The sequence below is a fragment of the Pinus tabuliformis genome, chromosome Q (assembly GCF_031772625.1).
Source record: "Pinus tabuliformis cultivar Carrire ecotype Pingquan chromosome Q, CPIR1, whole genome shotgun sequence".
Lineage (NCBI taxonomy): Eukaryota > Viridiplantae > Streptophyta > Pinopsida > Pinales > Pinaceae > Pinus > Pinus tabuliformis.
This window is the reverse complement of record NC_142296.1, coordinates 483,571,579-483,643,667: the sequence shown is the minus strand read 5'-3', so window position 1 is coordinate 483,643,667 and position 72,089 is coordinate 483,571,579.

Here is a 72,089-nt window from a genome sequence, read left to right as displayed (position 1 = left end):
AGTCGCAATCTACTTGACAAGGAAACTTGCTATGCCTATGTCGAGAAGTTGGAATTAGCAGTCGTTCATGTCATCCAACGTTTCACCACTATATATTATTGCGCACCACGACGGTAATTTCTAACTGCAACCCAATAACGTACATCTTGTCACGTCAGCAACTTGGGGGCAACTACTCAAAGTGGATTGTCATCCTTCAAGAGTTTGACTTGAAGTTTACTACAACGAAGTCTAAGAAGTCCCTCGTTTTCGCTGAGTTGCTTTGCTCCCTTTCATCTCCTACTATGCCTTCTTGATCAGAGGACCATATTTTGGATGAGTCTCTGTTCTTGATTAGCACCCTCGATCCTTGGTAGGGGGAAATTATTGTCTACCTTCAGACATCCTCCTTTAGTCCTGATTTTTCCAAGGATGCTCGGCGACGTGTTCGCTATCATTCTCAACCTTATCGCATTATCAGGGACACCCTGTACCGTCTTGGCGATGACTTTGTTCTCCATTGTTGTCTAACATTCGAGGAAGCCGAATGAGTTTTGAATGACTACCACTCTAGCATCATTGGTGGTCATATGTCCGAATATGCTACTACTCAGAAGATCCTCTATGCTGGTTATTTTTGGCCATCTATTTTTAAGGAGTACATTCTTGCCATTTGCTCTTGTCATGCGTGCCAAATCTACCAACGGAAGATTCATGTGCATCCTGCTCCTTTACACCCTGTCATTACTGTCAGCCCTTTTGCCAAATGGGGCATAGATTATATGACTTGTAACCCTCGCTCGGCTGGGGGGCATGGGTATATCATCGTTGTCGTCGATTATTTCACAAAATGGGCCAAGGTGATGCCTACGCTATCTAATGACCACGGAAAATTTTAAGAACCCCCCCTAAATTTATAAATATAATAAATGGGCGAATCTCCATGGTATATAGGAAAAATGGAAGGCGATTTTATCAATAATATAATATGTATATATAATTTTTTGGCGAATCTCTCACCAGGCATGGCGAATATTTTACTCACTTATAAAATCTTATAAGATCTTGGCGATTCTTTTACTAAATAATAAAACTTTGTAAAGTCCTAGTGAATCTTAGCATAGGCTACATGTTGGTTTAATTCCCCCATTTAAATAGGCTACATTCTAGGTGAATACCATGGGTCAATACCATGTGCCATTTCGGTGAATACCATGGGTCAATACCATGTGCCATTTTTATTTTTATTAATTCTAATATTAGGGTTAATAATGGTTTTTTGCATGGTATTAATAACAATCTAGTCCATGGTATTTGTCCCATAGTATTTTGGCCATAGGTTTCACCTAAATATAACCCATTTTTTGAGTGTTCGTAAATATAAGGTGACTTATGGAGTAAATATAAAAAAATGTTTTATTTGTTTACCATACCTCTCGTTTATTTATATTTTTATTAATTTACCATACCTCTTTTACAAATATGGTATTTGGCCCATAGGATTCACTTAAATAAAACCTCTTTCTCGATCCTTCATAAATAGAACTAGGGTTATGGACTAAATATAAAAAGAGGTTTTATTTATTTACGATACGTCTAGTTTATTTATATTTTTATTTATTTACCATACCTTTTGAGTAAGTATAAAAAGACGTTTTATTTATCTACCATACCTCCACTTTACTTATATTTTTATTTGTTTACACCCTTACATGTATATAAGGTGACTTATGGAGTAAATATAAAAAATGTTTTATTTATTTACCATACCTCTCATTTATTTATATTTTTATTAATTTACCATACCTCTTTTATAAATATGGTATTTGGCCCATAGGATTCACTTAAATAAAAACTATTCTTGAAAATGGGCAAATGGATTCACTTAAATAAAACCTATTCTTGAAAATGGGCGAATGGATTCACTTAAATAAAACCTATTCTTGAAAATGGGCGAATGGAAGTTTGTAAGTCCTAATTTCAAGGGCTAAATTTACCTTTTTTACCCTCTCCCTTAAAATAAGGTGGGCTATTTGAGGTGATTTGTAAAAATGTACTATGATACAAAATATTCGCCCACTAAAAATTTAAAACCCCTTAATTTCGCCAAAGGGCGAACATTCGCCCCTAAAATTATCCTTGCTAATGACGGTAAGACAGCAGCTCAATTTTTATCCAATCATGTCATTTCATGATTCGACATCCCTCAAGCTATCTTCACTGATCACGGTTCTCATTTCCATAATCATATGATGACTAAGTTAAAAACCCAGCTGAGCTTGTGGCATGATAGTTCGACACTATATTATCCTCAGGCCAATGGCCAAGTAGAAGCTGTCAACAAAGTTTTGGTCACAATGCTTCAACGCACCATTGGCATGCACAAGTCCAACTGGCATTTGATGTTGTTTCTGCCTTATGGGCCTATCGAACTTCAGTGAAGGATGCCACCGGGTTCACTCCATTCCATTTGGCTTATGGCCTAGAGGCTACCCTTCCCATTGAATGTGAGATCCCTTCTCTTAAATTAGCCATCGAATTTCTCCCAAACACTACTCTGGTAGAAGAACATCTTCTTTACCTAGAGCGGTTAGACGAGACCCGTCGACTAGCCTCTCTAGTCATTGAAGCACAGAAGAAGAGAGTGAAAACTCACTTCAACCAAGCTATCAATCCTAATTCTTTCATTGAAGAAGACCTAGTCCTGCTCTATGATCAAGCGAATGATAAGCTGGGGGTAGGAAAATTCGAGCCTATGTGGCATGGGCCTTACATTGTGAAACACATTTTGCAAAAAGGGGCCTATGAGCTAATCGATTATGAATGGAATCCTATAGATAAGCCCCGAAATGGGCTTTATCTGAAGAAATATTATACATGAATTTTGTGCATTTTATTTGTACATACGTGTGTTTTCAACATGTGTGTTTTCAGTGTGTGTTCGCTTGATTGGCTTGGTGTTTAGGCATAATTGCCGCTTATTGTGTCTTTTACTTCTTATGCAGATGTCTGCTACACCTTACATTGGTTTCGCTAATGGTGCCTGCCGTAGTACCTGAAACCTTTCCTTCGCGACATACGTGATCTACGATCCTCACGGTGAGTTAGTAGACCTTCAAGGCGTTTGTCTGGGTTGCACCACAAACAATGTTGCTGAATATAGTGTTGTCATTGAATTACTAACTGAGGTTGTTAACCTCTATTTTTGATTCAGTCATCGGAGTTTCCACAGTAAGAGAATTGTTCTGCCAACGTTTCAAACCCCAACTTGTTGTCCACCAACTTAGCGGGTATTATTTCGTCAGAGATCATCAGATTTTAAGGTTGTATTTACATGTTAAATTATTGGAAAGAAATTTTGATTTTATTACATATCAACACATTCCAAGAAGATTAAACACATTAATTGATGCATTAGCAAATCATGTATTAGACAGACATTTATGCAACATGTAATTAAACATTGTATAGAAAAATCTAGAAACAATAATAAACCATAGATAGCATATATATATATATATATATATATATATATATATATATATACATTGTTTGGTGCATCGAGGCGCTAAAAAAATAAGTGTGTATGTCAAAAATAGAGTTTGTGTCCAATACATCTGAGACACATGTCTACTGTGGTGGGTTATGCTCTCTATAGAATACCATTGGTCACGCAACTCATCTCAAGAGCCTATGCACCCTAGGTGTCACTTCGACTATGTGTCTCTGGTACTCTACTAGGACCTCCTCGATCCCCCTGTAGTCTGGGATCCCGTGAGTCAAGTCCTCAAGGTTACGAGCTATCTCTTCCTTTGCATTGCCACCAGAGCGAACCAGGGCCAAGTCCCTGTTACCCTGCGAGCCTCTCCGTACCTCAGGAGCTAGTCCTACTGGCCTCTCCAGTCCCACATCTGCAAGTAACATAAGAGACATCATTAAGACATATGCATGATAAAATCCAAAAACATCATAAAAGAAAACAAAACACATAAATAGTGTGGTGCTTCGATCAAGCGTTTTACCTCCCTCATCGCATTGCTCACCAACAAGAAGCAGTATTTCGGGGTCTCCGTGGAAATCCGTGCCTGCATACCGCCAATCCTCGACTATGACCTTCTGATGGTCTAGCCACTCTCGGAATAGCATCCCCCATGATACCGGTCAACCGCCACCCCCTCGAGCCATAACATGTGCCCAGCGGGTGATGTGGGTCTCCCATGGCCTAGGCATGTACAAGTCCATGTCCTATAACTGAAGAGACGACATCCACTCCAACATGAGCAGGATCAAGATATATCAGTATTTGAACTGTTTCGTCTCCCCACATCGACACTTTGTAAGCTGCCTTTTCATGTTAACAACCACTGCTTCGGCCCAGTTATACATGGTCGGGTTAAGGCAATCAAGAGCTAGCCGAAGGTGAGTCTTTGTTGCCTCATTAGGCTTGAGAGCCTGCCATTCTCGTGACCATGAACAATACCAAGCGAAGAGTCAAATCTTTCACTGTCAAGATCTGCAATTTCCCGCCAGTGGCTAATTTGTGTGCCCTAGGGCGCACCCGTGCTATCAACATATCTAGGGTCTCGCCGGCAACCAGTTGACCCTCTAAGATTGGCCTCTCACTGCGACGAGACAACCTAGTAAAAAAATATATGTCCATAGCATCAAATTCAATATCCTTGCCCCAAATGACGAACTTCCTGTCTGTCACGTTCCACGAGTGGATCAATAGCTCTAGCAGGTCAAGCTCTGCTCGCAGATGTGGAGTGAGGAATAACTTCAGCAATCCACACTCAAGTAGGGCTCTCTTACACCCGGGATCGTTAAATTCTTGTTCGTCATTAATATCATGAGTTCTTTCCTACCACATGAATGCCATTTTGCCCTGCGTCAAAGGAAAAATGAGTAGAGCCTTAGAAGCTTAAATGCATAAATTATAAAAAAATTAAACTTTACAGCGTCGTCACGGCTATTTTTCAAACAGGGTTGACGGCTCGAGGTTAAACATTCATTTTTTTCGCGATCGTCATAGGAGTACATCTATCTTTCACGATGATCCCGATGGTGGTACATGTTACCATGCTCGGTCATTGCTAACCCGAGCAGGTCTTCTGCGACGACCGAGAGGCAGAAATGGATTTTAAAATCCACCCAAAAACCACCTATCCAATGTCAAATTGAACGAAAAAACCATCGAAATGTAGCGCAAAGGGAAGATTACTTACTTGGTAGGAGTCTCGGGCAAGATCATTGATTGTTGGTGCTGGAGTTGAGCTAGGAGCCTCGCTCAGGTTGCACACCAAAACACCAAAGATAAAAAGCTCACAATGTAAATGTAAAAATGAAACTTCCATACCCCCATTAATATAGTGTTTCTCCAAAAAATTAAAATTTTACACTATATGGTTTAGGGTTTTCTGACCATATAAACATGAAAAGATCATCAGAATTTTTTCATTTTAGGTTCGATACTGGTTACAAAACGACGTGTTTTCGATCTCTTTTTTACTTTTTTGGATCAAGGCCACTAATTACGAAAAGTACTCGATCGTAATGGATCAGCGGTTCTCTTGAGTATTATTTTCTACTTTTCTGGGATTGAGGGACACAAATTTATGAAAAAGGACCCCCATGGAGTTTTCTTTTCCGTGTCTTTTTCAAACTCTCTAAACATGAAAAGGACTCTGAGTTTTCCCTATTTCAGACTCATTAAACCCTGATGACATTGGACTTGTTGCCATGACAAGACTCGAGCTTCTCCTCCCTAAGGGTCGTTAAACTATCACTAGGTTGGATTCGTCCGAAGGTCAAATTTATATTACAAGCATATGCTATCCCCTTCAAGCTTGTTTCCAAAAATAATTCGGGTACTCGCTAGCAATGGTGGGGGAAAATTTTGAAGTCATCATTCGTTACCTGCGACAACTAGTCACTCTTGAACATCGACACTTTTTCTTCTTGTCGGGTTGAGATATCCATACATCATCATTTGGCCTTCTGGGGTTTTAGGTTGCCATTTTGCTTCATTCCATCTGATCCATGTTGTCTCCATTAAGCCTCCAATCCCTTGGTACCAAAATGCTACCACATTCTGGAGTCGTGTCGCCGATATGTTCAAGAGTATAATCCTTCTGTAGTTCGCACCGTTACCTCCTCCTCTGATACTTTGTTTCACTATCTACCACTTGTTCCTTATCTCGTGTCATTGATGGGGGAAAAATTATGGTCCTCCTACGATGGATCATCTCCTATCGACATCGGCTCATTATCCAGGAGATTGGTCTAGGGATCCCTTTCGGTACCTTGGAGCTTGCATGCCTCAATGGCAAGTTCCTTGCACCTGACACTAGACTCTCGTCATTGGTCTTCGATTGGGTGATTCCAGGAGTGTTTGACTTTGGCTCATTTTTGACACTTAATGAATTGTACTGGATAGTACCTTGAGAACCATTGGAATTATTGGTGGTTTCTCTCACGCTTATTAACGGTTTCCATCATTAACCAGTACTCAAGCGACTTTCTACCATGCTCGACCTCAACACATCCGTTCGCATGCTAGAATTTGTACTATGATCGGTTGGGTTTCAAGACCCTAAACTAAGATTACTTATGTTCAGGCTATGTGGATTGGTTCATGATTACATACATGTCTCTTTGATGGATGGTTGCAACCATACCTGAGTCTTCATGGATGGTTGTGACCATACCTTTATCATTGTCATGGTCTAGTCCACTTGGTGACTGCATCCATACCACAGACCAAGTTTCATATGCCTTTTGGATGGCTGCGCCCATGCCTAGACTCCATGTATTTCATTATCAGAGATATCAGTTGTAATTGCATCTACAGGTTCTTCCAAGTGGTATTCTAGTTCAGACAGTTTCGTAAAGGATTTCACCCCTCCCACTCTCTCAAGCTTCATGCTTTAGGGGGCATATGTTACACAATAATTTGTCACTATCCTCATCTCAGTCCCTCTACTATGTCGTGTCAAATAAACATGTTCATATCTTCCCACCAATGTAAGAATATTAAGCAAATTCTCTCTGATGTTACAAATTGACCCTCATGCCATAAGTTTCTGCCTTGTCGCGAGTAAACCCTTCATATACGTGATGGTCCCCTGTCATAAACGATCTCATCATGACCTCATCGCAAGTGTACATCTGTTTCCTGTGACAGTCGAATTTCAAGTCTTGGAGCGAGACTATTAACTATGTATCGCGACGATTGGTCTGCATGCATTGCCTCCTAGTGATGTTGTCGTTGAAACTTAGTTCATGGCTAGCGACGATCTTGATTGGGTGAATTTGTTCCAACAGTCGGCGTTCTGGATGTCTCTAGACCTGGTTGTTGGGTTAGTTTGGGTCGCCCTTCCCCCATGGGATGGTAGTTCCGTCTTTTGTGCTACCTTCCTTGATGATAAGCTCCCTCTCCCTCATTTCATGGAGACTCCTTCTCCTAGAAAATCACTCACCATTGCTATGATCTGCTAGTTATTTTGGTTTTACAGTGTTGCTAGTGCTTTTGAGTTTAGTAGATAGTTTTGGTCTGAGTGTAACAAGTGTGGGATTGCTAAATAGTTTGTAAAAGGTTGTGGAGTGCTTTTAACCTTCCATTAAAGCTTGTGAGTGAGAGAGAAATATGGTTTATTTGGGAGACCCATCCATGAGAGTGAATTCTTGAAGAAACATATTGGTTGGACCCTCCGAGAAGGCTTGCGACGTCAAGACTTGGTTGTAAGATTTCCTCTTGATTTATTATTAATACAATCAATGATGATTTCCTATGTCTTGTATGTAATTTACTTGATAGCTCATGATAACTTTATGAGTAAATAGATCGTTGTTTTTCTCGGTTACATGCTCTGCTATTCTTTTGTGGTGTTTCAGGTTGATTGCTCATTAAGAAGAAGGAAACGAAAGTTGGAGCAGCGCAACGGAACTTCATCAACCACCGGTTTGAGGTAGGCCTCCAACAATGACTATTTAAGGGAATCAATTGTTGTTTTATCTGTGTTGTGACTTGATCCGAATTGGATCCATAAAATACTGTCAAAGAACCATGACTGTATCAGGTTGGAGAAAATCTCTGAAGAATTCCAAAACAACGATCAAAAACACCCTAAACCAGTGGCAATGGCATCCAACGTGGAACGAGGAGGACCTCGGTCAAAGCGCGCTGACCGAGGCCCATGGAGGCTACGCAAGAGGTCAAAGTAGCCCCTGGGAGCCCCAGATCAGGAAAAGAAGGTGGCTAATCATGCATTGCTAGGCAAATAGGGCTGTGAAGGAAAAGCCCGAGCACTCGGTTGCGTGAGGGAACCGGAGAACCGGGGGTGGAAAAGGGAAAAAACACTCAAAGTAAAATGCGGGACCCGCACTCTGGAAACCAGTTATTTTGATCAGGGTGCCCTTAAACGGTAAGAGGTTTTGGACGAGAGCAGATCGATTCCATACATTGATCGACGCGTGGCAAGCGGAGGTGAGAGAAAACCGCCATTGATCGTGCGCTATCGGTCGAGCAAGTCAACCGCACAAAACGTGCGTATGGCGTTGGATTTGGGGGACCCAGATCAGACGGTTGAGATCACGCCCGATGGAGGAAGCAGAATCAATGAAGGAATACACCATGTTTTAGAAGGATTTGGAATCCGTTTGACCTCCACAGTGGAGGAAGAACACATCCACGACGTAACTAAAGAAACAAACTGACGAAGCATGCTGGCGTCGTTTAGAGGAGGATAGGTGGCCACTCCCGAGCATTCATGATGACACTGAATAGGGAACTCCAAGCGTAGCTGCAGAAGGAGAATCGACAGAGGTGGAAGAGGAACCGAACAAGCATTAGGGATGGATGGCTAAAAGCCATGAACAAGGATAGTCGAATAAAAAAGGTTAAACAGTTAGAAGAAAGATTCGAGAGACGAAGAAGTGGAATAGTGAACCCAGAGAAGAGGACTGGACACAGAGAATAGTAAAGCAAAGTAGAAGATACAGAGGGCTAAGCTGACTAGAGGCAACATCAAGCACCACAGAGCTTGAATATTCGAGCCATCCCACAGAGGATGTGTCCACGTTGAGAACCACATTGGGCTCTTGCCATTATAGACCAAAAGGTCATAGATATGGTAGAAGAAGAAGAGTCTGTGCACTCTAGTGGCTTGGGGAATCCAAGAACCACCCTGCCAAACAAAACCTGCTTCAGGAGAACTTAGATTGAGTCCCTGTATTGTAATGCTCTGCTTAAAGGTACAATAAAACTAGGTCACCACTGAAAGCTGGACTAGAGATGTAGCCCTAGAGAATAGGGTGAACTCATTGTTAAATTTCTTGTGTATTTGTGTTTGCTTACTGTATTTCTCTTCTGTCTTTCCATTTTATTGTCTGTGTATTGGAAATCTGATCGATCCATTGCTTCAATAACATAGAACACACACCAGCAAATGAGTCTATAATACCTTTGTTTAATAAATTTTTAACTGATGCCACTCATAGGGTGAATATCAGATCAAGTGGTATCAGAGCTCTAGGTTGTAAGGTTAGACAAGCTTGTGTTGGTTTAGCTGTCAATGCTCACTAGATCAAAGCTCAAATTAGGAGAAGGAGAGTTGGTGGAAACTAATCCTAAAATTGGGAGAGTCTATTCTTAGAAGACAATGTGAGTCAATTCATAGAGAGTTTCCTAGCTATAAAGTCTATGGTTGAAGAAATGTATAGAGACATTAGAAAGAAAAGGTTGAAGATTCATCAGGCTCTAAACAAGATAAGGAAGAAGATGAGTCTCACTTCCATGACCACTGGACCAAAGGAAAGTGGAAAGAGGAAAGCTTTCTCACACCTCCTAATAGCCCTGTGCATAATAAGAAAGCATCTTTGATTAAGCTATATGTTAAATTTGACTTGCCTATAGATGATGGAGAGCTAAATGCTGAAAAGTTGGACAACTGGATTAGACAAATGGATGTGTATTGCAGGGTACAGAACATATAATTAGACAAGAGTAAGATTCAGCTGGCAAGCCTACGCCTAGGAGGTATTGCTTTGGTTTGGTGGGAAGGCAGAACCCAAGCTGATATGAAAAGACATGGCAAGACCATCTCCGTTTGGAGTGAATTTGTTGCTGCAATCAAAAAGCAGTTCTATCCATTGGCCTACATGCAACAAGCCACGATGAGTTGGAAAACTCTTCAACAGTTGAAAGGGCAAAGTGTGCAAGGGTATACTCAAGAATTTAGAAAGAGAGCATTGATGTTGGGTATCTCATTAGACTCACCAGAGACTCTTTTGAAGTACATTGGTGGTCTACATAGCTACATGAGGCATACCATCCTCATGTTTAATCCCAATAGTATAGATGAGTTATCTGTACAAGCTACTCATCTAGAAGCTAGAGGAAAGAATGGAAATCCAGAAGTTGGGGGACCATCCCAACCCACTGTAAGCAAGAGAAAGGAGAAAATAAAGCAGAAGTGGAAATCAAGGAAGGCTAACACTGCACAAAAAGCCAAAGATTCATGCACTCACTGTAAAAAGGAGGGGCATGATGATGAGCATTGTTGGATTCTGCATCCCTAGCTGAGACCTAAGAAGTCTGAAGGCAAGAAGAAGAAGACAGTTGCAGCTATTCAAAAAGATTTGGGGTCAAAATCGAGAGATGAAACAACTATAGCAGCCACAGGTATAAAAGGTAAGATTTCTGAAGCATCTAATAGTGATTCTGCTCAATCTATTATTGATGAAGAAAATGAGAGAAAAAGACATGAGCTTTTCCATATTCGAGTTATTTCCAAAAATCAAAAGATTGATACTTTGTTTGATAGTGGCTCACAAGTAAATTTGATTTCTAAAGCAATTGTAAAGAAATTGGGATTAGCAACTACACCTCACAAGAAACCATACCCATTAGGATGGTTGAGTGATAAAGCACAACTAGAAGTGACTAGATAGTGCACAAACTTAAGTTTTCTTTTGGGTCGGCATTTGTAGATGAGGTTGAGTTAGACATAATTCCTTCCAATATAGGTGGAATTGTTTTAGGAAGTCCTTACTTGTATGATATAAAGGCTATTTTCTATAGAGCTAAGAATAAGTATCTAATTTTTAAAGATGGAATCGAGTACTTTGTAAGAGCTCATAAGCTCAAGAATAATTACACTCTCATAAACTCAGGACATATGAAAAGAATGATAAATTCATGCAAACAATTCTTACTGATGGTTGTAAAGGAAAAGAAACTTGATAAAACCAATGTTTTTGAGGGCTGTAATGCTAAACAACAAGCTGATATAGAAAAGGTTGTTTCAAAGTATGATGTCTTGTTTCAAGAACCTAAAGGTCTGCCACCCAAATGGCAAAAAGGGATTAGTACATGATATTATTTTGTAGCAGGATGTTCCATTGCCTAACATTGGGATGTACAGGTTGTCTGCTTTAGAGAATGCTGAAATCAAGAAGCAGGTGCAGGAGTTGCTTGAGAAGGGCTTCATCAGGCCTAGCACATCACCATGTGGGTCACCAATCGTTTTGGCGAGAAAGAAAAATGGCTCGTGGAGAATGTGCATTGATAATCGAGCATTGAATAAGATAACAATCAAAAATCATTATCCCCTTCCTCGCATAGATGATCTCTTAGATCAATTGAAGGAAGCTGTTTATTTCACCAAGCTAGATTTGCATAGTGGATACCATCAGGTCAGAGTTGCAGAGCAAGATGCATGGAAGACTGCTTTCAAAACAAAGCAAGGATAGTATGAATGGCTAGTTATGCCTTTTGGCTTAACTAATGCTCATGCTACTTTCATGAGATTAATGAATGATGTACTAAGACCTTTTCTTGATGATTTTGTTATTGTGTACTTGGATGACATTCTGATTTTTAGTAAAAAGTGGGAAGAACATTTAAAGCATGTTAAGCAGACATTAGATGTTTTGAAAAGAGAAAAACTTTATGTTAAACTCTCAAAATGTGAATTTTGCAAAAAATATCTAAACTATTTGGGTCATATAGTAGGGGGAGGTGAATTGAAAATAGATCCCTCTAAAGTGGCAGTCATTGTGAACTGGCCTAAACCTAGGTCTGCTACAGAAGTGAGAAGCTTCTTAGGAGCAGCACGGTATTGGAGGAAATTCATTTATAACTTCTCCTCGATTGCAGTGCCCTTACACGCTTTAACATGATTGAATAAGGTGTTTCAGTGGGGAGGAAAACATAAAAAAGCCTTCGACACCTTGAAAGAAAAAATTAGTACAACCCCTGTACTAGCACTGCAAGATCTACAAAGAACATTTGAGATCCAAACTCATGCCAGTGACTATGCCATGGGAGCAGTGTTGACACAACATGATAAACCCATATGTTATCATTCTGACACTTTTAATCCTGCAGTAGTTAACTATCCTACATATGATAAAGAATTGTATGCATTAGTTCAGAGTGTGAAAAAGTGGAAACATTACTTAATGGTCAAAGAGACAATAATACATACTGATCATCAACCACTTCAATATCTACACTCTGAAACTAAGTTGCAACAATCAAGACATTACAGATGGATGGGGTTTCTACAACAATTTCATTTAGTCATCAGATATAAAAAGCGCATACATAACAAGGTTGCAAACATGTTATCTAGACCCATTATAAATGCATCTACCATACTTAAGCATAATTTTGTGCTACATGAAAGCTACATAGAACAATATGCTCAGGATATGGACTTTAAAGATGTATATGCAACTTTGAGTCAAGGCAAAAGTGTAGAAGAATTGGACTATCATATAAAGGACTGACTCTTATACCATTGTGGGAAACTCTGCATTCCATAAACTAAGGGAGTAAAGATAATTAGGGAAGCACACACTTCTCTAATATCAGGTCACTTTGGGGTAAGTAAAACAGTTGCACAGCTACAAAGATTCTGCTATTGGCTGAAAATGATGAGACAGTTTCTAGATATGTAAGAGGGTGTGCCATGTGTACTAAAAGCAAGCCCAGCAATAGAAAACTAGGCTTTTAAACTCCATTTCCAGTTCCTTCTCACCCTTGGGAAAGTGTTTCCATGGATTTTGTTGGAGGACTGCCTAAATCTAGGAGAGGTCATGATTATCTATATGTTGTTGTGGATAGGTTCAGCAAAATGTGTATTTTTATACCTTGTAGTAAACAGATCATAGCTGAATAGACTGCAAAATTTTTCTTTGAACATGTATGGGTTCATTTTGGATTACCCACTTCCATTGTATTTGATCGAGACTTCCGATTGGTGGGGAAGTTTTGGTCTAGTCTGTGGGAACTCATGGACACCAAATTGAAGAAAAGCACAAATTTTCATCCACAAACAAATGGCTAGATAGAAGTAGTAAACGGGACAATGATCTAGTTACTAAGGGGATATTGCAGCAAACATCCTATGCTTTAGGATGAACACTTGTGTTATGTGCAGTATGCTTACAATATAACCAAACACTCTTCTACACAGAGATCTCCTTTTGAGACCTGTTTTGGTTTCACACCAAGGTCTCCTTTGGATTTTGTCTTTGGTAAAGATACCATGGTTGATGGACATAGTGATGTGGATAGACAACTAGGTTCATCAAACAGATGCAGGAGATCCACTAGGTAGTACAGGAATAGCTGGAAAAGAGCCAAGCCAAGTACAAGGCTAAGCATGACAAGCATCAGATGGAGCATAGTTTTCAAGTTGGAGACCAAGTTTGGCTATATATAAGTAGGGACAGGATGCAAGGTGAAGGTAAAAAGCTAAAGCCTATCAGGTATGGACCTTTTAGGATACTTGAGAAGATTGGTGAAAATGATTTTCACCTTGATCTACCAGCTTACATGCACATCTACTCAATCGTAAATGCAGATTTCTTGAGATTGTTTGAAACTTCAATGATTGAGGACCCTGAAGAGCAAAGTCAATTGCCTTCTATTGATGACCTGCTACCTGAATACCTCAATGAGTTGCAAGAAGACACAGTGCTGGACAAGAAGGTGAGGACAATGTGCAGGGGAGATGTTGAGTACATCAGGATTGGGCTCAAAGGTTCAAAGCCAAGCAGTGCAAAGTGGATTGAGATTGGACAAGTGAGAAAATAGTACCCTCACTTAGTTGATGCTTGAAAACCAACTTTTGGTGGTCCAAATTTTTTTTCAAGTGGAAGGTCATGATCTGAATTGGATCCATAAAAGACTGTCAAAGAACCATGACTATATCAGGTCGGAGAAAATACCTAAAGAATTCCAAAACGGCGACCAAAAACACCCTGAACCAGTGGCAATGATAGCCAGCATGGAACGACGAGGACCTTGGTCAAAGCGCACTGACCAAGGCCCATGGAAACTGCGCACGAGGTCAAAGTAGCCCCTGGGAGCCCCAAATTGAGAAAATAAGGTGGCTTTTGATGCATGATTAGCGCTTAGTGCTAATTGTGCATTGTTGGGCAAATACGACCATGAAGGAAAATCCAGAGCACTCGGTTGTGTGGGGGAACCAGAGAACCACGAGCATAAAAGGAAAAAAACACTTAAAGTACAAGGTGGGACCCACGCTCTAGAAACCGGCGGTTTTGATTGGGGTCCCCTTAAATGGTAAGACGTTTTGGACAAGAGCGGAGTGATTCCATACATCGACCGATGCGTGGCAAGTAGAGGTGAGAGAAAACCACCATTGGTCGTGCACTATCGGTCGAGCAAGTCAACCGCGCGAAATGTGTGTATGGCATTGGATCTAGGGGACCTAGATCAGATGGCTGAAATCATGCCTGATGGAGGAAGTGGAATCAAAGAAGGAATACACCGCGTTTTAGAAGGATTTGGAATCTATTTGACCGCCACAGTGGAGGAAGAACGCATCCATGATGTAAATAAAGAAACAAAATGATGAAGCACGCTGGCGCCATTTAGAGGAGGATAAGTGGCCACTCCCTGAGCATTCATGATGACGCCGAACAGGGAACTCCAAGCGCAGTTGTAGAAGGAGAATCGGTAAAAGTGGAAGAGGAACTGAACAAGAATAGGGGACGGATGGCTAAAAGCCATGAATAGGGACAATCGAATAAAAAAGGTTAGACAATTAGAAGAAGGAGTCGAGAGACAAAGAAGTGGAACAGTGAACCCAAAGAGGAGGACTGGACACAGAGAATAGTAAAGCAAAGCAGAAGAGACAGAGGGCTGAGCTGAGTAGAGGCAACATCAACCACTAGAGGACTTGAAGACTCGAGCCATCCCACAGAGGATCTGTCTGGGTTGAGCACCACATTGAGCTCTTGCCATTGTATACCAGAAGGTCATAGAGCTGGCAGAAGAAGAAGAGTATGTGCACTCCATTGGCTTGGGAAATCCAAGAACCACCCTGCCAAGCAAAACCTGCTTCACGAGAACTCACATTGAGTCCTTGTGTTGTAATGCTCTACTTAAAGGCACTATAAAACAAGGCCACCGCTGAAAGTTGGACCAGAGATGTAGCCTTGGAGAATAGGGTGAACTCCTTATTAAATTTCTTGTGTCTTTGTGTTTGCTTACTGTATTTCTCTGCTGTCTTTCCATTTTATTGTTTATGTATTGGAAATCTGATCGATCTGTTGCTTCAATAACACGGAACACACACCAACACATGAGTCTGTAATACCTTTGTTTAATAAATCTTTAACTGATGTCACTCATAGGGTGAATATCAGATCATGACTAGACCCACTCTAGGGCTAGAGGGGTTGCCTTTGTCCACAGAGGGAACACTTTCCTACTTCACATTATTAAGTTGAAGATATCATAATAAAAGTATCATATTCACTTGACAAGTAAGTTTTTTTATAGTTATGTCTGAATCTATTATCAAAATGACTACATTCTACAGGGAAAGCAACAAATTGGTTGGTCATCAAATTTCCTTGCATAGAAAAAGAGGATATATTTGATCCCCATCAAGAATGAAGTTATTGGACAATGTTAAGGGTTCAATATCGAAACCATAACAAGAGGATGCTCAATCTCTATAAAATTATATGAAGGGGGGAATAAGGGCTCAAAGAATCTTTATAGAATCAATCATGGACCCTCTCATCCCTTATGTAGAAAAGTTCGATAAATTGAAAGAAATCTATGATAATTTGGTAGAATTGTTCTATATAAGCATTGCATGAGAACTTATATCTTTGAGAACTGAGTTATACAATATGAAGGTATCAAAAGAATAAGGGATAGCCTCATATCTTATGAGGGTGTCAAGAATAAGATACCAACTTCAAGAGTTAGGGGAAATAATGCCAGACAAATAAATTACTATCTTGGTGCTTAATGCATTACCTGATTAATGGGGAAAATTTGTATCAAGAATCTATGGAAAGAAGGAATCCACATAATTCAATGAACTATGGTAATTATGTAAGATTGAAGAAACCAAGTTGACGGAAAAAATTGATGTAGGATCAAATGAATAAGTTCAAGCATTTGCCTCAATGTCTAGGAGAAAAGGAAAGTTTGGTCATCAGAAAAAGAAGAAGATCAATATTTCAAAGATCAAATGCTATGGATGTCAAGAATATGGGAATTTCAAGAGAGATTTTCCTAAACTCAAGAAGGACAACAAGGAAGAAAATAAAGGAATGATTCCCATATCAATAATAAAGTGGAAGAACCTTATGAGAAGAAATCCAAGAAGGAAGGGATAGAAATTCACTGTTAAGGTCTCTTAGGTACATAGCAAGGAGAAGTAGGAGGTGAAAATACCTCTACTATGGTTAAAAGATTACTCTCAAGATGAGAAACATTATAAGTATGACAATATGCATCTTATTAGAAGATGACATCATATTAGAAGCAGATGATTGAAGCAGTGAAGATCTTGTTACATCATTGTAGAAGCTAGAAAGAATAGTTGAAGTAGAATTATATATGGTTTTAGTAGTCATGATGATGGAAACAAAGTAGCTCATATAGAAGTAGTAGTATATATGGTTGCAAGAAAGTCATCTAGCATGATAAAAGATAGAAATAAATCATCATATATTGTCATCATTAGGAAGGATAATTTGTAGGATGAGGATAATCAAGATCCTCCATTGGAATCTTCATTAGAAGGCTCACCTCTACTTGGAAGAAGCAAGTGACTCTTTGATAGTCTACATTCCACCTTGTGTGGGATCCATTGTTTAAAAGGATGATGAAATGATAACATAGGAGTGCAACATGTTAAGATGGTTGAAGTACTTTCAAGCAAGGAAACGAGGATACAAAAGGAAGTCTAGATGACGAAAAGGAGAAAAGAGGTATGTATGTATTTGTTAGATTAAGTCATGTCATCATATAGTTTTGATAGCATAAATGAATGCTATATCTCATGAGCATGATCGAACAAGAAGTATATCTTCTAGAAAAATGCATGAAGGAATATACCTTGAACTAGTTCACATATTGATAATATGAAATCAACATAATATGACCTCATATGGAATATGAGGTGGTTGACAATCATGGTTCGTATGATGAAGGAACTATGTATATAAGTTCCCGGGGAAGAAATATGTGAAGAAAGGAATAAGAGTTCGTGAAGGATGCAACTATAGTCATGTAAGATAAGCTAAGTGACCAACATTAGCTATGGCATCTCCATAGAGAAAATATGAAGACTTTGATAAAGTCTGTAAAGGAAGGAGACCCTTGACTTGAAAGTCTTGGAGATGTTTTTATGAATGTACAGGATTTTTTGTTGCAACAAGAAAATGTTATGATGTAAGGCCATCATAAAAGGTGACTTTTATTTGATGTTCTTTTCTATTTTTTGGACAACATCTGGTTGGGTTGAAACAGAGCTACTGAAAGAGAGTTGTAGATGTCACCTACAACTAGTACTCATGGGAATGGATGGAAGATCCTGAAAGAAACATGACTTGGAAGAAGTAGCTATGTGAAGAAAATTCAGATGTGGACTGGAAGATCACTTTCCCATGCAAAGAAGGATGGAATGACTATTGGTTCAACACTATGGTTCATTGAAAAGAAAGTGATAGATGATTGATGCCCTACAAAGAAAATATAGAATATGAAGGCTCCATAATTAATAAGATGAAGTTCATGACATCGAAAGGAGGAACCCTAAAAGTATCTAATAGTACCATGATCTCCACCAAAGAACAAATAGATGTTGTTGGTAATAAGACCCTAGTTAAGAGGAAACATGGACAAGTCCTTGTGTAAAAGGGAGCTTGGTATATTCCTTTTATAGGAATGGGCATATCTTGCCTAGTTGAGAGGAAGTGATAGACACATCATTCTTATCTTCATGTTGTGAATAAATAATGGAGGATTCGATAAGAATATGAGATTGATTTTGATAGTCTTTGAGGATGTGGTAGGGCATACAATAGGTAAGAGTAGTCAAAGAGGAAATTCCTTAAGAATGTGTTATTCCAAGATAGGAATTGTCCTAAAAGGACATACCCTGTGAACACCCGGGTGGGGCATGTGCCTTGAGAGAAAATGATGATGGTGTCTATCAGTCATTGGTATTGCTAGCATTGTTCTTTGATCTTATGGAGAGATAGAGTTGTTAGTCAAGGCCTTGCTATATGAAAATGGTAGTTGATATGATGATATATTCTGACATAAGCTAAAGAAGTAGCTTATGACATGGCTTACCAATATGACTCTTATAATGAGAATTATTTAGTTTGAGAATGCATAAGTACCATGTATGGATTATGAATATATCACTAGTTAAGATGGAGTTCTTAAATATGTAACTAGGTTCAGTCTTCATAAATATGAAATGTACTCTTGATTCTTGTATATTGTGAAAAGAAGGAAAAAATATTATTGTTATTCGTGTAGCGTTTGTTTGATGCTTAAGGTCATTTTATTTAGAGGTAAAGCACCCATTGAGTGCTTTTAATGTTTTTCATAGAGTAAATAAGTCAATAGGGTCATTTTCATATGAAGAAGACCCCATTGGGCATAGTGTAACAAGTGAAAAGAATTTATTTGAGTCAAAATTGTCTCAAATTACCCTCCAAGATCAAGTCGGCCGACAGAGATCAAGTTGACCTCAAGAAGACAATTTATATCCCTAGAAAGCATATGTATAAGAAGGAACCTGACCTCATTTGGACACACAATAAGAAAGTTCAATTTCCTCAAGAAAGAAGATGGAAACAGGACGGAAATTTAGGATAAGAAGTAGAAGAGCAACATTGAAGATTTGGACCTCTCTTTCTCTCTTGTGTTAGGGTTTCTAAAGTCATTAGGTAGGTAAAAATTATGAAGCTACTTCTTGGTCAAAGTTGTGAAGCTACATCTAGGTAAAAGCTATGAAGATGTATCAAGGTCGAAACTATGAAGTTGCATCTAGGTCAAAGCTGTGAAGTTGCATCTAGGTCGAAGTTGTCAAGATGCTTCTAGATCGAAGATGTGAAACTACATCTAGGTCAAAGTTCTGACGTTGCATTTAGGTTGAAGTTGTGAAGTTACATCTAGGTCGAATCTGTAAAGTTGCATCAAGGTCGAAACTATGAATCTACTAGTTCGAAGTTTTTGAAGCTACTAGGTCAAAGTTGCTAAAGCTACTAGGTCGAAGTTGCAGAAATTGTTGCTAGGAATAGAATTCGTTGGACAAGTTGATGGAAGGTCAAAGTTTTTTGCTGGAATTTGTGTGAGGAAATATCATCAAGACAAAAGGTTGACTTTTTCTTGGAGGGGTCTTTGCCAAGGGTCTTAGGTCTTGGAATTCATCATTTTAAGTTCTATAAGAAGAGAAAAGTTCTTGTGGATTTTCCTCTCAGGAGGAGAGGTTTTGGCCCTGGCTGATTGCCTATATCTTGTTCTATATTGTTTGGTAGTTGTTTGATGATAAGAAAACTAATTATAATCAATTGAAAGAAGAATATAATGAAGTTAAGTAAAAACACATCACAAGAAGTTATCTAAATAAGAGAAATAACCTAATATAGTTGCCCCAAGATTTATCAACGTTTTTATGGGTAATCAACTATTTAATCATGGTTATAACTTGACATACCGCTAGTCGGTATATGCTAGAATTGGCCACCAGTTCCTATTCATGAGATTGGAAATATAGTTTTCTATGAACTATTCTTATATGGTAGAGAACACACTTAGATTTCTACTAAAACTATTGTCAAGTATGGAGGACTTTCATTATAATCGAACCATTGATCTAGGTGAAACCAAAACCATATCCTTCACAAATGTATCTAGAATAAGGAAAAAAAAACCAGAACCTTATACTTCATAGAAATAGGAAAATGTGATCAAAACATAATCAAGCTATGTGCTCCACCTAATGAAGAAAGGTAGCTAGAACAAGGCATACGAAACAAAAACTATATTCTTCACATCATCTTTGAAATCACTCCATATATTCTTATTTTCAAACATATTTTCAATGAGGAAATAAGTAGGCCCTCTCTGTGGTACAAAGCTATGATGGCTAGCCACACTCTAGTTTTCATGCGTGGAATCCTAAGGCTTAACACAAGGCTAACAAGGTTCATCAAATGATGATGCTCTATCATTTAATTAATGGAATCCATACAATCTATATCTTAAGAAGGAAAACACTTATACTCTGCCCCCCCTTTTGCCATATCACCACATCCACATCACCATACCTAAAGGCCAAGTCCCTAGGGGTCCTTGGTCATCCACATGATGATGTTGGCATGACATCATTATGTCGAGTGGCAGATTATGAGGGGTCTTGTGTGTCACCTAGATTTGGACTTTCTACCTATTAGAACTTGTCAAATTTCCCTTCCACATGATAGTCCTTAGTGGTGTTATGTCAACATGCTCATGTTAGGTATTGTCATGTCATGCCACATTGCTTCCAAGTCACACATACTTCCTATACTTTTTTGCCACATGTTTGAGTTGCCATGTCATTGGTAAGGAGGCAGGAAATCCATGTTCCATGCATCTAAGAGTCCATGTCATCATTGTTTACCAATGATCATATTCCATGTGTCATATACCTTCCAGGTATGTTCCTAGCTAATGCATGTCATGTGTCAACTATTTATTGGCTCGACAGGATTGATTAACTATCGTGAAACTTTAACATCTTCCATTGTTTAATCCCTTCATCTAGCTTCTAGATTCATTCAATTTGCAAAAGTTGCTCGACCTTTAAAAAATTTAAATGTCATGCATGTTCTGTTGAGATTCATTGTTGACCAGGTCAATGGACCATGGATGTGCCTAAAGGTGTGAACTCTTTAACACATTAATATTTTGGGTTTTGTCCCTATAGTTTGGGACTCCAACTAATGATAATTTTTAAATGGACATAACTTCTCATCCAAGAGTATTTTTTTAAAGAAGGATATATATCATTGGAAAGGTCTTGATGTGGTCTTGCAATCATGTCATTTATAGGATCATTAAAGCAATTTGGCTACATTGAAAACTCAAATAAATTTAGGTTTCCTTGGACTTCACTTGATGAGGGTCTGTAAGATGTCCAACTGTCATACTTACTCCTATGAATGATACTGATGGTGTCTTGGACATACTCTTTGATATCAATAACATCTTGTTGTCATCAATGACAACACAATGTGCGATATAAAATATTTCAACACCCATGGTAAGTAAAATATTTCAATCTCTCTCTTTCTCTCACACACACATATATAACAATTAAAAAAACTAAATTATTATCGTTAAAATATTTTAAAACACTACTGTAGTTTCACTTTTTTATATTTTGGCCCTTTTTCAATTATATTTTCTGTCAATTTTGTTTAAAATATAACAAATATTTGTTGAAATTATAAATTTAAGTTGTGTATACTACACAATCCAAGCATCTAGATGGACTTTCAATGAATTGTATCCATTTGCACAGTCAAAATGCAATATAAACAATGAAAAATTAAGCATGGATGTTTATATACATATATATGGATCCATCTTAACCATATATTTAGCAAGTGTAAAGGGAGATTACATTTTTTTCAATTTTTCACTCTAAAAGAGGTTTGCATATCAAGAGATTTGGTCCTCTTGGTGCTTGGTGGATCCATGGTTAAAATGGATTTATACTAGCAACTACATATTGGTAATCCATTTACCTCTAAGGAATATGAGAGATGTTATTTAACCATTGATTTTTAAGTCTCCTAATCTTAATTTACACACTTCACATAAGTCCAAATCTTTATTGAGGTCACAGAGAACATGGAAATATTCCATTGAGGAGAACCCTTGTACTAATTTCCTATTTTTTTCATAAGATATTCTAACATTTTGTCCCTTGGAGAGAATCGTTCACCAAATGCTAAATAAGGAGGGACTCTTCCAAAATAGTAAGATAAGTTGCATGCTTTCTTTGGCTAACTTAATTCCCTAGTAGAAGGCATAAGCTTTAGCTTGGTTATTTGTCTTGCATCCTAAGCCCCGTAAATACTCTACAAGTTTAACTTCCTTGGAACCATAAATCCCCTTCCCACTTTTCCACCCGTTAAATATATATTTAATTTATTAAATGAATTTAAATGTATTTTTTAAAATTTAATAAAAGTATAAAATATTATGAAATTTCATTTAAATAATTTACTTTATAATTTTATTTTATTTTTAAATACTTTGCAACTCGAGCCAACCAAAGGAAATAAATATGTTGGTTTTAGTGCATTCATTTAGAATGTGATTATAATGTAAAAGATAATATTTTTTAATATATATATATATATATATATATATATATATATATATATATATATATATATATATATATATATATATATATATATATATATCGGATTCTTTCTCAATAGCTTAAGGAATTAGTTTCTTCATAGCTTAATATATGTGAGAGATGTTCTCCCATAATATTACCTAGAAGCATTTGAACTTATGACATCTTATGAGGATATTCAAGTTATTAACAGTTAGGCCTATTCAAAGCGTACATAAACACACACATAACAAAATGTGAAAAATAAATCAACACATATCCACCTTAAATGATAATAATTAATCATCAAGATGGATAAAAAATTTAAAGTATAATTCTTTTATAATTTAATATGAAAGAATTTTATAACCCTCTTTCCACCTTATGTTAGCTAAAAATATGAGTTAGTTGTTTCTGACAAGGATTGGAATACAAACATTGCTAGTGTTTCTAACAGCTATTGAGATATTTTTTGTTCAACTTATCAAAGAAAAAACAAACAATGATAGGAAAGTTTCTTTAGAAAGTATTATCACTAGTAGAAAATAAGACATTAGTGACTGTGTGACTAAAAAAGTTAGTCACCATAGATTTTCTAAGTGAAGTATGACAAAAAATGAGCAATCTTAAGTGACCCAACTAAAAATTACTAACATAAATGGCTAATTTAGTCCTAGGTTAAAATATATGACTAAATAATAGGAAATATCACTAAAAATGACCAATGTGAATGACTAATTTGTTCTAAGAACAAAAATGAGGCTATCTAACAAATACTACAATAATATAAATAAGTTATCTATGTTAGTCATTTTAATTGTCACTTCAAAAATCTAAACTTAAAAGTGATAGGGGAATCAAAGGTTGTTATAGATAAACTAAAAGGTTACTATTATTTAAACACTTTTTTATTGGATCAATGGATGATTAGAGTTATGGAGCTAATTATAATCTTCAAGGTTATATCTTTTGATCACATTCACAGGGAATCAAATTCTAAGGTTGACTGATTATCTAAAATGGGAGTAGGTTTATAGTTGGGTCAAATACATTTATATGAAGAATAGCTACAAGGAAAAGTGTTGACTAATTAGTAATGGACATGTTTCCTTTAGTAATGAAAACATTCTAAAGAATTATAAACATTATAACAATACATTGAGATTTGACTCACCTTTACGAGAAAATAGATCAACAAATCTAACGTTAAATGAAAAAGGAGCCATAACTAATATGAAATACTTTATCACAAGATAAAAATACCAAATATTAGAACAAATTCAAATCCCAATACTATCCACTTATATTAATTACCCAAATTCAGTGAAAGACATATGTGTGTATATGTATAAATAGATAATAATAAAATTATACACATAGAAATAAAAAAAAACAAAATACAATTCGCCCATAAACACTTTGCAACTTCAAAGAAAAGCTTCTTATCTTGTTCATCCATAAACATATTGCAAGTTCAAAAGTTGCTATCTTTGTCAAAGTGTCATGTGTAGAATGCTTTATTTTTGGTTCACAGGGGATTCAATGGAGGGAGGTCAGGGAGATGTGGAGATGTGGTGAAAGTGCAATGGAGGGAGGTCAGGGAGATGCGGAGATGTGGTGAAAGTGCAATGGAGGGAGGATTTTAATCATTTTTGGAAGGTGAGGGAGTTGCAGAGATGTGGCAAAAGCTTATTTTTTGTTCCTTCAGCGAATCATTGGTGTTTAACCATTTGAGGTTCCCTGGTTGAATGTAGGGAACATAGGATCCTCAAATTCTAATATTTTTTAGAAAAATTTATAATATAAATGGGAATAATTTAGGAGGTAAAAATGAAAGTAATCAATAGGATCTGACAGTTGGACATATTTCCAAAGATCAATGAGAATTTCTACAACATGACTCTATCTAGTGCTTTGAATATAATCATCTCCTCCATTGTGATGGTCCTGCTCTTCTTCTCCAAGTTTCGTAAGTTTTTCTCTTTTCTTCTTCCTTATTTTAGCTAGAGTTTGTGCCAGGTATAATTCATATGCTCTAAGCATTCCCACCTATTTCAATCCCAAATGGTGATATGTAATAAAAGATTTCATATGGTGTTAATAAAACATAATATATCTTTCCTTTCATGTAATGAATGTTTAGTAAATACAAATCATGATTTTGGTCATAAAATTCTAATCAGCAATGCATTCAACTTAAATGTCAGCAAGGAATCTATCCAGTGGTAATAATTGAAACCCACAAAAGATATGCAAAGTTGTTGTAATATAAAAACACATATTCTCATTTCTAAGCTCTTCCATGTTCAAGTTTCAATATTGGACCAAAATCCTCAAGCGATATTTTTACCTTTGTATATAATTAATAAATGCCCCAATCTTAGCACTTAAAAAAATTTCACAAACTAGGAATTAAACTGAGGACCCACCCCTAGCTTTTGGGCTACTCTACCTCCTAGATAAACACCCTTCCAATGATAGGAAATAACGTGTTGAGGTGTGGGTTGATACTCGTACATGCATCTCAAGAAAAATCATACATTTACACCTAGGGATATGAAATCGCTAGACACGATTGCAACACTAATACCATGTAAATCTATTGGACATGATGAGGGTCAAACCCAACACCAATCCCCAACTAGTGGGTTTCTTTGCAACCGAGTTACATGGCCTTTTAATCATTGAATACAACATGTTCAGTTGTGGATTGACACTCCCAACATAACGCAAATTTTCCTTTCCACCATCCTATCAAGTCAAATAGTAAGGGTTCACTACCCTTTCCCTAACAGGTAAACAAAGTCAATTTTTCATTGATCTGAACAAGTTACTTCCTATTTTATTATCCCACAATCTGAAACTTTTGTTTAAGAACAAAAAGGAAAAACAATACCATTTGAAAATAATTTATTGTGTTAGGGATATAGGTCATGTTCTATTCCTTTTTATAGGATCAATTTTCACAACAGTATTCCTCCCCACTTTCTTTATCCAAATTTTTTCACAAACTTTTTTCATGAAATCAAGACTTGGGGAATTACTTGTTTTTTTTTCATATTCTTGTGCTTTAGTTCAATTGGATGGATTTCTATCCTATCAACCTTGAAAAATTCCTCTAGTAGACTTCACCTTCAATACATGTAGCTATTCTATAGTGTCTAGAGGATCTCACACCCACTACTTTAGGGGGGGTTTGGAGAATTGATAGGATTGACTATTACAAAATTGTTTGCATTATTCAACATGATGAAAATAGGTTGTCGGTCCATGAAAATTATACAACATTTTTTAGCATTTCTTTCATTCATTACTTCCTTAAGGAATGATCCGATATTTGAGTTACAATGTTACAATTTCTCAAACTTGTATACTATCCTACAATTTTAAACTTTTGTTCAAGCACACAAAATAAAAAACCACACCGTGAAAAATAAATTGAGATTGTTGGGCTATCAGGGCTAAGGCCATATGTTGGACTTGTTTTCAAGATGAGTCTTCAAAGTAGTTCACCATGCCTATTTATTTTTGGTAGCTTGGGAGGTACTCCAAGCCCTATGGTTCATGGATTGGAGGTTAGAGTGCTACAAAAGAACTTTGTGGGCTTGAAACCCAAGCTTTGGGTTTTGCACCCATCGATGATTAGGTCGAAAACTTGGATCATTTTGGACATGTTATGGTTGGATATGATAGAGAATGACTGATGAGCACTAGTATTGTAGAAAGGATGCTCTAACTCTTGGGGCTACGAGCGTTACTTTATCAACCCACGGTTCATACAAACTTGGAGGTGATAGTGTTGTATACACAAGTAAAAGTGATGGTTTTGCCTTTTGTCACTGTTCAGCTGGTGAGAGACCACTAGGGTTTTCAAGCCAGACTTCTATGGATTCAGAAGAAGCTTGATTACTAATGAGAAAAAGAGAAATCTACTCTAGGAGAAAGTTTGTCTACTGTAATGAGGAAAAAGTCTAAAATCCAATTCTAAAAACACACCATTTCCTAACTAATTGCTGAGAAACTATGATTTACAAGAATTCCAAGCTAACATTTACGAAATTCTACTATCCTAAGCATGGAATTTCAAAACATCAAACATTACTACTGTGCATGTAAATAACTAAAATAAATTTGTTTTTTTTCTTTTTGTTCCTTTTATGGAAAAGCAAGTGTGAAAGCTAATTTCTTTTGGTGATGTGGCAGGTGGCTTAGGGATGTTGGTGGATGGTTGGAAGGTTTCAGATACCCTTAGGTGCGATTTTATGGCTTCCTAGAGTTTTTCCCTCAATTCAGCATCAAAACAGGCCACTATAGGAAAAAGTACAGGATGTCCTAAAAACCTACATGATTCCCTCTATTTCTACAGGATACAGCCGAAAGAAAAATGACGGGTGCTGATGGTGATGGAAGGCTTAGGGAAGGTGGTTGGTGGGTGGAATGGAGTGATAGAATGCCTAGGATCACTCAAAGCACAAAATCAAGGCTGGGATATGGTTGGATTTGCTCAACATGCTTAGAGGAGTTTCCATGGAAAATGATGAAATTGGTGAAGGTCTTAGTGAAAGAAAGGAATGATAATGGATGGATGAAGTTGGAACGAGGTTGTCTAATATGAGATCTCTATCTACTTCTGAAATACCTACCCTGTATCAAACTTTGATATTTTCCAAGAAACCACGTAAACAAGAAGAATTTCAATAAGCTAGAAAAACAGAGTTTAACAAGCTAGTTGTCTACTTCATGCATGAGGAAAATTTACAGAATAAGATGAAATCATTGATGAGATCTACTATAAGACTGAAGATGAAAGTATTGGTAATTAAATCCTACACTTGAAAATTGATCCAATGCTGGTTCAAGTACATTAAACTGTAAATTCTACGAGAAAGTAGAACTCTTTCTTTTTGGGGCTGCATAGGGGTCCTTTCCTTAAATCATGATCCTTGGAGGAAGAGGTGGGGCCAAGACACCTACTGAAAAAATTTTGATGCTTCTTTTATCCCTTCTAACCTACTGCTAAAGTAAAGCACAAATGGAAGAAAACTAATAAACAAACTAATCAAATCTACACTACTTGCAATGAAATACTTCTAAGGACAATTTAATCATGAATCTATGAAATTAATCTAAGCATACAGATACAAGAAGAGGAGCCTTTGCTTCTAGGGTTGTGCCCTAACACAAGAGCTTCAGCCCTCTGAGTTAACTCAGTGCTGGATCAAGAAAAATCTTATTCTCATTATCAAAACAAAAAGTTACATATCAATGTCTTCCATAAGTCTGGAGCTAAAAAGTAACTAGTGTTTTTACAATGAAAAATCGAATCCTAATGAGGCTCTAGGCCTATTTATTTATATAGCTGAAGTCTCCAATGACTTCCTTAAATATAGGGAGGCTCAGCTCCCAAACTCTAGATGAGCTAAAACTTTGACTATCACTTGCTCAGCTGCCATTTGATCTCCATGACTTGGCTGCTTGTACTCCGAACTGGTGTGATTTATGGAGGAATATTCAAATGAGGGAGGAGTAAATGAGGAGGATTTACCTCCTAAAATCTCTCTCCCTTGTCCCATTCAAGTTTCAACCCTTAATCTTGCCAGAATTCTATGATTTTCTCTCACAAACCTGCATTTAATGCACATTAGTCCACTAGGCATAATATCTCACTTTGACTCATCTCATTAAACAAAATATAGTCAAAACATGTAGTAAATTGTGAGAAGAGTTGATTTGACTAAGTTAGGATGTGAATTAAGGTCCATATAGTTACCCAATGATGAGGCTCATCATCACCCCCCTACTGAAAGTGTTTCTCATCCTCTGATCAACTCAATCAATATCCATGTCTTTCATAGCTCTAGTGGCATCCCTAACATCCCATGCTTCTATTGTGGTTTCCTCTTCTTGTGCATAAAATCCTTCCTTCCTTTCTATCTCCTCCCACTGTTTTCTTTCTTACTCTTCCTTTCTTCCTTCTAACATCCCCAAGAGCAGTGATGGACTGAGTCTCAAGCCAATCCAATTGACTTTGAGCCTTTGGATGGTCTGTTTGTGCATGGGTGTCCTGTTCAGTTCTTCTCTCATTCTTTAAGGAGAATGGTACTCTCTGATTTTCAAAATATATGGCAAAGTATTCCATCTCCTTTGGCAAGCTTGCATGTTGTCATCCCCTAACAGTCTGAGCATATCCTCAGAATGTGTAATTTCTCGCTCTTAGGTAGCAAGACACTTGGGTGCAAGTTGAGGATAATTTGTAATTAAACTATGTGTGTTGATGATAGCCATTGGGTTTGAATGCTAAGCTCTTATCATGAGAGGCTCTGTTTTTTCCCTTACCAATATCTTCTTCATTTCTACAACCCTTACTTCCTCATGGTTAATCCATGATACCAAAGCCATCAACGGTAGATCCCATAGATTTGCATTAGGGTCCCATACATTCAGATCTGTCAAGGCCATGTTATGCAAGTAGAACTTAGACATCTTAGCCCTATCTTAAAATGTGCTTTGATAATAATGATCAATGAACTGTCTATAATCCTGGAATGGCACAGTGCCTCTCTGTGCTAGGGTCTTGATTTGGAACTGTAGCCACTTTTGCTTAAGGTATAATGCATAAGACTTAGCTAGCATCCTGCACTAGATTGTCTCTAAAGATAGACTGGCCATGGTTGCCATTTGATTCTCTTTTTCTTGCAGCTATCCTTTCAACCATGCATTTTCTACCTCCAACTTAGTTTTCATTATGGCCTCTCTATCCCTTAGGATTCTTAGTTCTTTGCCCATCTCTTTGGGCTTCTCCTCCATGTGGCCTATGTCCTCCACTCCCTTTGACTTGGGAATCTACATCCATCTATGTGTTCTTAATCTTTCTTTCTCAAGCTCAAAGAATAATGGGATGGCAATTTTTTCTGGAATGACCCTGCCCCATTCAATAAATTTGTAGTAGGAGTCAAGGCTAGGTTGAGGACTAGGTTCCCTTAGCTCTAGGTTCTCTCTCTTTGTTTCTTGCTACATACTCCCTTCCTTATCCAACTTTTGAGTTTCCTATAGGTTTAGCAGAGTTACCCGTAGGATTTCCTCTACTTCCTGTAGGTCTTGTTATGTATCCTGTAGGATGTATTTTCGCTTGGATGAGGTAGATATAGTCACAGGCCTTCTCTCATAAGTGATAGGAGACTTAGGGGAGGTTTGTGTTGAGGATCCTTATCCTTGAGTTTTAATAATAGGAGCCATCTTCTCTTGATGTTTAGTTGAGTCTTCCATAATAATGGGAACCTTGGTGGGAGTTTGAGGTTTTCCCTACCTTATCCTTGTACTTTTTCTCATTCTAAAGTATAATGGTGTTTTCCTTAGTCTTTTGGATTTTTGTTTGATAAGGGTGCTAAGGGCAGTGAGGGAAGCTGTTGCCTCTTTCTTAGTGGGTTTTGGAGACACCCTGGGTGACTTCTCCTTGTATTTTTCCTCCTCTTTTCCATTACCCTTTTCATTTTTGCCTTTCTCCTCTTCTTGTCCCTCTAGATCCTCACCTTGTTCATCAATTTCCTCCTTGGCATCTTCCTCTGTTTCTTCACCACTTTCCTTCTCTTTCTCTTCCTCTTCTTCCTCATCTATTTCCTCTTCATCCCTCTCTGCTTCTTCTTCATCTGTTTCAGTTTCCTCTTTATCCCTTTCACTGGCAGTACAACTTTCTTGATATGTGAGGACTTTTATGTTAAAAAATTATATATTACAAAGAAATGGAACACATAAAATATTGCAGAAATATAAAAAAAAAATGCATAAAACAAGAGAGACACAGATATACGTGGTTCACCCAATTTGGGCTACATCCACGGAGAAACAACCAGTCCTTCCCTTTATATTATCCAGCAAACTAAAGAGATACAACCTACAACAGATCTGTTGTAATTCCCTCTTCTCTCTCGCTCAATCTCCTCTCTCTTTGTTGGCATTTTGGCACAGGTGTGGCGCTACGGTACAGGTGTTGTCCTTGATGGCAACTCTCTTTGATGACAGATCTCAGTCCAGACTACAAGAATGAAGAGAAATCTCATACACGCAGGTTCATTAAGCCCAAGTTGCATATACACGCAGGTACGCTATATACTAAGTCGCGGATATGCAGGCTTGCTATATACGAAGTCGCGTATACACGCAGTTTCATGAACAGAAAAGAGCGTACATGTCGAGAAGCTTCCTTTTGGTCCGTGGTAGTTAGTCCTCGGTACTTGAGCCTATGTTTTTGACCAAGGTATCTCAACAGACGTGTTGATCCCTAGTTTTGAAGTTGTTGGTATTGGATTAACTATGGTTTTGGCCCGTGGTATTGAGCAAGGCCTAAGACTATAAAAGGAGAAGAAGATCATTAGGCAAGTGCATCTAAAAAGTCTTGAATATCTGAAGAAGTATGAGATCCAGTATGCAGGTTATGGGTTGATGATGCATTGCTTGATCTGAGCTAAGGAGGGATCTCACCAGTTGATGGAGAACTAGATCTAAGGATAGATCGGGATCAAATGGTTTGAAATGAACTATCGTTATATGGTTGATTATGCGTATTTTTAGATCTGCATACTGACGCAATGTTATGTTCTGAGTATGACTGATGTCTGGTACAACTGCAAGTTATGAGAAATTATTTTTAGATCTGTACGCAGGTTGTCTTTGGTAAAAGCGCGTGTATACGCGGGTTGGTTTCATTGAAGTAGCGTATATCTTTTGAAGCTTAATTTTTGGGGTTGCAGTTGGGTCTGACTGTTATTACAGAGTTCTGTAGTCTGCTCTGTGTTCTGGTGACTGGGTGTTGACAGGGTTTCAGTGGTTCAGTGATTCAAAGATTGATGATGCTAGTATTGGTTGTTTTGTGCTTTAATGATCTGTTATGAAAATTGATGAATTGTGGTCTTTAGATTGTAATATTGGGCTTCAGGAATATCCATTCTGAAAATGTATGAAAAGTGGTACCTGAAGGAAAGAAGATTGTAGGCCAGCACCTACGTACTAGTATCTTAGCTAGTACAAGAGCAAAGGGGGTTGGAGCTCCTTTCCAAGAGAGTCTGGAAAACGAGAGAAGGTTGTAGCCTTCTGCAGGTTGTAGCCTGCGTACTGGTATAAGGTTGCACCAGTACAAAAGATTGTAAACTGAAGTTTCTTATTAAAGAAAGATAGAGATGACTTGCAGCAGGTGGTTTTCACCCACATTGGGTTTCCACCTTATATCATGGTGTTCATGTGTGTGGATTTTGTGTGATGATCTGTTCTGTTATACTGCACATGTTAATATGGTTAATAATGTCCTGATGCATTTACTGAAGATAAACTAACTGAATCATAAGATTTCTGGTTATACGCTGGTTTCTTTAGACACAGTAGCGTGTACACGCTAGTTCACTTAACTTAAGTAGCGTATATGTTTCTGAGTATGAAAAAGTTTTATTGATCTGATAATACTGATTCACACCCCCTCTCAGTATTATTTCCAACAATTGGTATCAGAGCAGGTCCTTTAGAGAAGCTTGATCACTTGAAGGTAGATCGTTCATCATGAGCAACTACGAGAGAGAAGCATCAATCAGGCCACCGGTTTTTGATGGGACAAACTTCAATTATTGGAAGGTAAGAGTTACTGCCTATCTTCAATCTCTTGGTACAGAAGTTTGGGACATCGTAGAGACAGGATACACTTTTCCTTCAGCTACTCCTACAGATTCAGCCGAGAAAAAGAAATATGAAACAAATGCGAAAGCAGTCAGTACTCTATTGGGATGTATATCCCAATCGGAATTCATGAAGGTAATGCACTATAAATCCGCAAAAGAAATATGGGACAAAATTTTCACGAGCTATGAAGGAGACGAACAGGTAAAGCGTGCTAAAATTCAAACTCTCAGGATTAAGTATGAGACTCTCAGAATGTATAATGATGAAAGTGTGGCTAACTATTTCCTTAGGGTAGATGAGATTGTTAATTGCATGAAAAACTTGGGTGAAGAAATAAAAGAGGCTATTGTGGTTGAAAAGGTTCTAAGATCATTGTCCCCCAAATTTGAATCTAAAATGTCTGCAATAGAAGAAAAGGAAAATCTACGAACTCTTACTATGTCTCAGCTTCACGGAATTCTAACTGCTTATGAAATGAGAAAGGGAGGTCCATCAGACATAAGAGAAGCTGCTTTCAAGGCTTCAGGCAAAGAAGATTATTATGAAGCAAGTCAGGTGCCAGAAGATGAAGAAGAAGAATCAAATTTTGTCAGAAATCTTCAAAGGGGTTCTGGAAGGTTCAGAGGTAAGTTACCTTTTAAATGCTTTGCTTGTGGAAGAGTAGGTCATTATTCTGCCAAATGTCCTCACAAAGATAAGAATGACAAAGGAAAGGAACCTGTTAAATGGAACAAGAAACAGAATGAAAAGAAGAAAAGCTATTACACTCATGAAGATAGTGATGGTCTTTCAAATAGTGACGAAGATGAACAGGGTATTAGATATAAACGTTTAATGGCTTTTGAAGATGATGGCTACATGGATGCTATAGATGTAGAAGGCTTTTGTGAAGAAATGAATAATCTCAAAGTTTGCTTAGAAGAGAAAAGTGCTATTATTGATTCTCTACAATGTCAACTGGCTGAAAAGGAAAAACATCTTGAAAAATTGGAATGTGAGATTGTTTGTCTTAGAAAGGAGATTGAGAAAACAAAAGCAATTAATCTTAAATTTGTTAAAGGATCTGAAACCTTGGATGAGATTATCAATGTGCAACGCTCTCCTCTGATCAAGACAGGTCTGGGATATAATGGAGAAACATCTCAAGCTTCTACCTCTAAAAGTTATCTTGATGCAGCAAGGAGGAGCGAGCAAAGACCAAATAAAATTCATCAGGTGAATCAGGGACAGTTTACCTCAAGAACAAATAAAGACTATCAAGAAATTCAAGGACAAGCTGCCTTAAGGACAAACATAAGCTACAATCAGCCATAGGTAAAATCTTCCCAATTTGCCCCAAGAATGGATGTCAATAGAAGCTACAATCGGTTGGATGATAGATCTGATTATCGCAGAAATTTCTTTAATGGCCAATGTTTTTCTTGCCATAACTTCGGTCACAAAGCAGCTCAATGTGTTGCCTACAAGACAATCATGACTAGAGAAGCTCAAAAGCAAAGAAGTATGACTGGAACCATGAAAAGGACTTATAACAACTTTTCGGTTCTTGAAAATGAAGTTGAATGCTCTATTTGTAATAACTTTGGTCATGAAGACTCTGAATACAGAAGCAGGTTCTGGAAGACAACTCAGAAGGAACAAACCTCAAATGTCAGAACATGGAGAATAAAGGAACCACAACCAGAAAGATGTGGGATAGCCTTTTATGCAGAAGGTCAAGAAAGTCTATGGTACATTGACAATGGATGTTCAAAGCATATGACAGGGGACAAAGAAAAACTCGAATTATATACCGCATTAGAAAAGGGAAAGAAAGTTTCTTTTGGAAACGATATCTCTGCAGCCATAAAAGGAAAAGGCGTTGCTCCGTTGAAAGAGAAGGTCAAAGCTGGAAATGTTTTGTATGTTGATGGACTGAAGCATAATCTTCTGAGTGTCAGTCAGATGTGCGATCAAGGAACAGAGGTAATATTTAGATCAAATGGATGTTGTGTTCGTGATCTTGATACAGGTGAAACAGTGATCAAAGGAAGAAGGACTCCAAATAATCTATACATATTTGAAGAAAGACAACAACAATGCTATTTGAGCAAGGATGATGAACACTGGCTATGGCATCGGAGGTTGGGGCATCTAAGCTTTCCACAAATAAGGAAAGCATGCAAATATCAGGCAGTTCGTGATCTTCCAGATATCAAAATTCCAGACAACACCATATGAAAATCATGTCAGTTTGGAAAGCAAACCAGAACTAATTTTCCTGAGAAGGAAGGATCAACTAGCATGCCTCTTGAGCTAGTACATACAGATACACGTGGTCCATTCAGAAAAAGAACACCTCGAGGAGAAGAATATTTGATATTATTCATTGACGATTTCTCCAGGTTTGTCTGGTTAGGACTTATGAAGCACAAAGATGAAGCATTGGAAAAATTCAAATCCTTCAAAGCCTTGGCTGAAAATGAATCAGGACACAAAATTAAGTGCCTCAGATCTGACAGAGGTGGGGAGTTTACCTCGAATGAATTTTTCGATTTCTGTGAAGAACATGGGATAATAAGAGAATTCTCTACAGCTAGAACTCCTCAGCAAAATGGAGTTGTGGAAAGAATGAACAGAACAGTCCAACAAATGGCTCGTGCTATGCTTGATGAATCGGTACTCCCGCAACTTTCTGGGGTGAAGCTGCTCATGTTGCGGTTATTATTCTCAACAAAACAAATGTCCGAGTAAACAGCACTCAAACTCCTCATGAGCTCTAGTGTGGTAAGAATCCTTCGGTGAAGCACTTCAAAATCTTTGGGAGCAAATGTTATATTAAGAATACTGGTGAGCAACTTGGCAAACTTGAACCAAGAGCAGATGAAGGCATTCTTCTTGGTTATTCTCCACATAGAAAAGCATAGAAGTGCTACAATAAAAGACTTGGCAGAATTGTTGACAGCATCGATGTTGTGGTTGATGAGAAGGGATACATTCCCAGGCAAGTTCATCATGAAGACATCGAAGAAGATGAAGGCTACCCTCAAAGACAGAATGATCAAGAAGAACCTCAAGAAGAACCAGAGGAGTAGACAAGAATAGAAGAGAAGACTCCATCCAGATATGTTTAGAAGAATCATCCAGATTCTGAGATTGTGGGGCAGAAAGAAGCAGGAATACAAACAAGAAGAACAATTGCAGAAGCTTCAAGCTATTTGGCATTACTCTCTTCCACTGAACCACAAAATGTGAAAGAGGCATGCAAAGATGAATGTTGGGTCAAAGCAATGGATGAAGAACTTGAGCAGATCGAAAAGAACAACACTTGGGAATTGGTTCCTAGACCAAAAGATAAGAATGTCATAGGGACAAAATGGGTCTTCAAAAATAAATTGAATGAAAATGGAGAAGTAATTAGAAACAAGGCCAGACTTGTTTGTAAAGGGTATGCGCAGCAAGAAGGAATAGATTTTGAAGAGACCTTTTCTCCTGTTGCAAGACTTGAGGCCATCCGAATGTTCCTTACTCTCTCAAGCTTTCAAAACTTCAAGGTATTTCAAATGGACGTGAAATCAGCCTTTCTGAATGGAGACTTAGAAGAAGAAGTATATATTGAGCAGCCAGATGGTTTCATTCTTGGGAATGATCCAAACCTTGTATGCAGATTGAAAAAGGCTCTCTATGGTCTCAAACAAGCTCCAAGGGCTTGGTACTATCGTTTGGAAAAATATCTTCACCAACAAGGTTTTTCAAAAGGATCAACAGATAGCAATCTCTATGTAAAAGTTGAAAATAACAAATTGCTAATACTTGTTGTGTATGTAGATGATATTATCTTTGGCAGCAATGAAGAGGCTATGAGTCAAAACTTTGCCTTGGTTATCCAGAAAGAATTTGAAATGTCATTACTTGGAGAATTGACATACTTTCTTGGATTGCAAATCCAACAAAATGAAGGAGGTATTTTCTTGTCTCAAACCAAGTACCTCAAGCAGATCTTGAAGAAGTATGGCATGGAAGATTCAAAGCCAGTATGTACCCCCATGGTTACGGGATGCAGCCTCAGTGGAAATGATGAATCAGCAGCAGTTCATCAACCAACTTATAGATCCATGATTGGGAGTTTGCTTTATTTGACAGGTACCCGACCAGATATTATGCATGCAGTAGGAATTGTTGGAAGATTTCAAGCCAACCCAAAGGAAACTCATCTTCAGGCAGTCAAAAGAATCTTCAAGTATCTTCAAGGGACTCAAAACTTTGGCTTATGGTATCCTAGAGACACAGATCTCACTCTTCATGCTTACACAGATGCAGATTGGGCCGGAAGTGTGGATGACAGGAAAAGCACAAGTGGTGGTGCATTCTTCATGGGTTCCAGATTAGTATCTTGGTTCAGCAAGAAACAGAGTTCGATTGCTTATCTACAGCTGAAGCAGAATATGTGGCTGCGGCATCTTGTTGCACACAACTTCTTTGGATGATGCAGACCTTGCAGGATTTTCAAATCACTTGCACTCCACCTGTCTCTATCTTATGTGATAATACAAGTGAAATCGGCATTTCAAAGAATCCAGTCATGCATTCAAAGACCAAGCACATACCAATCAAGTATCACTTCCTCCGGGAACAAGTGCTTGAACAAAAGGTCAAGTTGGAGTATGTTTCTTCCAAAGAACAAGTTGCTGATATTCTCACAAAACCTCTGCCCAGGGAGACTTTTGAATATCTCAGACAAAAGCTGGGAGTAGTTGATGCTTCATCCTGCTGTTGAAGCATGTCTGTTCTAAATAGAAGTTGGTGTACGCATGTTGTATAAGGGATATCCGCGTACATACGCTGATTTATGCAGGTGAAGTCGCGTCTATGGAGTTCTGAACAGCAAGGGCAGAATCTGGTTGGAGAAGGTCTGAGATGGGTATGCCAGAGTCCTTCAGGCACAGCTTCAGGGGGTGCAGCAGGCACAGTTTCAGGGGGAGCAGCTTAAAGTCTAATAAAGCATTGTTGGCATTTAGATGCTTTTGGTTCTAGTTCACAACTGTTGTTGGTTTCAAGAGAAGGAGCACAGAAAGAAATCTTGGTTGCTGATCTAAAAGATGATTATCAGATGCTGCTGGTGACTTTCATAAGTCTTGGTCTAGATTTTTTCGTCTCTATGTCATGTATCTCTTTTATGGTATTTCTTTTATGGTGTCAAGGTCATGTAACGGCCTATGTTGGTTTCCCCACTATGCCTGGGATGAATGATGTAATGTAATTGGATGTTATCTATAAATTTCTGAAGTATCTCCTCTTGGTTGGGAGTATGGATGTATGTATTGAGTCTTTTGGTGATAGGAAGGTCCTTTATGATGTATAAGTCTTGGTTCTTCTTGAAGAACATCTTTTGCAGATCTTGCCTACAGTCAGGGGGAGCATGTTCAGCAGAGCAGAGTAGAGATATCAGCATGTACTCAAGGGGAGCACAACCCTTTGCCCTTGATGACAAATGGGGAGAATGATTCTAAGGATCTTGGGGTTGCCATCAAGTCCAAAGGGGGAGATTGTTGGCATTTTGGCACAGGTGTGGCACTACGGTACAGGTGTTGTCCTTGATGGAAACTCTCTTTGATGACAGATCTCAGTCCAGACTACAAGAATGAAGAGAAATCTCATACACGTAGGTTCATTAAGCCCAAGTTGCGTATACACGCAGGTACACTATATACTAAGTCGCGGATACGCAGGCTTGCTATATACGAAGTCGCGTATACACGCAGTTTCATGAACAGAAAAGAGCGTACATGTCAAGAAGCTTCCTTTTGGTCCGTGGTAGTTAGTCCTCGGTACTTGAGCCTATGTTTTTGACCAAGGTATCTCAACAGACATGTTGATCCCTAGTTTTGAAGTTGTTGGTATTGGATTAACTATGGTTTTGGCCCGTGGTATTGAGCAAGGCTTAAGACTATAAAAGGAGAAGAAGATCATTAGACAAGTGCATCTAAAAAGTCTTGAATATCTGAAGAAGTATGAGATCCAGTATGCAGGTTATGGGTTGATGATGCATTGCTTGATTTGAGCTAAGGAGGGATCTCACCTGTTGATGGAGAACTAGATCTAAGGATAGATCGGGATCAAATGGTTTGAAATGAACTATCGTTATATGGTTGATTATGCATATTTTTAGATCTGCATACTGACGCAATGTTATGTTCTGAGTATGACTGATGTCTGGTACAACTGCAAGTTATGAGAAATTATTTTTAGATCTGTACACAGGTTGTCTTTGGTAAAGGCGCGTGTATACGCGGGTTGGTTTCATTGAAGTAGCGTATATCTTTTGAAGCTTAATTTTTGGGGTTGCAGTTGGGTCTGACTATTATTACAGAGTTCTGTAGTCTGCTCTTTGTTCTGGTGACTGGGTGTTGACAGGGTTTCAGTGGTTCGGTGATTCAAAGATTGATGATGCTAGTATTGGTTGTTTTGTGCTTCAATGATCTGTTATGAAAATTGATGAATTATGGTCTTCAGATTGTAATATTGTACTTCAGGAATATCCAGTCTGAAAATGTATGAAAAGTGGTACCTGAAGGAAAGAAGATTGTAGGCGAGCACCTACGTACTAGTATCTTAGCTAGTACAAGAGCAAAGGGGGTTGGAGCTCCTTTCCAAGAGAGTCTGGAAAACGAGAGAAGGTTGTAGCCTTCTGCAGGTTGTAGCCTGTGTACTGGTATAAGGCTGCACCAGTACAAAAGATTGTAAACTGAAGTTTCTTATTAAAGAAAGATAGAGACGACTTGCAGCAGGTGGTTTTCACCCACATTGGGTTTCCACCTTATATCATGGTGTTCATGTGTGTGGCTTTTGTGTGATGATCTATTCTGTTATACTGCACCTGTTAATATGGTTAATAATGTCCTGATGCATTTACTGAAGATAAACTAACTGAATCATAAGATTTCTGGTTATACGCTGGTTTCTTTAGACACAGTAGCGTGTACACGCTAGTTCACTTAACTGAAGTAGCATATATGTTTCTGAGTATGAAAACGTTTTATTGATTTGATAATACTGATTCACCCCCCCTCTCAGTATTATTTCCAACACTCTTCTCACTCAGGATACAAATCTACATAGATGCAATACAATTCCCTCATATATAGCGAGGGGTTTCCTTCTGGGGCAAAAAACCCTAAATTAAACATAACTCCTACCATCAGATCTCTACCTAATGAATGGCCTAGATTGACTACAAAATTACAACATTTTACAAGGAACTTTTACATCTATTTTTAGCTTTAGTGGTGGGGGCTCCAAAAGGTCGCAGCCGTTGCTGCCCCCCCTCCCCCACCCCCCGTGGAACCCCCCTATAGTGTATATTTTACGGGCGGATTTTCCGCCACATTACGAAATATGGTCTAATATGGCTATACCTCTAAATAAAGAAGATAATCAAGCTCCATACCCAACGATCTCCAACTTGGAGACTGATTATAGAAACTCCACCATTTCATCATTTGCTGGACAATGACTCCACTTTGGACCTTGTTGTTTCTCATCTTCTTCATCATACTTGAAGATGAATTGAAACTAAGAAAATTATTAGTTTCTCCCTAGTTACAACTTTCGTTAACATATTTGTAGGATTCTAGCTAGTGTGTATCTTTTCCAGCTTCAATTATCCATCTTCCAATGCTGGCCATATGAAATGGTACTTAAGCTATATATGTTTAGTCTTGGAATGAAATGCAGAGTTCTTTGCAAGATGTATGGCACTTTGGCTGTCACTGTATAACCTTCCCAACTCCTACTTCTTACCCAATTCATCCAGAAACCTTTTATCCAAATCATTTCTTTACTAGCCTCTGTAGCCGCAACATAATCTGCTTTCATTGCTGAGAGTGCAATAACACTTTGCGGCTTTGAGACCCAACTGGCAGTTGATCGACATACAGTAAACACATACGTTGTTGTGCTCCTCTTGTTATCTCTATCACCTGCCATATCTACATCAACATATCCCTGTAAAGCAATGTTTGAACCACCAAACCATAATTCTTGATTTGTGGTACGCCTCAAATACCTGAGAATCCACTTCGTCGCCATCCAATGTTCTTTTCCTGGATTTTTCATGTATCTGCTTACAACTCCCACTGCATGTGCAATATCATGCCTTGTGCAGACCATTTCATACATTAAGCTTCCAACTACTGATGCATATGGAACTTTAGACATATGAGCCATTTCTTCCTGAGTCTTGGGACACTCCTCCTTACTTAATTTGAAATGGCTAGCCAAAGGTATACTAACTGGTTTTTCATTCTACACATTAAACCTTTTCAACACCTTTTATATGTACTCACTTTGATACAATGTTAATTTGCGATTCTTCCTACCTCTAGTTATTCTCATACCAAGGATTTGTAGTTGCCATCATTTTGCCTTTTGAGATAAACACAATGATCAAAGTGACATCTAGTATAACCTTGTTCAAACATAAACTTGTCAAAATTTAGATACCAATGCCTTGGAGCCTATTTTAATCCATACAAGCTCTTATTCAACCTACACAATAGTTTCTACTTCCCTTTTACCTCATATCCTTGTGGTTGTTGCATATATATCTTCCTCCAAATCCCCATGGGGAAAGGTTGTCTTTACATCTAACTACTCAAGATGGAAATCTTCAGTTTCTACTAGACTTAAAATAGTTCTGATTGAAGTCATTTTAACAATATGAGAAAATATCTCATCCAAGTCTATACCCTTTTTCTGTGCAAATCCTTTCACCACAAGTATAGCTTTATACCTCTTTCTACGTCCATCTTCTTCTTTCAACTTGTAAACCCATTTATTTTGCAATGCTTTTTTACCTGCAGGAAACCCGACTAAGTCCCAAGTCTGGTTATGTGCTAAGGAGTCCATCTCTTCTTTCATGGCTTGCTCCCACTTCTTCCTCATTTCTACCTGCATTACTTCTTCATAACATTCCGGTTCACCAGAATCAATCAATAGTACATAATATAATGAAGTAGAGTATCGTTCAAGGGGTCTACTTATCGGAGTAGATCTTCTAACACCACTTTCAAGTGTTTGAGGTGCTTGTTGTTGTTGTGGTTGTTGTTCTGGCCATTGATCATTATGATTTTTAGGCACCATCATTGTTTATGTGATCTCATCAAGCACTGTGTATTCTCTGTTTTCTTTTTTCTTATTTCTTTTCTTGTAGCTGATCCTTATACAAAACCTTTTCATTGAATATGACATCTCTGCTCCTAATGATTTTGTGTCTTTCATAATCATAAAAGTAATAACAAAAATCATTAACACCATATCCAATAAAAGTACATTTATTTGATTTTGCCTCAAGATTTGTTCTATTTTCTTTATTAATGTGAACAAAAGCTTCACAACCAAAAGTTTTTAAAAATTAGTAGTTTGCTTTTTTACCTGTCCATGCCTCCTCTAGAATACCACCATCTAAGGAACTTGAAGGCCCTCTGTTTATTAGATAAGTAGCAGTATCTATAGCATCTGCCCAAAATTGTAAAGGAAATCCTACATGCAATCTCATTTACCTTGCACACTCCATGATTGTCCTGTTCATCCTTTTTGACACACCATTTTCTTGTGGTGTTCCTAGAACTGTCTTCTCTCTACGAATTCCATTCTCTAAGTAGTGCCTATCAAACTCATTGTTGCAATATTGACCTCCATTGTCTAATCTAAGACACTTTAACCTTTTTCCTGTCTCATTTTCAACCAAAGCTTTCCATTTCTTGAAAGTATCAAATACATCAGATTTATTTCGAATACAATAAATCCATGTTTTTCTAGTTGTATCATCAATAAAAGTAACATGATAACGAGAGCCACCAAGAGATGATACCTGAGCAGGTCCCCATACATCTATATGCACAAGATCTAATTTTTCGCCCTTCTTTTCTTTCCAACTCTCAAGAATCTGACTCTCTTATGTTTTCCATAAACACAATTCTCACATAATTTTAAATCAACATGCTTCAAACCTGGCAACAAATTTCTTGAGTGAAGAATATGCATCCCCTTCTCACTCATGTGCCCAAGCCTATGATGCCACAATGTCATATCATCTCCTGTAGAGGTTAAAGCATTATCAGAATTAGAAATACCACTACATAAATACAATTTACCAACCTTTTCTCCTTTTTCTATTACCATGGATCCTTTATTGACCTTCCTGGTTTTATCTGTAAAAGTAGTCAGACAGCCTTAACCTCCCAACTGCCCTATTGAAATAATATTTTTCTTCAAATCTGGAACATGCCTTACCTCCTTCAATAGCCATCGATTTCCATTCTGTTGTTTTATGAAAAATTTACCCATTCCAATGATTTTACAGGGTTTATCATCACCCAATCGAACCTGTCCAAAATCTCCTTGAGCATAATCATGAAAATTTTTCCTATAAGGTGTGGCATGGAACGAGGCCCCTGAATCTACCACCGAGGCATCAATAATATTTTCTAAATAAAGAATCAAAGAATATTGTAACACATCACCTACCACATTAACTTCATGATTGTTTTCTTGATGCGCATCTCCTTATTTTCCCTTCCGAGACTTGCAGCCTTTCTTCAGGTGTCCTTTCTTCTCACATTTCCAACATAGTATCCCCAATTTGGACTTGGATCTGCCTTTCCTTGACTTACTGTGATATCCTAGGCTCTTTCCTCTATCCATTTTTCTTCCCCTAGTCTCTATAGTCAAAGAATTAGCTGATGTCTCACCGGAGCTTTTCCATCGCATTTCCTCGCTAAGGATTGCACCAACAACATCATCAAAATTTAAAGTAATAGATTCAGAGACAGAGTTACTAATGGCCATAACTAAAACATTCCAACTTTCTAGAAATGAGCATAGAAATAACATAACCCTAACTTCATCATCAAAAGTCCCCTACAGAACATAACTGTTGTTGGGAAAAGTATCCAATTCGGAATGCCCCTATCCCACTCTAAGAGGTGATAGTGCCTTAGCAACAAACAAGGAAAGCTATCTGAGTATTCTTCTTTATGAGATGCAAATAGAGAAAGAAGGATGTAACTAACCGGTGTCTTCCGCTAGTTTGTCGATCCAATCACTCTCTCTTTCGTTCGCTTCCCGCTGCCTGCTCTTTCACTGGTCCAGCTTCACCCAGTTCCTGCAAGATCACAAGAGAGGAAAACTACACAAAAGATATAGATTCACATTCATAACTAGTTTAGGATCAGATATAAACTAAATATGCAAATATAACAAAACATCATTGAAATACAAGCATATAGGAGAAACTCAAGTAGCTTTATTGATATGATAACAAGGTTCAAGAGGAGATATAACCAAATGAGTCCCGATCCAGCATCTACCTCCCAACAAAAGAATCCCTTCCTCTCCTCCAACAAAGCATAAATCACCCAATGTACTAATCTCAATCTCAAACCAACAACAATTCTCTGCAAAGTACAAAATTCCAGCGCTCTGAACCTCTGGGTGAGAGATCCATATATAGATGTAAGTAGAGAGGATGAGTCAGCTTATGTTTTGACTTGTGGCTTCTCTCTGTCAGTTCTTGCTTCCACTTGGAGGTTGAGAACCTCTTACTCATCACTAGTCGAATTCATTGAGGCAAGTGTCATTGAGGAAGATTCTGGAAGCTTCCAGGGTCTTTCCACCTCGTTGAATGAACTTGCCATTTGTCATTTCCCGCTCAGCGCACCCTGGTAGTGCTTCTACCCGCGTTGGAGTGCACCTAGCCAGTGTAATCTCTGCATTTCAGCGCAGATAGCTAGTGGAGCCTCTGAATTGATCCTGAATTGACTGTTTCTGAGTGGTTTTTGGTGGAGAACTTCTGGGAGAAGTTGTCATTGGTTGACCTTGTTCCTTTAGGGGTAGGAACAACTCATTTAGGGACTTTGGATCCCTTGGATTATGGACATTTCATGCTCAATGATGTAAGGCAAAAAAATGTCTATAACAGTTGCCCCCTAAAGTATGAGGCCGTTTATCGGGTGAAATGCTTTATTAGGAGGATCCGAAGTTCTTCCAATGCTGGGAGGAGACCTGTAATAAGATACAATATAATACATTATTTTTCATACTGCTTTCATGATCTAGCTTAGGCGGGCATTCCCATGCTCAGCTTTATAAATTCATTTTTCTGTACATAGAACAGACAATCGTCTGATGGTAGACTGATGATTTTGATGAAATCATCATCCTTTTGATAGGATGATTATCTGCTGCAATGATGTACATGTCAATGTCTTTATCTTTCCTGAATATATATCGCAGCCCAGATGGATGAAACTAGATCTGGGGTCTTCAATCTCATCCGATCTTCACTCTAAGTACAAGTCGATCCATGTGAGAAATGTTCTGAAGTCGAACATGGAAAGACATCGCTTGATTACCAGTCAATGATGTAAACTGTTAACAAGCGCGAGAGAAATCACCGATAATGATAATGACCCTCAAGGTACTGCAGTACAATTCACGTGGTGTGAATAAAGGACTTGGCGTCGAACACCACGCAAAATCTTTCGGTCGAAGGTCATTGATGTATACCTATCGCCGGAAGTGAGAAACTTGCCATTGAGGCATGCAAGCTTCAAAGTACTGAAGGGTGTGTTCCTAGATCAACTTCTTGGATAATGAGCTGATGTCAACAAGAAGCGATCCGTCAAAGGAGGGCCTTAATGTATCCCACATCAGTGACACGGAACGGAGCAAATGATTTTGATGGAGGTGAAAACGATCTGATGATATATGGTTCAGGGTGGCGGTCATGAAAGGATGAAGGATAATGTATGGTAGTGGATGGGACACGGTTGACTTCTCTGGATGACTTCTCTTGAACATATCGGCGACACTTGTGTGATGGATTGGTAGCATTTACCCCAAAGATGGATGGTATGGCGATACCATGGTGATGTGACCGGTGAATGAAACAACCCAACCCGACTCAGGCACGGAGTGGAAGTGTCATGTTCAAGAGCGACTTGCTACCAATAAAAGTTCTTTGAGTTTCTTCCGAATTTTTCCCCAGTCATTTCTGACCAGCACCTCTTTATTTTTGTCAAGCTTGAGGAGGATAACATATGCTTGTTCTATAATTTTCCCTTCGGGCAAACCCATCGCTATGTTTTAACGAGCCTAGCGATAGTGAAACTCGTTCTCGTCTAAAGACAAGTTTGTCGCTATTAATGCTTTTTAACGAGTCTAACGACAAAGATAACTCGGTCCTTTTCAATTTTAGAGAGTCCGAAAAGGTACGTAAAGATAACTCCAAAGTTCCTTTTTCGTCATCTAATCCCTTAAGTCCGAAAAAGTATAAAACAATACAGAAGGGATGAGTTTTCGATAGTTTTAACGAGTCGAACAAAACAAGTGCTCGATCTTTTTGTGCAATAATCCCTCAGGTCCAAAAATATTAAAATCTAGAGGAGGGATAACACTTCCTGTCGCTTTAACGAGCTGGAAGGCCAAGACTCGGCAATCTTTTCATATTTTACGAGTCAGATGAAAAGAGCTTAAAGAAGACTCGTCTTTTGAGGAACGAGTGATGAAATGGGTTAGCAGCTGATTCCAGGTAATGATTGGAATTTTCCAATCACGGCAGTGTCACAAGGATGGATAGTGAAATCACTCTTCGCAGCTGTTCCTCAAAATGGGTAAACAATCAAATGGAGGTGAATGATCGGCCAATGGAAAAGTGGAGGTGATGGTGCAAACACGACCAAGGCTTTAATGGCTGATAATTTATATTCGCAGTGGTTATTTACCGGGTAGTTCATTTTTTAACGAGCTTAAACACGGATTGAAACACTTGCTCGATCTTATGTTTATTTTTTAAAGAGCATGAACTATGTGCTAAAACTGCTCGATCTTATGTTTATTTTTTAACGAGCATGAACTATGTGCTAAAACTGCTTGATTCCAGTCATATGATAAGAATGTCTCATTTAAGATGCCATTTTTTATGGGGCTTGCACCTCATAAATCTTTGCCCCGGAATCCTTTCTTTATGCAAGTTCGGAAACGACTAATCCTACGAGTTTAAAGGGTTAGACCTACAGGTTTAAAGGGAGGACCTAAAAATTTAAAAAAATAAATAGCCGCCCCTTGCTTGCACTCCAAAAGGTTTGCATGCCCCCAGGTATAAAGTACAATTTCAAGGTTACCCCTCAATTTGCAGATAAAACATTTGTTTTACCAGGAAAGGCCTACCTCTTTCAGGTTACAAAAGATTGTCTCATTCGCGCAGCAAACAAAACACTTCTTCGGCGATGTCTACCGAGATAGACAAAGGTGAGTGACAATGAGTGCCAAACACATAACTTTGACAAAAGAATCTTATTCTAGAATAACCCTCTTCCAGCATGGGTGGGGTACAGACTAGTCATATTCTCCTGCGGAAACCTACCCTATACCCAAAGTTTTCTTGCCGAAGCAGACCAGGACGCATGCCCCCTGGGTTCCAGTCATATCCCTCTGAATTACTCGCGCTCATTGGGAGGACGGACCGTGGGTTGAGACATTTCTTGCGTGAAGAGACCATTTAGGGATGGTATATGACTATTTGCGATGCGTGATCCGGGAAATGAAAGCTGGTCCACGAGCTTGACCGCTCTTCCTTCGTTCGGAAAACACATTACTCTAAAGAGTGAGGAGACGATGGCTCCCATGCAATATATATAGTCTCGTCCAAGGAGTAGGTTATAATCCAAGGGTCCTTCAACGACCATCATGTTCATTTGAACGGTCTTCCCTTTCAATGTGATAGGCACATTGGGGAGGATCCCTAAAGGTCGATTGGTTCCTTTATCGAAGCCTGATAGATTTCTCATTTCAGGCAAAAGTGTTGGCGAACCAAGCGCTTTCCAAGCAATAGAGGAAAGGATACTCACAGATGCCCCTTCATCAATGATGGTGCCAGCCATTACCATTCTGTATATTTGAACGATAATTCTGAATGGTATGCTTGCTGGTAACCGGGGTCTGCCTAGTTGGTTCCAGTCGAAGGATACAACTAGGTTGCTTGGTGGTGGGACCGAATAGACGGCCGGATATCGCTCTGATGAACTTCCTTCCTGCGATAAAGGAATGGGTGCATTTCCCCCGTGTTCGTCGGAGTCTGTGTTGATGAAAAGAATCTGGATGGTGTCATCCTTATCCTCTTCAGTGACTGTATCATTCGAAGATAAATCCTCTGAAGGCAAGACCGGGTCAACTGCCGCCTCGACCTTTTGACTTTCGTCTGGTATGGATTCAGTCGGTTTATCCTCAATGATAGACGCTTCAGCTGACCACTTGAGCGGGCCAGCTGGATTCTCAACTAACGAAGGACTTGGCAAGAGTTTTTGATATCCAGGAGGAAGTCGTAACGGTGAAACCGGACGATCTTCCAAGACTCTTTTAGCCTCGTCTAAGAAGGGACAACGGTGGAGGGCATGGTTGCCTTCGCACAGTCTACAGGGAGGTCTAGCCCTCCCTTTTTGTCTAGGGACTTCACTTTTGCTAGTTGACGGTGTACTTTCAACATGGCTATCAGAGGTTGATGACACCAGATTGTGCAAACGGGGAGACCAGTCCCTTAGTATCCGAGGGATGCAGGGACAATCTCTATGAAAGTGGTCTCCCTTGCAGATGACACATGGCGATTTAGGCCTGGTCAGTGCAGTGTGTGGATTTTCATCAGACGACACTTGTTTTCCCTTATTTGCCTTTGGCTCCTTCTTCTTTTTATCTTTCTTCTTCTTTTCTTTCTTCTCCTTAGGAACTTGGTTTTTAGTTTTACCAGTTCCGTCACGCGAAGAGGAAGGACGAGAGGAAGAATTATAGGAAGTAGAAGGTTGGTGGGAAATTCTAGACTCGTCTAATTGTTGATTCGACTGTTCAGGAATAGTGGTGTTCTGAACGACATTGGTTGAGAAGAGCCAGACCGGCAGGCCAATTGTCAGTCCTGGAAGCGACAATGTGGCCATATGGGGCGCACCAACATCTCCCCAAGAGGAGAAGGGACTAGGATTTCCACCAAGGGGAATTCCTTGGTTGGTGGGCTCCATTTTCTCAACCTAAAGATCAACGCAGGAAAAAGGGGTGATTTTTCCGTTTAAAATAATTTTTTTAACGACGCTTAGACACAACTTGCTTTTTCAATTTTAAAGAGTCGAGAAAAAGCTAAAGATGACTCTAGTCTCCTTCGATGTTTTAACGAGCCCGAAGTGACAAATGCTCGGATGGACTTTTTCCGTTATAGAGTCTGAAAAAGGCCAAAAGGAACTGCTCTGGAGTTCTAGGTAGAGGGTGTGCCAAACTTTTCGCAAAACTGCAGAATACTTTTTAGGGTACGGGCGGTCAATCTTCCTGAACGCTGTGTTCAGTGCATTGCGATCAGTAGGGCGGCCGACACGACTTCCTATGGATAAAGGTTATATTCCTATAGGGGTCTCCCAATATATACGCGACGGTACGTGGGAGCACAATCCGTACTGGCACTTATCGTCTCTCAGGAGGAATCACCCAACCATCAGTGAGGCGACCAGTGACCAGGTTTTACGACGCCAGAACACGTCTCTAGCCTAGACCTCTTTGTTGTGCGGTATGTTACAAAGCGTTGTTAAGTTCATTCAATTTATTTTAGGTTGATATTTCTTAGAAGTTTGCCTTTTTGGATCACCACGAGATGTATGATACAATTCCTAAATGTAGTCTAAAGATGATAAGCAAGCTTTATATCTTTTCAACAATGAAAATCCTAGCTACAAGGGGAAAAGAAAGACACCATCTTTTCTCAAAGAGCATAGAGCACACAGTAATGCACTTTTCCCTAAATCAACATACAAACTGTCAAAATGCAAATGCACATATGCATGTATTTGTTTTCACTTTCTTAATATTGATGCCTAAAAAGAAAGCTGTTATATAAATTTGAATTCGATTTCAAGTGAAAACACAAACAAGTTCCTTTTTCGAAATCAAAAAGACGATTACGACACTTTATGATTTACTTGTTTCGACACTTTGAAATGCATAAATTCAAACCAAAAGACAAAAGTAAAAGCTAAATCAACCGTGAACAGCAAACAAATTCACTCCTAAGATCAAATCGACACTTACGACAGGTCTAGATCTAGGGGCGACAGTATGACTAGTTTACTTTTGTAATGGGAAACTGCAAATGATGTAACAAATACAAAAAGAACAAATATAGTTTCTTTATACAACCGAGGCGGAATTGAGGCAAAGAAAAGGGGTTTCAGATAGGTACACTGACTGATAACAGGCTGCAAAAAACAGAGATAAAACTGAGCAAAAGGAAGCAGGGAACCACAGCTGCACAAGGCAAAGACTGATCAGCGCACTCCCAACACAGAGGTTTTGACACTCAGTGTAGGTAGCCTTCACGGGACCTATGTTGAAATGCAGAACCTCTTCACAGAGTCTGCGCTGAAGCAGAAACGAGAGTTGTTTCTGGGTTCTGGGTTACGGTTTGCAGTTTATTCTACAGTTTTTGGCCGGATAAAAGCTATCAATTAGGTACAATTAGGAGGATGATTCATAGGAGGACTAAGATCTATCACAAAGGGCTGTTAGAGCACTTTTGGATCAGCTTCTCAGATCATAAATAGGCCCAGTGAGAGGACTAGAGTAGCTTATCTCTACTTTGCATTTGTAAATGGCAAATGCAGTTCGATTCAACACTCTTGAGTTTATGAAATGAATAGCAATAGAAACACAAATAAACTAACAAGATACTTTCCCCAGCGGAGTCGCCATTTTGTTGTTGGGAAAAGTATCCAATTCGGAATGCCCCTATCCCACTCTAAGAGGTGATAGTGCCTTAGCAACAAACAAGGAAAGCTATCTGAGTATTCTTCTTTATGAGATGCAAATAGAGAAAGAAGGATGTAACTAACCGGTGTCTTCCGCTAGTTTGTCGATCCAATCACTCTCTCTTTCGTTCGCTTCCCGCTGCCTGCTCTTTCACTGGTCCAGCTTCACCCAGATCCTGAAAGATCACAAGAGAGGAAAACTACACAAAAGATATAGATTCACATTCATAACTAGTTTAGGATCAGATATAAACTAAATATGAAAATATAACAAAACATCATTGAAATACAAGCATATAGGAGAAACTCAAGTAGCTTTATTGATATGATAACAAGGTTCAAGAGGAGATACAACCAAATGAGTCCCGATCCAGCATCTACCTCCCAGCAAAAAAATCCCTTCCTCTCCTCCAACAAAGCATAAATCACCCAATGTACTAATCTCAATCTCAAACCAACAGCAATTCTCTGCAAAGTACAAAATTCCAGCCCTCTGAACCTCTGGGTGAGAGATCCATATATAGATGTAAGTAGAGAGGATGAGTCAGCTTATGTTTTGACTTGTGGCTTCTCTCTGTCAGTTCTTGCTTCCACTTGGAGGTTGAGAACCTCTTACTCATCACTAGTCGAATTCATTGAGGCAAGTGTCATTGAGGAAGATTCTGGAAGCTTCCAGGGTCTTTCCACCTCGTTGAATGAACTTGCCATTTGTCATTTCCCGCTCAGCGCACCCTGGTAGTGCTTCTACCTGCATTGCAGTGCACCTAGCCAGTGTAATCTCTGCATTTCAGCGCAGACAGCTAGTGGAGCCTCTGAATTGATCCTGAATTGACTGTTTCTGAGTGGTTTTTGGTGGAGAACTTCTGGGAGAAGCTGTCATTGGTTGACCTTGTTCCTTTAGGGGTAGGAACAACTCATTTAGGGACTTTGGATCCCTTGGATTATGGACATTTCATGCTCAATGCTGTAAGGCACAAAAATGTCTATAACAATAACTGATTGGTAACTGTATTAAATTCATTTAAATGGTGAGCAACAGATCCACCTTCTGACATTTTCATATTAAATAAATGCTTCATAAGAAATACATTCTTTGAGGCTGAGGGTTTTTATGTAGTTTGACCAATGTCAACGTTAAACCCTCTGTTGTCATTTCCTTTGAAATATTAAATGCTACTGACACGACTAGGCACATCCGTATTGTTCCAAGTGCCTTTCTATCAAGAATATCCCATTCTGTGTCTGTCATACTCGTCGGCTTCTTTGCCTTTCTGCTCAATGGTTGGTACAGATCTCTCTGATACAGATAATCTTCCATCTGCATCTTCCACAACTGGTAGTTTTGGCCGTTAAATTTTTCAACCCTAAACCTACCATCTTCTGCCATTTCCCCCACTCCAACCAACAACCATTCTCTCCTGTGAGTTTATCAGCCAAATAGATCCTCGACTTTGATACCAGTTGTTAGAAAATTAAATATTACAGAGCAATGGAACACATAAAATATTGCAGAAATATAAACACAGAAAATGCATAAAACAAGAGAGACACGAATATACGTGGTTCACCCAATTTGGGTTACATCCACGAAGAAATAGCTAGTCCTTCCTTTTATATTATACAGCAAACTGAAGAGATACAACCTACAGAAGATCCACTATAATTCCCTCTTCTCTCTCACTCAATCTCCTCTCTCTTCTCACTTAGAATAAAGATCTACATAGACGCAATACAATTCCCTCATATATATCAAGGGATTTCCTTCTAGGGCGAAAAAGCCTAAATTAAACATAACATTGACCGTTTTATCTCCGCCCAATGAATAACCCAGATTGAATACAAAATTACAACATTTTACAAGGCAATTTTAAATCTATTTTTAGCTTCGGGGGCGCTACCACCGATCCACCTGCAGGGGGGGGTTGGGGGGGGCGGTTCCCAAAGGACGCGACCGCCCCCCCCCCCCCCCCCCTAGACCCCACTGCAGCATATATTTTATGGGTGGTGTTTCCGCCACAATACTAACTGGGGTCCAATGTGGCGATACCTCTAAATAAAGAAGATAATCAGGATCCACACCCAACATTTTATATCCTCCTCTGTCTATATGTCTCTGAAGTTAAGGCCATTTTAATCTGTGTGCTAGTTGAAGTCCTACAAACCATAGGTTTGATGGCCTCTTATATCCAATGGATATCGGGTCATAAAGTTATTGAACTTTAATTTCAAAATCGAACCCAAAAATTATACATCAAAGATTTATATTCCTTATCGGCTCCGTAAGGGCGGTTAAACATCGCACAATATTCCCTTCCGATATTGCTATTATCCATTGGATCAAAAGTACCTTGATCAATGGTCGAGGATCACCAATTAGGTTGATTGATTGAGTGAATCATCAACCGTTGAATTGAAGGATGAGATAAACGATGGAGATTGAAGCTGATAAGGTTTGCGCCTGAGTGGACCTGAGAAGTTTATCAATGCGAGTTAAGTGATTTGAGTTCCGGCAGATGAATAGGTTTAAGTGGTGATACGACTTGACAGTTGTTGATTTGATGGAGTTAAATCAACGGTGGAGGCTAAATGTCATGAAGGTGAGCCTCAGAAAATGTGCAAGGTCGTGGAATGGCAAAATGGTAAGGTTTGAAGCAGTTTATGTAATATTTCTATTATACTAGAGTTATAATAGAATAGCGGAGTCAAAGGTATTATGGTTTAAGCTGGGTTTTACCAAAAGTGTAACCATGGTATGGTTAAGATGAGTGGATATTAAGAAATAACCAAAGGTTAAGAAGGGTTGAATAAAGTTCCGCTCAAAAGGATTAATTAAGGTTAAGACCATGGACAGTCAATTAAAACATTTTCATATGAGATTTAATTAATGGGCCTTAAACCTTTATTGTTGAAGGTTTCACTAGGCAAGGTAATTGAAATTCCTGGGACAAATGAGATTATGCATTTTATATGCATACCGTGGGTAGAGTCGGGTTAGACTGGCATCAAAAGACTAAAATGTTTGACTAGGAAAACCTCGAACAACAACCATTACAAGTATAAAGTGTGTCAGAATGATGATGGGAATGTTTAGAGAATCTCTTGTAAGAATTTTCCACACAATTCCACCTTACTTATAGGAAAGAGAGGTACATAGGTTGATTAGTAACTTGTTATACCATTCAAGAGTGTTAAGATGGCGAAGAATTTCAAAATGGTCAGTATCCCCCAAAAATAATAGTTATATATTAAAGAGTGAATTATTCTAAAAAATGGATTTAAAAAATATCAATTATTTATTGTAAGAAATATGTTGGTTATTTAGAATGCTCATGTTTGTAGTGAGAAACATTAATTTACAAAAACAAAAAATCACATAAGTTTCCATATATATATATATGGATTTATACTATGAAAATTATCTTCACATCTCTCTCTCTCTCTTCCTCTCCATATTCTCCTTCCCCCATGGAAAAGGATGGAGAGAGACAGGTGGAAGAGAGAAGGGTACTGAGGGTGGGAGTTAAAGAGGGTTAGTGATCAGGATAGGATCAACACGTTATTTTTCATACATATTGATGTATGAAAAATATAAAAGTGAAAAAAAATAGAGAGAAAATAAAAATAATCTTCATAAACCATAAGACACTGTGATATGATCTAGGAAATGATTTTAGGAGAAAACCCAATTGGAAGGCAAGGCTTCTTTTCTCTCTCTTTCTTTGAATTTAAAATGGTTCAAATATAAAGGAGTAAGGCCCATGGTCCATTGGATGGTTCAAAATACAAACCATCTCTATTTTTCCCTCTCTCTATACACTCTAAGTTACTTTCTCAACTATGGAATGCAATGCCCTAGGCTAGAATTGAACCCCTTTCCCCCATTATGGTCTATTTATAACACAAATTGATAGTATACTGTTGGTTAACTTTTACTCTTCCAATAACTTAATCCATAAACTACTATGAGTATTCCAATAGATAGTTTTTCATGACATATTTGATAGAAATATATTGAAAAATCTAAAATCTATACTATGCATGTTAATCTTTCCTTATATTTCTAGATTATTAAGTTATTGTGTTCTTCTTAGGTATGCAAAATATAAAGATTCATAAATAGTGAATAGATTAAAAAAAATTACTCACACGGCACAAGACACCAAGATATGATCTAAGAAATCTTTTTGAGAGAAAGCCTAGATGGAAGGTGAGGTTAATCTACTCTCTCTTTCTCCAAATGGAAAATGGTGAAAATAAAAATGAGTGAGACATATGCCCTATAGGATGATAAGAAAAACACACCATTTATATTTTTCCCTCTTTTCATTGACTCTCAGTTACTTTTCTCGAATATGCAACAAAATGTACTAGAATAGAATCAAATCCATTTTCCTTGTAGTGGCCCAATTATAACATAAACTGATGGCCTAGTGGTGGTTAAGTTTTAACTCCATAAACTCTTAAGTAGAGTTACAATATTAACCCTTATAAGGTGTTATTCATGATATTCATGTGGTTGGTCCTTTCTCCATGAGTAGTGTGGTTAAAGTGGCGTCCTCCCAAATCATGATGGTCAAAAGAGGAAGTTCAAATTTCAAGGGGAAATGTTTTTGCAAACATAATTTTTTCTCATGAATTTCTTATTCCATTTGAAGGGTATCTGAATGTAGATAAATTCCATAGGGTCTTGTGCAAGAGAGAGTTTTTTGACCCCCCAAAAAATTAGTAAATTCCTCTAACTTCTGTTTGAAGGTTTAGAACTCCAATTCTCCAAAGGGTGACATGTTAGTAAAAATGGTTCTCTGAGATATTTCCTCCAATTTTTTTAATCTAAAAGAATCATTATAGATGAAAAATAATATAATGATCCAATGTGAATCATACCTCTCCCCATTTTGGGAGGATTTTGGTCTACAAAATATTTTACTAAATGAGGTGAGGAAATTTTTGTAGTTTTTAATCCCATACAAAATTACCTGCATATGAATTCTAAAACACAGAAAATAAATAATAGCGAGAGCTTAGCACATAAAATAAATATACACGGAGATTTCCCTTGGATCACAAAATCGGGACTACTAGATTTATTTTTCATTATGTTCCTTTCAATGTTACAATACATATATATACATGTCGAACCATCCAACACGATGGAACGAAAACCATCGCGCCCAAAACCATGTTCGAAAACTATGCAAAAAACAATAGGTAGGTCTGCCCGCCTAGTATAGGGTCCAAAAAAAAATTCCCCAGGGTGCTACCCCAGACACCATAGAGGGGGGCTAACTACCCCACTCAAACCCCCTGTGACCCCCTCGCTGCGCATCAGTGCAATGAAGGTGGGGCTCCACCCCCCTCTAACCCCCTGATTTAGCTAGGGGAGGTAGTCATGGAAAATATATAACACAACCCAACATTCTCCCACTTGTTTTCTTTGCACATGGGGACACATGAGATCTTAGTCATTGATCCAGCCCTACAATGCCCATTGTTTCTCTACACCAAAGAACTTCTCAGAGCTCATAGATTTTGTCAATGCATCTGGAGTATTCTTCAATGCGTCCACCTTTACCAACAACATCCTTTTGTCTTCTATCATATCCCTCACAAAGTGATACTGAACATTAATGTGCTTTGTCTTTGAATGGTAAGTAGGGTTCTTTGCCAAGAAAATTGCACGTTGGCTGCCACAGTCTATCCTTATAGCTCCCTGTGCTAACCCCATACTTGAACACAATCTATGCAACTAAATTGCTTCCATGATTGCATGAGTGGTTGTCATGTATTCTGCCTTTGTAGTTGATAGTGCCACTACAGATTGTTTCTTACTCATCCAACTGGCTACACATCCAAATAGGTTAAACGCATACCCACTTGTAGATCTTCTCTGATCCAAATCTCTAGCCCATTCTGCATCAACAAAGCCATGAATATCCAAAACTCTATCTAATCTTGGTCTTCCTTGGTAGCACAAACCATAATCACTAGTGCCATGCAAATACCTGAAAACTCACTTCACTATTATCCAATGCTCCTTCCCTGGTTTTGACATAAACCTGATCAATACTCACACTACATGTGCAATGTTTGGTATAGTATAGACCATCACATATATCAAGCTACCGACTGCACTTGCATATGGAACATGGGACATGTTATCTTCTTCTTCTTGTGTCATGGGGCAGTATTTAGCAGATAAATTTACACCTAAAGGAATAGGAACCTTCACTGGTTTACTATCCTACATATTAAACCTCTACAGTATTGTCTCGACATACTTCCTCTAGTTTAACCAAAGCTTTCTCTTTGCCCGATCTCTTTTAATTTCCATGCCCAAAATATAGTTTGCAGCACCAAGATATTTCATGTGGAATTTGTAGGACAATTAGGTCTTCAAATCTTGGATAATTTCTTTGTCATTTCCAACCAACAACATATCATCCACATACAAGACTAGATAAATAACATGATCGCCAATGAATTTAAAATACACACATTGATTAGCTTTTCTTCTATTGAAGCCAAGTCCATGTATAAATGTATCAAATTTCTGATACCACGTCCTTGGTGACTATTTTAACCCATACGAAGACTTCTTTAACTTGCATACCAGTTATTTCTTACCCTTCACCGCAAAACCTTCAGGTTTCTTCATGTAGATCTCTTCTTCCACATCCCCGTGAATAATGTTGTCTTCACATCCATCTGTTCTAGCTCAAAATCAAAAGCAACAACAATAGATAATAATAATCTAATAGAAGCTACCTTGGCAACATGAGAAAAATATCACCAAAATCAATTCCCGACACCTGGGAATAACCTTTTTCTACCAACCGAGCTTTGTATTTCTCCACCTTTCCTTTTGCATTTGTCTTCTTCTTGAATACCCATTTATTACCAATGGGTTTCCTTCCAGCCGACAACTCCACCAAATCCTAAGCCTCATTTTTGTCCAAAGATGCCATTTCATCAACCATGACCTCTTTCCAGAGTTTGCCATCCTCTGAATCTACTACTTCCTTCACAGTTCTAGGATCATTATCAATAATAGACAAAGAAAAATTTGAATAGAAAGCAGATGGACTATACCTTTTTGCCTACATTTTTTCTTGAACTAATATACTCACAACCAGAGTTTGTGGCTCTTCATCTTTTGATTCCTCTTCTGTTGTAGAGTCTGATTCTTCGTCATTTATCTCAAAATCTATCTTTTCATATTCCTTTTATGGGACTTCATGTCTAATAACAGCTTTCACCTCTCTGAACACCACATCTCAGCTGTACACAACCTTCCTTGTTATGAGGTTGCAAAGATTATAACCCTTTAAACCATCATTATACCCAATAAAGATGCACTTTTCAGATTTAGTATCCAACTTTGTTCTTTTCTTCTTTGGAACATGTAAATATGCATCACATCCAAATACCCTCAGATGTGAAAGAGAGGGTTTCTTACAAGTCCATACCTATTGTGGAGTCTTATTCTCCAACGTTGATGAAGGTGATTTGTTGATTAGGTAACATGCTCTCTCCACTGCCTCTACTCATGATTCCTATCCTAACCTGGCACCACTGACCATGCTTCTTGCCCTTTCCATCAACGTCTTGTTCATTCTTTCTAAAAATCAATTTTGCTAAAGTGTGTATGGAGTAGTATTTTTTCATGCTATACCACACTTCTTACATAATTCTTTAAATTCTTTCTTGCAAAACTCTCCACCATTATCTATCCTCAATACCTTTATATTCTTCTCGATCTGGTTTTCCACCAGAGCCTTAAATTCTTTAAACTTGTCAAAGACTTCAGATTTCTTCTTGAGGAAATATATCCATGTATTCCTTGAGAAGTCATCTATAAATGATATGTAGTACATAGACTTACCTAGTGATGGAACCTTCATAGGGACTCCAAAAACATAACTGTGCACAAGCTCTAATATTTGTTTCACCCTCTTACCACCAAAGGGGAAACTCACTCGATTCAAATTTCATAGAAATAAAATTCCAGAGAGCTGTTAGTCATACCTTCTACCATAGCTTTACCATCAAGTATTTGAAGGCCCTTCTCTCCAATATGTACAAGCCTTTGGTGTCATGGCATGGTCTTTTCTCTAGAGACCACTAGATGTTTTGCTCCACTTTCAGGAACCGCAGAACTGTTGCACCCATCAATAACAATGCTACCTTCCATGTTGTACAGAGTTCCAATTCGAACTCCCCGTATCAAAACTAGTGCTCCCAAAACCATCTTGCAGGTATATTTTTTGAACACTGTTTTTACACCTGCATCATACAACTTGCTTACAGAAATCATATTTATGGCTAATGCGGGAATATGTAGAACACCTAGAAGTGTTCTAATCCTTCCACCTTGAAACTTAAACTTTACTTTTCCACAACCAACCATTCTAGCCTTCCTGTCATCCCCAAATAAAACATCACCACCATTATATTTCTCATACTCGTAGAACCACTCTTTATTGGGAGTGAAGTGAAAGGATGCACCTGAGTCAATCAACCATGCCTCATGATCTACATGTGTACTTGAAGAAGCCAAGTACACATACCCACCTTAATCTAAGGTGGTTTTCGTCTCTGCAGAAGGAGCATCGTCAGATCCCTTTCCTTTGTCAGGAGCTTTAGATTTACAGTCCCTTTTGTAGTGCCCTTCCTTTCCGCATTTCCAGCACACCTTTACAGGTTTTCTTGGAGATTTAGATCTCCCTCTAGATTACGATCTCCCAATCAATGACTTATTTTTGTTTCTATTTTGGGACCGTCCTCGTACAAAAAAGGCATCACCATTCTATCTCTCCATATTTTTTCATCTCATCTCCTCCGTTGGCAAGGATTAGACAGTTTCAGCAAACTACAGGGCAGTTGCATTACTACCTATTGCAATAACCAGACTGTCCCACGATTCTGGTAGAGAACAAAACAAATTTATGCACTTATCTTCATCTGAAATTTTAATATCAACAGATAATAACTGACTTACCAAAGTATTAAATGCGTTCAAATTCTTTGTCACTGACTCTCCGTCTTTCATTCTAAAGTTATACATCTTTTTTCGTAGGAATACTTTATTCACCAGAAACTTAGATTGGTATAAATTTCCTAACTTGTCCCATAAAGGCATTTTCGTAGCTTCCCCTGATTAATTCAGCAATACTGAATCTGAGACACACGATCATATTATGATATTTTCCTTTCAATCCAACTTGTTCCATTCTTCATCGGACACTCCTGTTGGTTTAGTACCCAGATCTACTGCGATCCACTGATACTTATCCACCAACAGAACCTTCATCTTGATTTTCCACAACTCAAAATTTTGACCATTAAATTTCTTGATATTTATCTTTCCACTGCTCGCCATCTTCTTTCACAACCATAATCGATTCCACAGATCTCCCATTGAACAGGATCTATCATAGGCCCAAGCAAAACCCCTCAGCAACAAAGGTGTCCCCTTGAAGCCAAAAAAAATAAAAAATCTGATACCAAATGTAGGTTTTAATCCCATACAGAAATTACCTGCATATTAATTCTAAAACACAAAAAATAAACAATAGTAAGAAAATAACACATAAAACAAATATACACAGAGATTTCCCTTGGATACGAAAACCGGAACTACCTGATTGTTTTTTCATTATGTTCCTTTCAATGTTACAATACATATATATACATGTCAAAGCATCCAATACGATGGACCAAAAATCATCGCGCCCAAAACCATGTGTGAAAACCATGCACAAAACCATAGGTAGGCCCACCCACCTAATATAGGGTCCAAAAAAAATTTCCTTGGGGCGCTAGTCATGGAAAGAACATAACAGAACCCAACAATTTTTCCTCTACTTTTGTGTTGGAGTACCATTTATCCTTGTTTGGAAGTTTTCCTTTCAACCCAATTTGCTAAAGGTCATGCTACCGCTACCTTGTAGTTATATAGCTCTTCTGCAAAATTGTATCGTCTGTCAATTATGCCTTAGCAGTTGGTGCTAAATCCTCTACAAAATGTAGGACTTGTTCCTCTTTATAGTTTATCATTGAATTCTCATATATTTATAGATTTTCTAAATTCACTACTAAGGAAATGCACATGCATTCCACTAGACTGAGTCTATCGGTATTATCTTCAACCTTTTCCATTATCTCAAAGGACCATATTACATAACTGTTATCACTCCAAGAATCTCTCCTAGGTTGCAGCTCGGAGATGCCTGGTAACATATAATCTTCAATATTATTCTCTGAACTATTGGAATGGATGAAGGTTTGGATCAAGCCAAATAACCATTTCAACTCTGTTTTTACTCAAGACATGCATGAACACCCTCAACTTTACAAGGCTTTAGACCACTAATGCTCAATAGATTGTAGATTCAATGGATAGATGGAGAATACCGACTGTACTATCAGATGCATATGTAAACACATATCAATGGTGAGCTACAGGAAGTAAATGAAGCTTGCAAATCTAATTTATCAATACAAAGATAAGATGACAGTTATCTGGCATTAGACACAGAAGAAACACGAACAACCTGTTCAACTGCAAGCTTAGAACAGAAGAGAAAATGGAAATTGAACATATAACAATAAAAGAAGCTTATATTTTCTAGGAAGAAGATGAGAAGCTTAAGTAGCATAGTCTCCATAGTCTCCAGAAGTTGAACCCTTGTTACATTTAACTTTGAACCATTTATAGGCCCTTTACAATGCTCCCGAGCTCTCAAAGGCTTGGAGTGTCTTAATATATCTTCTCTGTTTTTTCAACAATGTGATACCATGAATAGGAATGCATGGGCTTAGAGATTTCTTCTTCCAATGGAAGAGTAATCGCATTCTAGTATTTTGCTACACTGGTAGGGAGCTCTCTCGTGCCAGAGATGCCCCATAATCACTTCTGTTGTTTCTGGCTGTGTTGCATTGTTGACGCTCTAGGATGGCTTCCAGTTGATTCAATTGCATCGTGTTGGGATTTTTCCATTTCTGGCCTTTGTCCGCCCACAGATGTCTCCCGACTGAATTCTTCTTCCGGTGTTAGTAATCATCGCTAGACGCTTATGCTCTGTGATGGAATGGGTCTTCGGCCCTTCAAAATCCCTTCAAATATTAATCAATGACTATTTTCTATTTTATACAAAAAATGCTGCAAATGTGTAAATCCCACCAAGGTCTGTTCATTTTGGACTTAAAATGTCCTTAAACGTGGCCTATTCCTCTATCGGGTCCACCCTTTGGGTCACTATTACAAGTCGCTAGTGGCATGTTCCCTTGCTTCCATTTCTATTTTGGATACGTTAAAAACACTAAAAATCATGAGAAATTTGCTTTGGCGGACTTGAAAAATTATATATTTTCATTCCCTAACCGTTTCGGGTCCGAGTCTTATCACATCGGTGCTACTCCAAGGTTCCCTTTGTATTTGATGAATACGTCAAAATTAAGAAAAATGCATTGAAAATAGCTTTCCCGCAGACCCCAAATATTATGAAATAATATTTAGAATACCGTCAGGTCTGGTTCATCGAATCGCACATATGCCTGTATAAAGGCCCCGCCCCATGGTGTTGCTTCGATTGTGATCTACCAATGCGATTGATCGTAATCACATATTGCTTGTGCCCTGGGCCCATGGTGAGTGCTCCTTGTATTTTCCAATACCGATCCTGCGACGTGATGTGGGTCGTTGATCTGTGCGCTTGATCAATGATCCACATTGTATCGTTGAACACAATCGCAAGATCCACTTGGTTCGTCCTTAACCCACCGATTTCCTCTGCCAATTGCAACTGCTGATTGTGACTATCAAAGATCACTGATTGGGGGTGTCCTCCTTCCAACATTAAGTCCTCCTCTATGTTGGCCAATTTGTGATTTTCCGATTAGATCTGGGCCATTGATCAACCAGATCTGATGGCTACTGTGCATTTCATTGTGTATGCCTCCAATACTATGCTTTTTCATGGTTTTCTTTGGTTTTTTTCCTCCCAATAGTGCTTTTCATCCCTTCCAAGGGCTCTTGGATGTGATTTGGATGACCTTAAGCAAATTTTGAAGACTTCCAGAGTGCTTTGGATCCATTTTTGGGCCAAATGCCAACAAGGCTAACACTGGCTCCTTCTGGGGATGAAATCTACCCTGTGAGGTTTCAAGAATCACAGAACAATGCCTTTCCTGTAAAACCAAAATCAAATCTTACTCCTAGTGTTCCATTGGGCATGGAGTCTATTTTGCTGCAAAATAAAAAATTGAAAAACATTATTTACAATACCAAGGCTTTAAAGCCTTAAATGAAATAAAGTTTGAAGAACTGCCTATTTACTAGGCTATCAAAAACACCTCCCCCCTCTAAATTGTGCAAAATGAAAGTGTTGCTCATTTGAACTTGAGTTATGACAAACGGGCTTGTCCATATGGCATTAAATTTACCATGGTTGCCCTTGTTTTCCTTCAACGCATCCCATTTGAGGATCTAATCACCAAACTGAAAATTGTCCCATTTTACCTCTCTATCAAAGGTTTCTTTCTCTTGGTTAATTTCATCATCATCTTCAAAAACTTTCTAGTATTTGACATTGTCAGGTAGAGGTGGTCCATATTTCACCTCATCTCTGTATCCTTTCAGCCTTGGATGCTTTACTTCGAAAGTTTTGTTGACCTAAAAAGTTAATATGAAAGATAAATGAATTCATTCCTATGTGGGGGACACAAGGACTACACCTACAACTTCCTTAGAGCAAGCTCCATCAAAGAGCATGTCCCAAATCTGTGGGCCTTCTTCCTCCGTGATTTGACAAACTGGTTTCTTAAGCTGCGTGGAGGCCAACTGAGATTCTTCAATCTAAATAATACAAGCTCCAAAATCAGTGTCAAGAGCGTAGATGGGATGATTAACATGATTCTTCTCATCACTGGTGATATAAGCCAACTGAGCCTCTCTGTACAATCTCCTATTTTCACCTCCAAAAATTGGGATAGTAGCATAGGATAGATCATTTTGCAATGTTCCACCTAATCTCTTGATCTAGTGTCTGGAAAGAAACATGCCAAACTTGGGCGGTAAATCTGCTACCACAATATCCATCATCATGCTTTTCATGGGCAGCTGAGACAAGGTGATGGCTAGATCCTTGATTAATCCCAAACATTTCACTTTTCTAGTGTCAAAAGAAAATAGGTCATGATAAGGCTTGGTAATGTCAAGATCCAACTCATCCATGACAGCTTTGGGCATTAGATTATGGCTGGCTCTAGTGTCCAAAAGGTAGTTGTGAAGGACTTTATCATGAATAGTCAGAGATACATAGAATGATGGGGAGCTGTGTTCACAATTTTCAATCATTGGGCTGAGAATATAAACTGGTTTGTCATCTTGCAGATTTACATAGTCAGTGGAGGCTTGGATGGATTTAGGCTCAAGGGCCTCGAGGATGGATCTTTTGAAGGACTCATTCTTCACTAGTTCAATTAGAGGCATAGGTATTCTTAGCTTTTGAATTTCTGATCGAAAACAAAAAGGAGAAGGAGACTTGTTAAGGCCTCTTACCTCATGAACTGGAGCTTTGAGCATGATTGGATCAACTATCGGTTGCTTCTGCTTATTAGCTTGTTGTACTGCATGGACAATAGCTCTTTGAATAGGAGTTTCCTTGGCATTATTCATCTTTGACCTTAGATTATATCTTTGCTGGTCTTCAGTTTGTAGAACAGCTTCACCATCCCACTCTTGGCTGTTCTGGTCATTGAATAATGACTTTTCATAGGCATCTAAGGTAAAAAACGGGGCACTGCCTTTGTCTTCCATACAATGGATCTCATCATCTTCATCAAACTTCTCTTCTTCCATGACTACATTTTGAAAAGGGGTCTTCACCCTTTGGTCTTCATTGACATCTTTGATTCTTTGCAAAATCTGCAACTGCTCATTAGCTCTTGTATATGGATTTTTGTTTCTAGGAGCAAAGGTATTAGGAACTCTTCCTTTCCCAGGGTGCTGCTCAACCTTTAATTTCGATATCTCAGAGTCTAATGACTCTATCATCTTGGTCATTTTATCGATCTTGGGATCTGAAGATGATGAAGGCTCGCCCCTCTATATCCTTCTATCAACATTTCCCTTGAGCTTCTCTACAGCCATGATGTTTGATTCTACTTCCAAGGTTGCATCCTACATATCAGCCAAAGTAGCACATCACCTCTCCCTCAACAGTAGGAAAAATTTAGAATCAAAAGCAATGGCATAGGTGAGTTTAGAAGAGGTAGTGGTGGGTTTTACTTCAGCTGATTCTTGCTATACATGTGGTTAAAACTCTTATTAAAATCAGACAACAACTCACCATTTTCCCTCTTTAAGTTCCCAAACTGAGTGTGGTAGTAGAGGAGATCCTTCTTATCCCCCCAATGCTTTAGGAATGCATCAGCTAAAGCCTCAATATCTGCTATAGATCTTGGGGTCAGTTCTCTGAACCATTTTCTAACCTCCCCATCTAGGCTTTGGACAAACACTCTCATCCACACATCATCTTCACTAATGTCCATGTTATTAGCATAGCTATATAACGACTCAAGATGTTCTTCAGCTATAACACCTTCAGTCCTAGTGAAACTTAGGCCTATATTTGTGATATTCTCTAGTAGGCATGGCATTCAAAGGAGTGGGTAGTACTATAGGTCCATACCTAGCAGCGATGATTCTTTCCATTTTGGTAGGTGCTTATGGGCTTGCCATAGATGTGCTGGCTATAAGGGTACTGGAAGTCTGAATGACAGAGGGATGAGGAGTGACTGACAAGACTAAAGGAGTATGATGGATAGGAGGTGAGGTTTCCTTTGGGCTTACAACAGAAGGAGAACCTAAAGAATAAGGAGCTTCATGAATCTCTGAGAGTTTTTCTTCACTGCTAGTATTAGATGCTATACTCTCAACATTTATTTGTTCTATTGTAGGATTTTCTTGAAGAGATATAGAAGAATGTTTAGATTTACCTAAACTTGATGCTCCTTTCTGCAATACCTTTCTTTCTTTGATGATTTTTTCAGGATCAAATACTGGGTCAGCTTGTGGCTTCTAAGGATTTCTCCGAGTATGCCTCACAAACTAAACCAAAACTATGAAATGGAGTCGCCAAGAGGTTTGACCTCTAGTAGAGTCACTAGATAGATGATTACAACTGAAAGAGTGCCCAAACTTTGTCTATCATCAAAGTTGGATTTGTGTCGTCTCCCAAGGAAGCTGAACTTCAGTTTCCTCTGCCGACAATGGCGCCAATTATGTTATCACTCCAGGAAGCTCTCCTACGTTGCAACTCGGGGATGCCTAGTAACATATAATCTTCAATACTGTTCTCTGAATTATTGGAATGGATGAAGGTTTGGATCAAGCCAGATAACTATTTCAACTCTGTTTTTACTCAAGACATACATGAACACCCTTAGCTTTACAAGGCTTTAGACCACTAATGCTCAATAGTTTATAGATTAAATGGATAGATGGAGAACACTGACTGTACCAGTAGATGCATATTTAAACAAATATGAATGGTGAGCTACAGGAAGTAAATGAAGCTTGCAAATCTAATTTATCAATGCATAGATAAGATGACAATTATCTGGCATTATACAGAGAAGAAACACGTACAACCTATTCAAGTGCAAGCTTAGAATAGAAGATAAAATGGAAATTGAACATACAACAACAAAATAAGCTTATATTTGGGAGAATGAAGATGAGAAGCTTAAGTAGAAATGTCTCCATAGTATCTAAAAGTTGAACCCTTCTTACATTTAACTTTCAGCCATTTATAAGCCCTTTACAATGCTCCTGAGCTCTCAAAGGCTTGGAGTGTCTTAATCTATCTTCTCTGTTTTTTCAACAACTTGATGCCATGACTAGGCACGCATGGTCTCGGAGGTTTCTTCTTCCAACAGAAGAGTAACCACATTCTAGTACTTTGCTGCACTGGCAGGGAGCTCTCTCATGCCAGAGATGCCCCACAATCACTTCTGTTGTTTTTGGTTGTGTTGTGTTGTTGATGCTCCATGGTCACTTCGAGTTGATTTGGCTTCATTGTGCTGGGATTTTTCCCTTTCTAGCCTCTGTCCATCGACAGCTATCTCCCAGCCGCATTCTTCTTTCGGCGTTAGCAATCATCACTAGACACTTCTGCTCTATGATGGAATGGGTCTTCAGCCCTTTAAAATCCCTTCCAATATTAATCAATGACTGTTTTTTGTTTTATACAAAAAACACTGCAACTGTGCAAACCCCGCCAAGCTCTGTTCATTTCAGACTTAAAAATTCCTTAAACATGGCCTATTCCTCTATCGGGTCCACCCTCTGGGTCGCTATTGCAAGTCGCTAGTGGCCTGTTCCCTTGCATCCCTTTGTATTTTGGATATGTTAAAAACATTGAAAAGGATGAGAAATTTGCTTTGGCGGACCTAAAAAATTATGTATTTTCATTCCTGAACCCTTTTAGGTCTAGGTCTTATCACATCAGGACTACTCCAAGGTTCCCTTTGTATTTTATAAATACGTCAAAACTGCGAAAAATGCATTGAAAATGGCTTTCTCGCAGACCTCAAATATTATGAAATAATATTTATAATACCGTCGGGTCCGGTTCATCACATCGCAGATATGCTTGTATAAAGGCCTCACCCCATGGTGTTGCTCCAATTAAGGTCCACCGATGCAATTGATCAAAATCGCATATCGCTCATGTCCTAGGCCCATGGTGAGCATTCCTTGTATTTTCTGATAGCGATCTTGTGACGCAATGTGGGCCATCGATCTACACGCTTGATCGACAGTCCACATTGCATCGTTGATCGCAATCACACATTCCACTTGGTTCATCATTAACCCACCGGTTTCCTCCACCAGTTGTGACTATCAGAGATTGCTGATCGGGGGTGTCTTCCACCCAACCATAAGTCCTCCTTTGTGTTGCCCAATTTGTGATTTTCCGATTAGATCTGGGCCATTGATTGGCTAGATTTGATGGTTGCTATGCATTTCACTGTGTATGCCTCCAATACTCTATTTTTTCATGGTTTTCTCTAGTTTTTTCCTCCCAATAGTTCTTTTCCTCCCTTCCAAGGGCTCTTGGCATGTGATTGTTTCGATATTTGGATGATCTTAAGAAAATTTTGAAGACTTCGGGAGTGTTTTGGATCCATTTTTGGGCCAAATGCCAACAAGGATAACACTAGCTCCTTCTGGGGATGAAATATACCCTAAGAGGTTTCAAGAATCACAGAACAATGCCTTTCCTGTAAAACCAAAATCAAATCTTACTCCTAGTGTTCCATTGGGCATACAGTCTATTTTGCAGCAAAATAAAAAATTGAAAAACATATTTACAATACCAAGGCTTTAAAGCCTTAAATGAAATAAAGTTTGAAGAACTGCCCATTTACTGGGCTATCAAAAACACCTTCCCCCTCTAAATTGTGTAGAATGAAAATGTTGCCCATATGAACTTGAGCGATGAAAAACGGGCCTGTCCATATGGCATCAAAATTACCATGGTTGTCCTTCTTTTCCTTCAACACATCCCATTTGAGGACCCAGTCACCAAATTGAAAATTGTCCCAGTTTACCTTTCTATCAAAGGTTTCTTTCTCTTGGTCAATGTGCATTTCAAAAAATTCGTCAAACACTTGTAAAAGCCTATTAATTTCATCATCATCTTCAAAAAATTTCTAGTATTTGACATTGTCAGGCAGAGGTGGTCCATATTCACCTCATCTCTATATGCTTTCAACCTTGGATGCTTTGCTTCGAAAGTTTTGTTGACCTGAAAAGTTAATATGAAATATAAATGAATGCATTCTTGTGTGGGGGACACAAGGACTACACCTGCCCCTGCAGCTTCCTCAGAGCAAGCTCCATCAAAGAGCATGTCCCAAATCTGTGGGCCTTCTTCCTCTATGATTTGACAAACTGGTTTCTTAAGTTGCGTGGAGGCCAACTGAGATTCTTCAATCTAAAGAATACAAGCTCCAAAATCAGTGTCAAGAGGGTAGATGGGATGATTAATGGGATTCTTCTCATCACTGGTGATATAAGACAACTGAGCCTCTCTATAAAATCTCCTATTTTCACCTCCAAAAACTGGGACAGTAGCATAGGACAAATCATTTTGCAATGTTCCACCTAATCTCTTGATCCAACCTCTGGAAAGCAACATGCCAAATTTGGGGGGTACATCTGCTACCATAATATCAATCATCATGCTTTTCATGGGCAACTGAGACAAGGTGATGGCTAGATCCTTGATTAATCCCAAACATTTCACTTTTCTAGAGTCAAAAGAAAACAGGTCATGATAAGGCTTGGTAATTTCAAGACCAAACTCATCCATGATAGCCTTGGGCATTAGATTATGGCTAGCTCCAATGTCCAGAAGGTAGTTGTGAAGGATTTTATCATGAATAGTCAGAGATACATAGAATGATGGGGATCTGCCTTCACAATTTTCAATCCTTGAGCTGAGAATAGTTGTTGGTTTTTCATCTTGCATATTTACATAGTCAATGGAGGCTTGGATGGCTTTAGGCTCAAGGGCCTCGAGGTTGGATCTTTTGAAGGACTCATTCTTCACTAGTTCAATCAGAAGCATAGGTATTCTTAGCTTCTGAATTTCTGATTGAAAACTGAAAGGAGAAGGAAACTTGTCAAGGCCTCTTACCTCGTGAGATGGATCTTTGAGGATGATGGGATCAACTGTGAGCCGCTTCTGCTTATTAGCTTGTTGTAATGCAGGGACAACACTCTTTGAACAGGAGTTTCCTTGGCATTATTCATCTTCGACCTCAGATTATATCTTTGATGATCTTCAGTTTGTAGAACAGCTTCACCATCCCACTCTTGGCTAACCTGGTCATTGAATAATGACTTTTCATAGGCAGCTAAGGTCAAAAAAGGGGCATTGCCTTTGTCTTCCATAGAATGGATCTCATCATCTTCATCAAACTATTCTTCTTCCATGACTACATTTTGAAAAGGGGTCTTCGCCCTTTGGTCTTCATTGGCATATTTACTTCTTTGCAAAATATGCAATTGCTCATTAGCTCTTGTATATGGATTTGGGTTCTAGGAGCAAAGGTATTAGTATCTCTTCCTTTCCCATGGTGCTGCTCAACCTTTAATTTGGAGATCTCAGAGGCTAAGGACTCTATCATCTTGGTCATTTTATCGATCTTTGGATCTGAAGATGATGAAGACTCGCCCCTCTGTCTCCTTCTATCAACGTTTCCCTTAAGCTTCTCTGCAGCCATTATGTTTGATTCTACTTCCAAGGCTGCATCCTGCATATCAACCAAATTAGCACATGGCCTCTCCCTCAACAATAGGCAAAAGTTAGAATCAAAAGCACTGGCATATGTGAGTTTAGCAGAGGTAGTGGTGGGTTTTACTTCAGCTGGTAATTTGTTGTATAGGCGGTTAAACCTCTTATTAAAATCAGACAGAAACTCACCATTTTCCCTCTTTAAGTTCCCAAACTGAGTGTGGTAGTAGAGGATATGCTTCTTATCCCCCCAATGCTTTAGGAATGCATCATCTAAAGGCTCAATATCTACTATATATCTTGGGGTCAGTTCTCTAAACCATTTTCTAGCCTCTCCATCTAGGCTTTGGACAAAGACTCTCATCCACACATCATCTTCACTAATGTCCAGGTTATCAGCATAGCTAGAGAATGAATCAAGATGTTCTTCAGCTATAACACCTTCAATCCCAGTGAAATTAGGTCTATATTTCTGATATTTTCCAGTAAACATGGCATTCAAAGGAGTGGGTAGTACTAGAGGTCCATACCTAGCAGCTACGATTCTTTCCGTTTTGGTAGGTGCTTGTGGGCCTGCCATAGCTGTGGTGGCTATAAGGGTACTGGAAGTCTAAAAGAAAAAGGGTGTTCATGCATGTCTTGAGTAGAAATAGAGTTGCAACGATTATTTGGCTTGATCCAAACCTTCATCCATTCCAATAGTTCAAAGAACAATATTGAAGATTATATGTTTCCATCCATCTCTGAGCTGCAACCTAGGAGAGCTTCCTGGAGTGATAACAATAACCTTAATTTATCACTAGAATTCAGAGTCTCTCCTTGTTCAACTGTAGCCATACTCTATCTCCCACTCTAAATGAGTTACATGTTCTATGTTAATCATGAATGGCCTTGTATTTTTCCTACGACTTCTTTCAATGTCTCATCTACCTATAGATGGATTTTCCTAATCTTCTCAAAAAAAAATCTACCATTAAGGCATCCTCGACAACATTTCCCTCACTTTTCCTTGTTGTCCATATGCAATTTTTAGAGGTGAGGTTGTAAACTATCAAACGCAAGTTTCAAATGGGGACTTTCTAATAGAAGTGTGGATTGCTCTATTATAAGAGTGCTATATATAAACAATATTTTCATTTAACTCTTTGAATGATTCTAATTATAGCCCATGAAAGGTTGCACCAAATTCTTATTGACTACTACTTTTTTCCATCCATATGTGGATAGAATGTGTTATAACTCTTCAAATTTGTGTACATTTTCTCCCATATTGTAGTGTGAAATTCACCTAGCAATCTTGTGTCCTTATTTGAAATGATTCTCCTTGGGACTCCAAAGTGCATCCATACCTATATAAGGAACAAGTTTCTTTTTTCTTACCATTGTTGGTGGTTTTATAGGGCATGAGAATACACAACTTACTAAAATCATCAACTACCAAGAACAAATAGTTGTGTCCCTTGTTGTTTATAAAGATCCCACAAATTCCATGGAAATCCTTTCCCAAGGAAGAGTGGGTATAGATAAGGGATGGAATAGGGTTGTATGGACTATGTGGAAGAGGTAAAAGGGATTTTGGATCCATTTTTGAAGGATCCAAGGTAAGGGAGATAGGGTCTAATGCATTAGGGGCTAAGATTTGTGGTTGGAGATAGGATCTAAGGTTATTGGATAGGAAAATGTGGGATATATGATGAAGGGGGAACAAACCTAGGCATAAATGATATGTAGGTGCCTAGAGGTAGGAACAGGCCTTAGGGTAGAGGGGATAGAGAATGATTGGGGTCATAGGATAAATGGGATAGGGAAGGAATAGGGTAGTAGGATATAGGATTTAGGGAAGGAATAAGGCCCTAGGATAGAGGATCTAAGCATAAAGGTGTTGAGGTCCCTCTCTCTCTTTCCTCCTAACTACCCTTCCCTTCCTTTCTCTCTCCCCTGCTTCCTCACCCTTTTTTTCTCTCTCTTGCCCTTCCTTTGCCTCCCTTCCTCCTTCTCTCTCCCCCCTCTCTTTCTCTCACTCTCTCCTTCCTCCCTTTCCCTGTCTCTCATACACGATCACTCGATATCTCTCCCTCCCTCTCTCTTTCTAAATTCCCAAGTATACCCTTTTTCACCCTTTCTCCCTTCACCCCATCTCTCTCTCCCCCGCCTTGACACTAATTTTCTCTTCCCTCTCCCCTCCTCTCTCTCCAAAATGGTCATGATTCATTTTCCAACATATTATCTTGTGCTTCTTGTTGTCAATGGATTTTGAATAACCTAAAATGGACCTTCCACTCAAAAGTTATATAACTAATTTAAAAATATGATACCTTTGAAAAGTTTGATTTTATAGATTATCTTGCTAAACAAACTTCCACCTGACGTAACTATAAAATCTTCATAATTACAAAAATGAAAATTTGGCTTATTAAAATATCATGTATAAAAACTTTATGAAAACTTGTTAAGTGAAATTATATAAAGTACCACATGTCCGATATTCAAATCTGATTTTGAAAATTCAATATGAAATACCATGTTTTGTACTTTCGTAAATGTAAATAGTGACACTCAATTTCTATATTTGTTAGGTTTGTTTTTCATAGAACAAAATTTTGAGACTTGTCGAGAACAATAAC